A 70,347-nucleotide genomic window follows, 5' to 3' on the forward strand; every position below is an offset into this window, starting at 1 on the left:
TTCGAGACCAGCCTGACCAACATGGATAAACCCCGTCTCTACTAAAATTACAAAATTAGCCGGGTGTGGTGGCGCATGCCTGTAATCCCAGCTACTAGGGTGCTGAGGCAGGAGAATCACTTGAACCTGCGAGGTGGACGTTGCAGTGAGCTGAGATTGTGCCATTGCACTCCAGCCTGGGTGACAGACCGAGACTCCATCTCAAAAAACAAAAACAAAAACAAACCAAAAAAAACCCTCAGACACTATATACCTGAAACACTACCTTCATTTACAAATTCTCCTTCACTTTCTTAGGTCTAACCATTCAATGAAACAAATAAGCCCTGGCTTTTAATATTTGCCAATTTCCCTGGTAAAATTCTCCCACCATGGCCAATTATAAGTTGTCAAAATAATGTCATTGAATATGAATTGAGAAGAAGTGGGTAGTGTCACACCATTGTATTCTATTTTCACCATGCCGATACAGTAGCCACAGATAACCCCAAGAACATGTATGTAGGAACATACAGCCTGTGGTGTGGCAAGACTGATGCCCTCTTGAAGTGAAGATGTCATAGTCACCTATGTTCTGAAGCAGTAGCATAGGTATCATCAAAATGCTTCTCTCCCCCAGTGGTCATGAGTCTTGGCAAGAAAGTCTGAAGATGTCAGCAGCTTCACGTTTTACCCTAAAAACTCCAGGCCGGGCGTGTTGGCTCACGCCTGTAATCCCAACACTTTGGGAGGCCAAGGTGGGTGGATCACAAGATCAGGAGATGGAGACCATCCTGGCCTCCATCTCTACTAAATGGTGAAACCCCATCTCTACTAAAAGTACAAAAATTAGCCAGTTGTGGTGGCCCACAGCTACTGTGCCTGTGATCCCAGCTACTCGGGAGGCTGAGTCAGGAGAATCACTTGAACCCAGGAGGTGGAGGTTGCCGTGAGCCAAGATCGTGCTATTGCACTCCAGCCTGGCAACAGACAACAGAGGTGAAACTCCGTCTCAAAAACAAAACAAAACAAAACAAAAAAACCTCCAGCCTTGTTGACCACTATAAAAAGAGTCCTAAAAAGGATGTAAAGGATACTGCTTTCTGGAGGGCGGATACAGGGATCCATTGTCTCACAGCTGCGCAAGACATCACTTTTGTTCATGATTCCCTATGAAATGTTTCTGAAAACAATTTCTTTTTTTTTTTTTTTTTTTTTGAGACGGAGTCTCGCTCTGTCCCCCAGGCTGGAGTGCAGTGGCCGGATCTCAGCTCACTGCAAGCTCCGCCTCCCGGGTTTACGCCATTCTCCTGCCTCAGCCTCCCGAGTAGCTGGGACTACAGGCGCCCGCCACCTCGCCCGGCTAGTTTTTTTGTATTTTTTAGTAGAGACGGGGTTTCACCGTGTTAGCCAGGATGGTCTCGATCTCCTGACCTCGTGATCCGCCCGTCTCGGCCTCCCAAAGTGCTGGGATTACAGGCTTGAGCCACCGCGCCCGGCTGAAAACAATTTATTAGCCTCTTTCTCCTTCTTTGGCCTTTCACCTTCATTGGCCTTTGGAATAGGCCTGCTCACTATAGAACAATGTATATATAAGAGTAAAACAGGCCGGGCGCGGTGGCTCAAGCCTGTAATCCCAGCACTTTGGGAGGCCGAGATGGGCGGATCACGAGGTCAGGAGATCGAGACCATCCTGGCTAACACAGTGAAACCCCGTCTCTACTAAAAAATACAAAAAAATAGCCGGCCGAGGTGGCGGGCACCTGTAGTCCCAGCTACTCGGGAGGCTGAGGCAGGAGAATGGCGGGAACCCGGGAGGTGGAGCTTGCAGTGAGCTGAGATCCGGCCACAGCACTCCAGCCTGGGCGACAGAGCGAGACTCAGTCTCAAAAAAAAAAAAAAAAAAAAAAAAAAAAGAGTAAAACAGTAAAATGATTAGGAAGTGACAACTTTTGAATATTTATTACTTGTGTTTTTACAAGTGGCTTAAGTGAAATCTAGTTGTCTTAAGTTCTGCATATTTAAAGTACACAATTCCTATGTTAATACGTACTTAAACCCCTGAAACTATAAGTTTCCACCTGCCCTTTTTAGTTCATCCCTCTTAACAAGTAATGGGTACAAAAACATATTTTTCCTCTTCTAATGGATATTTTCAAGTATATACACAAATGGAAAAGACTATGTTCAGAAGCACTATGAAACCTTCCTAAATGGTCCATATTACTTATCATTTAGTAGCTGTTCTTGTTTCAACTCTTTTCACACATAATTATTTTACTTACAATTCCCACATCTTGTCATTCAATGCTGCATCTCTTCAGAATGCATTTCCAAGCATAAGAGCTCTTTCATAATTCCTATAACTTTATCAATCATTATTTAAGACATCATAAAATATATCATCAGTGCTCAGTTGCCTCGAATTGTCTCCAAAATTGATTTTTAAGACAAATTCATTGCAATCAGATCCAAAACGAATCTATATGGCTATTAATAGTTTCATCTGGTGAGTCTATAATAATATATAGCTACCACTTTTTATTATTATTCTTGAAGTTGATGAGACATTTGTCCAGAATTTGCCACATTCTGGAATGGTGTGTGTTTTTGTTTTGTTTTGTGTCTCTCCGATGTCATTTAATATGCTGACCCTTTCTCCATATTCCTGTGCACTAGATATTAAGGAAATGGGTAATTGAACTCTGGTCCTGCAGATAGGTGTGCAATAGTAACACACTTACGCAGTGTGTGACTGTGTTGTGTGTATATGTGTGTCTATTCACAGGGTGACATTCACAGACATCTGGAGGCTTAGAGATTATTGAAAAAGGAAAAAAGGAAGAAGCACTTTGTTTCTGCTTCCTCTAAGACATCTGAGAAAGTTTCTCAACTGATTTGAAATGTGAAACAATGCCAAAACAATTACCATAGATCCAGTAATAGTGCTTCTTGGTTTTACTCAAATGAGTTAAACACTTATGTCCACACAAAATCTTGTACATTAATATTTATAGCACCTTTGTTCATAATTGGCAAAATTTGGTAGCAACCAAAATGTCCTTCAGTAAGTGAATAGATAAGTGTGGTACATCTAGAAAATGGTATATTTTTCCACATTAAAATAAATAATAAAAGATGTGGAAGAATCTTAAATACATATTTTTTTTTTTTTTTTTTTTTGAGACGGATTCTTGCTCTGTCACCCAGGCTGGAGTGCAGTGGCTGGATCTCAGCTCACTGCAAGCTCCGCCTCCCGGGTTTACGCCATTCTCCTGCCTCAGCCTCCCGAGTAGCTGGGACTACAGGCACCCGCCACCTCGCCCGGCTATTTTTTTGTATTTTTTAGTAGAGACGGGGTTTCACTGTGTTAGCCGGGATCGTCTCTCGATCTCCTGACCTCGTGATCCGCCCATCTCGGCCTCCCAAAGTGCTGGGATTACAGGCTTGAGCCACCGCGCCCGGCCTTAAATACATATTTCTAAGTGAAGGGATCTGATATGGTTTGGCTGTGTCCCTACTCAAATCTCATCTTGAATTGTAACTCCCACATGTCATGGGAGGAACCCAGTGGGAGGTGATTGAATTATAGGGGTGGGTTTTCCCCCCGCTGTTCTCATGACAGTAAATTAGTCTCACGAGATCTGATGTCTTTAAAAACAGGAGTTTACCTGCACAAGCTTATTCTCTTTGCCTGCTGCCATCCACCTAGGATATGACTTGCTCCTCCTTGCCTTCATTAATTGTGAGGCTTCCCCAGCCATGTGGAACTGTGAGTTCTCCATTAAACCTCTTTCCTTTGTGAATTGCCCAGTCTTGGGTATGTCTTTTTCAGCAGCACAAAAATGGACTATTAAAGGATCCAAACTAAAAGGACTACATACTGTGATTTGAACTATATGACATTCCAGAAAAAGCAAAACTATGGAGACAGTAAAAAGTGAGTGGTTGCCAGGGGCTTGGGCTAAGGGAGGAAGGGATGAACAGGTGGAGCATGGAAGACTTTTAGGGCAGTGAAACTACTCTGTGAAACTACCATGGTGTGTACAAGTCACTATACACTTGTTAAAACCCATATAACGTCCAGCTAGAGTAAATCCTAATGTAAACTATAGATTTGGGATGATAACTATATGCCAATGTACCATAAATTGTAACAAATATACTATTCTAGTGGGGAATGTTTATAGTGGAGAGGCTGTAACATGCATAGGGGCAAGGGATATGTGGAAGCTCTGTAATTTTTTGCTCAATTTTCCTATGAACCAAAACTGCTCTAAAAAATAATCTATTAAAACTTTACCAGCCTGAGCAACATGGTGAGACCCCGTCCCTACAAAAAATCAAAAAATTATCGGGGCATAGTGGTACAGGTGCACACCTGTGTTTCCAGCTACTCTGGAGGCTGACGTGGGAGGATTGCTTGAACCCAGGAATTCAAAGCTACAGTGAGCTCAGATTGTGCCACTGCACTCCAGCCTGGATGACAGAGTGAGACTCTGTCTCAAAAAAAAATTAAAATTAACTAATTTGTAAATCAGTTTAAAATATTTATTTAGCAATATTTGTGCTGTGTATGTATTTGTGTAACCCAAGGGAGATTCATGTTAACAAATTGAATTTGGTAAGCCAGTTATTTCCATGAGCAGCCTAGTTAATTTATCTACTTAAACAACAAAAACAAGTAGATATACAGATTTTTCTGGCACTTTTCAAGCTTACTATTTCCCTATTTTGACTATTAGCCTAAGAAATTGCCATAAGAGCTGTGTGTACCTGTAGCCCCAGCTACTTGGGAGGCTGAGGCGGGAGGATCACTTGAGACCAGGAGTTTTAAACCAGCTTGGGCAACATATCAAGAACCCTGTCTGTATATATATATATATATATATATTTTTTTTTTTTTTTTAATTAGCTGGGCACAGTAGTGAGTGCCTGCAATCCCATACACTCAGGAAGCTGATACAGAAATGTCGCTAGAGCCCCAGAGTTTGAGGCTGCAGTAATATATGATCCTGCCACTGCACTCCAGCCTGGGCAACAGAGCAAGACTCTTCCTCAAAAAAAAAAAATTACCATTAGACACTCAAATATGCAGACAAAATGAGTCCTTTGTGGAGTCACTCAGAAGAGCTCCCCACCTACCTTTCTATATGAAATCATGCTGGAGCCAGACCTTCTCCCTTTCTTTTCAGACAGGACTTCAATTCAGCAACTGAAAAGCTATCTGCTCTACATGTCTTCAGGGTAAACTTTTCCAGAGTTAAGCCAAATGTACTCATAGACTTATATATGAGTGCACTAAAAAAAGCAAAGTAAGTCTATGTTCAGTTCAATTAATTATGTTCAATATTCTTTTTTTTTTTTTCCTGAGACGGAGACTCGCTCTGTCACCAGGCTGGAGTGCAGTGGCGTGATCTCGGCTCACTGCAATCTCCACCTCCTGGGTTCAAGCGATTCTCCTGCCTCAGTCTCCCAAGTAGCTGGGACTACAGGTGTGTGCCACCACACCCAGCTAATTTTTGTATTTTTAGTGGAGATGGGGCTTCACCATGTTGGCCAGGCTGGTCTTGATCTCTTGCCCTCATGATCAGCCTGCCTCGGCCTCCTAAAGTGCTGGGATTACAGGCATGAGCCACCACACCCGGCCTAGCCACAAGATTATTAATAGTTGTGATGTTTAATGTTTTGTGCCAACTTGCCTGCATTAAGGGCTACCGAAATAGTTGGGAAAACCTTAATATAGGATGTGTCTGTGAGAATGTTTATGGAAGATACTAGCATTTGAGTCTGTAGACAACGTAAAGGGGATCTGGCCTCATCAGTGTTAGGGGGCAACATCCAATGCTTTGAGAGCCAAAATAGAACAAAAAGGCAGAGAAAGAGCAAGTTACTCTCTTCTTGTCCTGGGTCATCCATCTTCTTCTGCTTTCCAACATTAAAGTTCTTGGATCTTGGGCCTTTGGACTCTGGAACATACAAGAATGACCCTCACCCAGTTCTCAGGCCTTCAGCCTCCAACTGGGAATTTCACCATAGGCTCCCTTGGTTTTCAGGCCTTCAGATGCAGACTGAATACCACCCAACTTCGTGATTTACCAGGTTGCAAAAAGCATATCCTGGGACTTCTTAGTCTCCATAACTGGATGAGCCAATTCCCATAATAAATCCCCTCTTGTACATCTATGTACCCTATTGGTTCTGTGTTTCTCTGGAGAATCCTAACACAATGGCTTTCAGCAATTTTCATTTCACAACTGTTTTTCTGAGATAATCTCAACTCCCCTCGCAGGCACTGTCCCTGCAGTAACAGTATCAATGATCAAAATTTCCCATCAAAGAGATGAAAGCTAGGTGTCCCTAACTTTTATTCTGGCATTCTGGTGTCCCCTTTGCACAAGTGCTCTGACTGTGAACACTACAGACACTGTTCTACTTTAAAATGACATATGCTAAGTGGCTCTTTTGTTTAGAAAGTTGCTACAATCCTAAAAGAAGCATATCTAAGAATATGCAGGAAGAAATATTATATGAATAAAACACTGTTCCTTACAGGATTAGACACACTTACTGATTACACAGGCAGGAGAGGCATTTTCTGTGAGAACCAGAGACAGAATTCCACTTTCGTCCACCTGCTTTGGTGCGATCTAACGGATGTTTTATCATTCCTGTCGTGGCTCTGTGTAAACTCTATTTCCCTCATTCCTTACTGAGCATAATGAAATTCACAAAGCTGACTCTAACGTTCTACTCTACATAAATGTGTGGAGAAAGAAGGTAATGTTTACTAGGTTCTCACCATGGATAGAGGCATTTTGTATCTGAATGACTCCGACTACCTAGGTGACTAGTTGTACACAATACTCTCCAAAAATCTCTGTATGGTACCTTACAGCAGCGAAGCTCCTCCCTGGTCCAAGGAGGCTGGAGACACCACCTCTCAGGCTTCCCCTCCACAGCACGGGGCCATTCCTCCCTGAGGTCCAGGAGAAGAGCAAGCTCTGCCAGCCCAGGAAGCGGTGAGAACTACATTACCCAGAGGCCCGTGCGCCAGGCACTTGGCGTGGAGCCAATGAGGCCCAGGTGAGGGACTTTTCCGCTCTGCCCAACTTGTCTGGGCGGGACTTCCGGCGTCCTCCCAGTGGCGGGCACTTTGGCTTGTGTCAGTTCCATCCGCGGGTGCCGGATCTGGACCCAGGTGCTGACAGCGAGAAGGCGCGAGGAGAGTAGTTTTCCCAGCTGCACAGCCGGGGCCTGACGGTCGCCGGCGGTGGTGATTGCTTTGCTCGTGTCCCCGCCCGGATCGTCCACCGCTCCCGGCCCGCTGTGCGCAGAGTCCGATGGCGGCGGCAATGAGGGCCCCGACCCTGGTGAGCGCTGCGTCCTCCCGGCCTCCTCCGCCCTCCGCACCCGAAACTGAGGGGCGCGTGAAGGGTTTTCTGCAGCCGGACCGCATTGTCCAGCACAGTGAGGCTCTGGTGCTGGGTCTCGTTTCTGGTAGTGTAGCAGGGAGCGGGAGAGCGACGGCTTGGAGCTGCGCCTGAGCCAGGAGGCAGGGGAGACCCAGGCCGGCCTCACGCGGGCAGGGAGCAGAGGGTGGGGCAGCGCCACGCTGCATTGGCCCCACTGAGTTTCGCCAGCACACTGAGGGCCACAGCGCGTAGGACAAAAGGGGCACGGACCCAGTCACGCTTCTAAAAGTTTCACAAAAGCTGTTCAGAGGAACTCACTGGAAGGGCAGTGATGATAGCAGGCATGGAGGGACCTAGTCTCTTTACGAGGTCACAAAGCTGATAAAAGTCAGCACCAAGGACTGACACCCAGATATAAAGCAGTCATCCCAGGACACCTGGCTCTGGTGTTACACATTGGAACCAGAAGCCCATGGAGCCGCAATGTGGTCACCTGCCTCTCAGAAGGTGTCTCTTCCCACAGATTGCCACTAATACTTATAGGTCTGTAAGAAGAACTTACAGACACTACAAGGGTGAGTGGAGGAAATCCAGAACCTCACTGATTCCAGCAATGGGATCTCTGGGACTGGGACTGTGGTGACCTGGGATTCCTTACTTACCGCTTTTCCAGGCTTTGAGCCTAGGGACTCTGAACAAAATATGCCCAGGGTGGGTGTTCTATGAGGTGGTACCTTTTGCTGGCAAATAATAGAATGAATGTGGAAGTTCGTCCCAGAGATAAGTACAGGTGTTTGGAGCTGCTTGGAGTGAGGCTGAGCTGGTTAAGAGAACCTCAAGTCTCATTTCCTTCTCATGGGAACAGAGAGCAGAGGTACAGGAGCTAGAAATTAAATGACTGTCTCGGATGTCTTTGTTCTGGAGATGATGGCAGCAGCGAAGATTTGGAGCAGAAGAGGGAAGTGATCTTCCCCAGGCCTCATGAGGTTCCTGTGGCTGAGCACAGACAACAGACTGTGGGTTTAAGGGAGTTGGTAGCAATACCGAAGAGGAAAGAGGAGACTAATGCAATAGTCCAGGCGAGTGTAGATGATGTGGGCCAGAGTAGTGGCCACAGTGTGGTAGAAATGGTTGAATTTTGGATTGTAAGTCGGCTCTGATTTTCTGGTATTGGGACTGAGAGATAAGAAGGGATGATTCAAGGCTTTTTGGGTTTAGCAGCTGGAAGCATAGAAGCTCCATCTACTGCGAGAGCCAAGTAGATAGTAGGATTATTTTTCACTCAGGATATCAGGATTGTGTTTTGTCCATGTTAAAAATATGAAATGTTTTAGAGAATAAGTAAGTAGCTGTATCAAGTGGCTAGGTGGACACACAGGTCTTGGACTCTGAGGAGGGGTGCAGGATAGAAACTTCTACAAAGAGTGGAGGATAGTATTGAACTAGGATGGAGCTCTATGTCTGTTAGGCCATTTGCATTACTATAAAAAATACCTAAGGCTGGGTAGTTTATAAAGAAACAAGGTTTATTACAGCTTATAGTTCTGCAGGCTGTACAGGAAGCTTAGTGCTAGTGTCCACTTCTGGTGAGAGCCTCAGGAAGCTTCCATTCGTTGCAGAAGGCAAAAAGGGAGCCAGCAAGACAGAAGGGAGGCACCAGTCTCTTTTTAGTGACCAGGTCTCATGTGAGCTTATTACTGTGGGGAGGATACTATGCCATTCATGAGGGATCCACCTCCATGACCCAGATAACCTCCCACTAGGCCCCACTTCCAACATTGGGGATCACATTTCCAGGTGAGATTTGAAGGGGACAAATATCCAGGCTATATCAGTGTCTTACTTTGGGTTGATAATGAAATAACCTATATTGGTGGCTTAAACAGCAAAAATGTGTTTCTCACAGTTCTTCAGGCTAGGAAGTTCTACATCAGGGTGCCTATAGATTCACTTATTTGTGATGGGCTGCTTCTTGGCTTGCAGTGGCTGCCTTCTTGGTTTGTCCTCACATGGCCTTTCCTGGGAGGGAGTATGTGAAGAAAGCAAGGAATCTCTTTCTATTCTTACAAAAGCATTAATTCCATCATGAGGGCTCTTTTGACCTGATCTAAATCTAATTACCACCCAAAGATTCCATCTCCAAATACTATCACACTATATTACGCTTCATTGTGTTAGTGCTTCAACATAAGCATTTTGTGGGTGGGCATGGGGCAGAAACTTGAGCCCGTAACATCATAGATCCCATTTAGTAGTGGGATTTCGGGTCATGATGATAGTATTAATAGCAGGCCCAGGAAAGGGAGGCATGGGAGCCACAAGAGGGTACCATACTTGGGTATCTGGATGGATGTTGTGGAAATCACAAACACAGGTTATAGAGGGAAGTGGGCCTAGGAATAATATAGAGAGAGGATACCAGGCAGGTGGCCAGGTTTATGAAGGATGAGTGAACATAAGATGGATGTGGAGGCTGCAGTAGTCCGTTTTCATGCTACTGATAAAGACATACCTGATACTGGGAAGAAAAAGAGGTTTAATGGACTTACAGTTCCACATGGCTGGGGAGGCCTCACAGTTATGGTGGAAAGCAAGGAGGAGCAAGTCACATCTTACATGGATGGCAGCAGGCAAAAAGAGAGTTTGTGCAGGGGAACTCCTCTTTTTAAAACCATCAGTTCTTTTTTTTTTTTTTTTTTTTTTTTTTTTTTTTTTTTTTTTTTTTTTTTGAGATGAAGTCTTGCTCTGTTCCCAGGCTGGAGGACAGTGGTGAGATCTCAGCTCCCTACAGCCTCCACCTCCTGGACTCAAGGGATTCTCCTGTCTCAGCCACCCAAGTAGCTGGGATTACAGGTGTGCGCCACCACACCTAGCTAATTTTCATATTTTTAGTAGAGACAGGGTTTCGCCACATTGGCCAGGCTGGTCTCAAACTCGTGACCTCAAGTGATCCGCCTGCCTTGGCCTCCCAAAGTTCTGGGATTAGAGGCGTGAGCCACTGCGACCGGCCTTAAAACCATCAGTTCTCGTGAGACTTATTCACTATTGCGAGAACAGCACAAGAAAGACCCACCCCCATGATTCAGTTACCTCCTACTGGATCCCTCCCATGACACATAGGAATTGTGGGAGTTACAATTCAAGATGAGATTTGGGTGGAGACACAGCCAAACCATATTAGAGACCTAGTGGGATTTCAGACAAGATGAGGCTGAAGCCAGACCTCATGCTTTACTGCTCTATGGCCTCACCAGGATCTTATGACTGCTCCTATGCCTACGGAGTTTCATGCAGGCTGGTGGATAAGTTTAGGGGCAGAAGTAGTCATCTGGGAGCATCACTTAACCTTGGGTGGAGGGCCACTGGAATGAAGGGTAGCAAGAGAGGAAGGCAGTTACTGTTTAGTGCAATACAAGTTGGAAAGGGCCATGTGTATCTGACATATGTATGTGGTTCTGGGTAGCTGAGGTTGATGAAAGGAATAGACTCAGGTAGGGAGGGCTTCAGAGCAGGATATGGGGCTACCTGTGGCAGTAGGGACCATCAGAGGTCTGGGTAGTCCTGGAACTCGTTTGAATTTGCAAGCTCTTTCTAGATGTCTTGTGCTGAGTAACATATAGGAAGGCAGGAGAGATGCCTGTGTTGTGGGATCAGGGTGGAGGTGGCTGAGGGAGTGAGTTGGGTGAGAGAGGTGTGGTAGAAAGAGTGATGCACATATGAAGAGGGAGTGTGAGCTTTTGTTTCATGAGTCTGGACATTGAGGACATGAGAGCGAAATGTGAACCCAGACCTTCAGTTGTGTTTGGGAGCCATGGTCTGAGGGATTCCAGGAGAATTTATAGACATGAGAATGTGGTTTCTATCTGTCCACCTGCCTGTTGTTGCTGTGGGAGAACACAGTGACCAATGGGACCATGAGGAGAGAGTGGGCATCAGTGGCATCAGGGCCTGTTGTATTTCCTGAGATGGGGAGATGGGGAGGAGGGTGAGCCAGGGATGGACGTGGGGGGAATCAACGTGTGGGGGATGGACATATTCTCTGAGGTGGGGAGATGGGGAGGAGGATGAGCCAGGGATGGACCTGTGGGGGAATCAACTTGGGGTCCTAGGAAAGATGCTGATCATGGAATGAACTGTCCCCATCATAGCAGGGTTTTGTAGCCTTTGAGGATGTGGCCATTTACTTCTCCCAGGAGGAGTGGGAGCTCCTTGATGAGACGCAGAGGCTCCTGTACCACGATGTGATGCTGGAGAACTTTGCAGTTATGGCATCCCTAGGTAAGGCCCTCCTATTCCTCCCCGTGTCTTTTGTGGGTCTCTCCTTTTCCCCTGTCCCTGAGGCAGCTCTGTCCTTTCTTCAGTTAGACCCTGAGCTCTACAGACCTTCCCACTTTCTTGGTGTATGTATTCTGGGGGACATCACCAAGCAAGGCACTCTCCAGACTATCCTAACACCTGTTGCCTCTAGGCATGCTGTGAAGGGTCTGGGAGACAGGATCTTTCTTTCAACCTAAAGGATTTGTCCTTGCCTTCTCCATGACAGGATGGCTTTGTCCACTTCTAGGATGCTGTTTGCTCCGTGTTCTGCCTTTTGCTTCTAACTAAAATCTCAAGCTGCCTGTTTCAATAATTGCAGGCATCATGATGGTAACTACTGATTGGTCCATAGGCTTTTCATAAAGATCCACCTAAAAGATTTTCTTGTAACATTATTTTTCACTGCTGTAGTTTGTTATGTGCTGAGTTGCTCTGTGCCAGTGCTGGCTGTGCACCTCTCTGGTCTACCCTTTAGGGCTTGCATCTTACAGGCCCAGTATAGTTGCACAACTGGGATTGGGGGATGGCTCTGGTTGCTTTATGGGGTGCAAATGGCAAGATACTCTCAGAGGAGTCCTGGCCCTGATGAGTGACATCTAAGGGAGGGCAAGACGCTAGGGCTGTTTCTAATCACGCCATAAACCTGTCCTGAGTTCTCAGTAATTGGGTGCCAATTCCATAGGACATACATCATTTCTATCTTTTTTTCCTTTTCTTTTTTTTTTTTTTTTTGAGACAAGAGTCTCACTCTGTTGCCCAGGGTGGAGTGCAGTGGTGTTATCTCTGCTCACTGCAAGCTCCGCCTCCCGAGTTCACGCCATTCTCCTGCCTCAGCCCCCCAAGTAACTGGGACTACAGGCACCCGCCACCACGCCTGGCTATTTTTTTGTATTTTCAGTAAAGACAGGGTTTCACCATGTTAGCTGGGTTTTCACCATGTTAGCCAGGATGATCTAGATCTCCTGACCTCGTGGTCCGCCCACCTCAGCCTCCCAAAGTGCTGGGATTACAGGCATGAGCCACAGCGCCTGGCCTTTTTTTTTCTTTTCTACACATGTTCTGATTTTTATTTCATCCATGACTTCCAGCCCTTAGCTGCTCCCAATTTCTGGCCTCCATGTGTTACCTGTTCCTTCCCAGTGCGACTTCTGAGTGTTCTCTAACACTGACCCACATGTAATATGTTGTCAGATGTGCACATGATTTTAAATAGTCCTTCCACACCTAGTATTCAGTTCCCATGGGTTTCTCCTGGGCCTGGACACCAATAATCTGTGCAGTATACCGAAGTCCTCTCTTCTCATCAGGGGAGGAGGTCCTGATAAAAGCTTCTGGAAGAATAGTGAGCCAGAGACCCTACCTCTTCTGAGTTGTGCCCCAACTTTGTGTCTTTCATCTCATAAGGCCTCCCTTGTTTTCTGTGACTTGTAGAGCCCTTTTTCCCCAAATTGCCACCAGCTCTCGTATCCTAAGAACATTTTCTTAGACTCATTCTTTGTCTGACACACATTTTTGATGTAACTTCTCACACCATAGTGAACCTGTATTTTCTCAGCATTTCTCTTCTTTCAGGTTGTTGGTGTGGAGCAGAAGATGAGGGGGCACCTTCTGCAGAGAGCATTTCTGTGTCAGAACTGTCACAGGGCAGGACTCCAAAGGCAGATACATCCACTGATAAGAGTCACCCCTGTGAGATTTGTACCCCAGTCCTGAGAGACATTTTACAAATGATTGAGCTCAAAGCCTCACCCTGTAGACAGAAATTGTACTTGGGTGGGGCATCAGATTTCTGGATGAATTCAAACCTTCACCAGCTCCAGAAGCTTGATAATGGAGAGAAGCTCTTTGAAATGGATGGGGACCAGGCCTCATTTATGATGAACTACAGGTTCCATCTGTCAGGAAAACCCTTCATGTTTGGGGAAGTTGGGAGGGACTTTTCAGCCACCTCAGGACTTCTCCAGCTTCAGGTGACTCCCAGCAGTGAGAGACCACACCACAGGATTCGACACTTCAGAGTTCCCACTGGACAAAAGCCTCTCAAGTACACTGAGAGGAAATCTTTTAGAGAAAACTCTGTATTCATTCAACACCAAAGAGCTGACTCTGGAGAAAGGCCTTACGAGTGCAGTGAATGTGGGAAATCCTTTAGTCAAAGTTCTGGCTTTCTTCGACACAGGAAAGCACACAATAGAACAAGCACTCATGAATGTAGTGAATGTGGGAAGTCATTTAGTCGCAAAAGTCACCTAACTCAACACCAAAGAGTTCACACTGGAGAAAGGCCTTATGACTGCAGTGAATGTGGCAAATCCTTTCGCCAGATATCTGTCCTTATTCAACATCAACGAGTTCACACTGGAGAAAGGCCTTATGAGTGCAGTGAGTGTGGGAAATCTTTTAGCCACAGCACTAACCTCTATCGTCACAGGAGTGCCCACACTAGCACAAGGCCTTATGAGTGCAGTGAATGTGGAAAATCCTTTAGCCATAGCACTAACCTCTTTCGACACTGGAGAGTTCACACTGGAGCAAGGCCTTATGAGTGTAGTGAATGTGGGAAATCATTTAGTTGCAATATCTACCTCATTCACCACCAAAGATTTCACACTGGAGAAAGGCCTTATGTGTGCAGTGAATGTGGGAAATCATTTGGCCAGAAATCTGTCCTCATTCAACACCAAAGAGTTCACACTGGAGAAAGGCCTTATGAGTGCAGTGAATGTGGGAAAGATTTTAGCCAAAGCTCTGGCCTCTTTCGACACAGAAGAGCTCACACTAAAACAAAGCCTTATAAGTGCAGTGAATGTGAAAAATCATTTAGTTGCAAAACTGACCTTATTCGGCACCAGACAGTTCACACTGGAGAAAGGCCTTATGAGTGCAGTGTATGTGGGAAATCTTTTATCCGAAAAACCCACCTCATTCGACACCAGACCGTTCACACTAATGAAAGGCCTTATGAGTGCGATGAATGTGGGAAATCCTATAGCCAAAGCTCTGCCCTCCTTCAGCATAGGAGAGTTCACACTGGAGAAAGGCCTTATGAGTGCAGCGAATGTGGGAAATCTTTTACCCGCAAAAATCACCTCATTCAACACAAGAGAGTTCACACTGGAGAAAGGCCTTATGAATGCAGTGAATGTGGGAAATCCTTTAGCCAAAGCTCTGGCCTCTTAAGACACAGAAGAGTTCATGTGCAGTGAATGTGGGAAATTATTTTGTCACTTTTTTTTTTTTTTTTTTTGAGATGGAATTTCGCTCTTGTCACCCTGGCTGGAGTACAATGGTGCAATCTGGGCTCACTGCAACCCCCGCCTCCTGGGATCAGGTGATTCTCCTACCACAGCCTCCTGAGTACCTGAGATTACAGGCGCCTGCCGCCATGCCCAGCTAATTTTTGTATTTTTAGTAGAAACAAGGTTTCACCATGTTGGTCGGGCTGGTCTTGAACTCCTGACCTCAGGTGATCCACATGCTTCGGCCTCCCAAAGTGCTGGGATTACAGGCATAAGCCACCATGCCCAGCTTGTGTTGTCACATTTAACACAAGATTTCCCAAAGAAGAAAGGCCTTATATATGCTGTGAATTTGTGTGTTTTTTGTTTGTTTGTTTGTTTGTTTTAATTTGGTATGATGGCGCTGGAGGCTAGCCTTTGAGAAGAGCCTTCTCCTGATGTGACTCATGTATCCAAACATCTATGGATTCCCATAAATTTGAGGTATGTGGGAAGCATGTGTAGCTATGTTGTACTCTCTAAACCTGCCCAGGGACCTTACCAGATTCATATCACTGCCAGTTTCTGTGGCTGAAGCCTTTTCATCTCTACCCCCTGGGAGACCCACAGAGTGTGCATCAGTCACCACCCTAGCATGCTCAGGGAGGCAGCCTTCTTCCATTAGTTGGAGGAAAGTATGAGTAGTCTAAGCTCTTAGGGGGATTTCTCATTTCCTCCTCTGGCTACATAGTGCATGTAACTACCCCATTGTTGGCCCCAGGACCTGACCTGAATTCTGCTGGCAGCTTCCAGAGGACTGCGTTTTTTGAGGACATTGTTGATCTCAGGCAATGCTTGTGATGAAGCGTTTTTTAGCTTCCACCACGTACCAGGAACTGCCTGTTAACTGGCTTGTGCAATGATAAAGGCCTTTTGTGTAAGCACCTTTAATCTTGTAAGTTGTATTAACTGTGGAGTAGTTTGGAGACATAATAGGACTCTGTCAGCTTAAAAGGGTATATAACATTTGTGGGGATTCAAATTTTGTTTGCCTCAGATGGGACAGTATGCTGACAGAATATAGCTTTTGCTCCATTTTTGGCCTGTTTTGCATTGCTACTGAGGCCTTCTAGGAGACACTGCAGGGCTTTCTGGTTCTGATTTTTGCCTGCATGTGGGCTCAGAGGTCATTCTGCAGAGGGGGCAGTTGTGACAACTTCCATTGTTTCTGGAGACAACACAAAGTTTTTCTTGTTGATTGAGGATATCACATAATGCCCTGCAATGTTTAGAATCCCTTAATGAGGTCCTGTGAAGGAGCTGTGTCCCTTGAAACACAAAATTCAGTGAGCTAGTGTCCCTAGGTATAAAACTATGGGGCTGGAGGGAAACATAATTGGTAAAGAAATGCTGTGTTGAATACTAGGGAATGGAGGAGACTGCAGCGAATTACATGGACTGTTCCTCATATAAAGCTTCATCCGGCTGGGTGCAGTGGTTCACACCTTTAATCCTAGCACTTTGGGAGGCCGAGGTGGGTGGATCACGAGGTCAGGAGTTCAAGACCAGCCTGGCCAAGATGGTGAAACCCCATCTCTGCTAAAAATACAAAAATTAGCTGGGCATGATGGTGGGCGCCTGTAACCCCAGCTACTCGGGAGGCTGAGGCAGAAAATTGCTTGAACTTGGGAGGCAGAGGTTGCAGTAAACCGAGGTCGCACCACTGCACTCTAGCCTAGGCAACAGAGCGAGACTCTGTCTCAAAAAAAAAAAAAAAAGATCCATTCAGGCCAGTCACAGTGGCTCATGCCTGTAATCCCCACACTTTGGGAAGCCATGGCGTGCAGATCACTTGAGGTCAGGAGTCAGAGACCAGACTGGCCAACATGGTGAAACCCCATCTCTACTAAAAATACAAAAATTAGCCAGGTGCAGTTGTGCATGTCTATAATCCCAGCTGCTCAGAAAGCTGACACACCGCGAATAGCTTGAACCCAGAGGTGGAGGTTGCAGTGAGCTGAGACCACGCCACTGCACTCCAGCCTGGGTGATGGAGAGAGACTGTTTCAAAAAAAAAAAAGACCGGGCGCGATGGCTCACACCTGTAATCCCAGCACTTTAGGAGGCCGAGGCGGGTGGATCACCTGAGGTCTGGAGTTCGAGACCAGCCTGGTCAACATGGCGAAACCCTGTCTCTACTAAAAGTAAAAAATTAGCTGGGTGTGGTGGTGGGCACCAGTAATCCCAGCTACTCAGGAGACTGAGGCGGGAGAATCTCTTGAACCTGGGAGGTGGAGGTTGCAGTGAGCCAAGATCACGCCATTGCACTTCAGCCTGGGCAACAATAGCGAAACTCCGTCTCAAAAAAAAAAAAAAAAAAAAAATTATCCACAAATGTTCCAGTGACTATGACTGCAGGATCACTGTGTGCAGAAATCTCTAGAAATGTGTGTCTTGTAGCTCAAGTCATTAGAGACAACACGGGTTTTACGGATTCCTGTAGCCTCTCTGGCCTGTTTACTTCAAGGCCATTGCTACATAGACAATAAAAAAGTCAAGAGAGATTCAGTTGTCCTTGGTCCGGCTTTTGTCATCCAGTAGCAATACTCTTAATGCTGGTGGAAATGGCCTTCATTGCTCACCTGTATTTCCCGCCACTGCCTCTACGTGGCCTGGGAGCTAGACGGTAGAGTCAATAGAGACTAGAAAACCAGACTTTTTGAAGTGTCAACGACTGAGATTGTTAATTGCACCCATTAAAAAAAATTATCAAGTTATAACTGATGTGGAATAAATTGTACATATTTAAAGTGTACAACTTAAGTTCTGACATAAGTGTAAACTCATGGAAGCATTGTTGTAATCATGAGAATGAGCATATCTCATCTGCATATTTTACTTTTGCTCTTTTATAATACATTCCAGAATATGCAGGTACCTTTTGACATTCCTTTACAATTGATTGACTTGAATTTTCTGGAATTTTATTGTAGACATTATAAAGCGTGGTTTTTTTTTTTTTTTTGTGGTTTTATTTATAAAACTTCTCCTTGGGTAAAGGCCTGAGGTTAACTTTGGGGGTGACAGATATGTCCAACACCATTGATAGGGTGATGATTTCAAAAGGGTATATACGTGTGTGTGTGTGTGTGTGTGTGTATATCTCAAGACTTACTGTTACACTTTAAATATGTGTAGTATATTGCATGTTGATTACACCTCAATGAACCTATAAAAAGTTATTCCATTTAAAAATCTGGGCCTCCCACTTCTGTTGGAAACTGGACAACTTGACAGCCTGCAGTGTTTTGAAACAGCGTGGATTGGGTGTCTTGTTTCCAGCATATGTCCCATGTTCCCCAACACTGTTCCTCAGGAAACAGGGAGGAACAGCTATTCCTCAGGAAACAGGTGTTCCTCAGCACCTGCTGAGTGGCCATATTCCCTGAATGTCAGAAAAGTAACACGGTGACTGTTTTGGACAAAATTCTGAGCTTAAAACCTTGCCTGAATCAGTAGCCACCAAATTCATTGTGCACATCTTATAATTTCCAAGAACATACATATTAAGTGAATATTTTTATAATTGTGAAATGGTCTGTTCAGGGCCCTCATTCCTCAACCTTTTTTTCCAACCACCCTCTCATTAAGGAGGCATATGTATTAATCATGGTTTTTGTTTTTTGCATTATATGTCTTGACATCTTAAAATTCTTGCTGGTTACAGAGAGACTTACCCTACCAGAGGTAGCTAATTTCTAAAAATAGTAAACAACTATCTTGGGAGCAAGGCAAGCCAACCACCCTCTTTATCTAACTCTTACTCACCAAACCAATACTTTCCCTGCACTAAATCATCCCAGCATTACTGCCAGTGAGTTTGCAGCAGTCTGCAGCAATTTTGGTCCTTGCCTTCTCAGAAGAAAAGTCAACTGAGGAGGCAGAGGTTGGTTTAAGGCAGAGGAAGAGACCAAGGCAAGTTTTTTTTAGCAGGAGTGAGAATTTATTAAAATGTTTTAGAGTAGGAGTGAAAGGAATCAAAGTACACTTGAAAGAGGGCCAAGTGGATTACTTGAGAGGTCAAGGGCCCCACTTGATCCTTGGCTTGGGACTTTATACATTTGCTCATTTCCCAGGCTCCCTGTTCTCCTCCCTTGGGTAGGCTGTTGCTTGACTACTGCATGCACAGTGGTCTGCCAGCACTTGGGAGGGGCTGCATGCAGTAAACATGACTGTTTACTGAAGTCATACATATACTCATTTGGGGTGATTTTCCCTTACGAGTCAAGCACCCCCAGAGGAAGGTCAAATACCAGTCAAATTTTGCCATCTTGCCCCATTTTGTGCATGCTTGAAACCTTATCAGAGATTGCGGTTCACTGGCTCCGGGTGTCTTCTGTTGGAAAACTCTTTTCCTTCCTGGTACCAATCATGGCCGCTTACCATCTCAGAGGGATAGTTTTATGCTCTCCTGTCCTTCACCCAATGAGAGCTGGACATCTCAGGGGTCCCTCTCTTGTTCTGTTTATTATCTCAGAGGAAAAGATTTATGGATTGCCCATCCTTAATGCCAAAATTGCCTGAAATTCCTGGGGTCCTTCTCTCCTGCCCTACTCATATCTACCTACTCTAACACCAGGGTCAGGGTATGAGGCCACTATAGAGACCACCCCTGTAAATCAAAGCCAACCAGAATTATTCAGACTAGCCAGTACTTAGCTGTTTGCTCTGATCTGCCTTCCTTTTCCCATGGAAAACACAATAAAGGATCTGGCCTAGGTGCTCCCCTAGCTCTTGCTTCTTCCTTTAGACTAAAACCTGTTCCTCCTGTGGCCCTGCATGGCGTACTGTACTTCTCATTTCTAGGGGAATTCTGAGTAACATTAAACTTTTATTTCAGTGGCATTGAGCTCTCCATGTCCTTTTCCAATAAAGACCCATCCACAAATTGGCCTCTCTTGGCTATGTAATATTACATATCATTCCAGCACTTCTCAGTGCTTTCACCTCTTTTCTCCATTATGCCTGCCACATTATAACACTCCATATAATTTAGCATTTTTTTCATATTTCCTCCTCTGTCTTTCTTGAGTATAGTGTAAGCTACTGGGGTCTGTCTCTTGTTTTGTAAATGTCCCATGCAATTAAGATAGTGTCTGAAATACAGTAGGTGTTCCTTGAACATTTGTTAGAACTATGAATAAGCATAATACTACAGCATCCCTGTTCACATTAACATTCTGATAGCACTTTCTAAATGTTTTCTTTACTTCTCCCTCCAGGTATTACTGAGTTTTCAAGAATGAAAAGAGGCCTGGCATGGTGGCTCACATCTGTAATCCCAACTTTTTGGGAGGTTGAGGTGGGAGGATCCCTTGAGCCTAAGAGTTTGAGGCTGCAGCAAGCCATGATCATGCCACTACACTCCAGCCTGTGCAACACAGCGAGATCCTGTCTCCAAAATTAAATAAATAAAAAATATTACATTTTGGAGACTAAACCCTGCTTGTGGTCATAGTTGTAGCACAGCTGTGTGCTCAGCTTCATTTGCTCACTTCTTGGAATTCAATGTCTCCTGCTCAAATTTTGCTGTCATCTTAACCGTTTTCACCTATGACAGATATGTGTCTCCAGGTCCATTTCTTCATGTATCTGTGAATAACTACAGAATTATTAACTTTGAGTAATTTGGCCAGGCGCGGTGGCTAATGCCTGTAATCCCACCACTTTGGGAGGCCGAGGCGGGTGGATCATGAGGTCAGGAGATCGAGACCATCCTGGCTAACATGGTGAAACCCCCGTCTTTACTAAAAATACAAAAAAGCCAGGCGTGGTGGCGGGCGCCTGTAGTCCCAGCTACTCAGGAAGCTGAGGCAGGAGAATGGCGTGAACCTGGGAGGCGAAGCTTGCAGTGAGCCGAGATCGTGCCCTGCACTCCATCCTGGGCGACACAGCGAGACCGAGACTCTGTCTCAAAGAAAAAACAAAAAAACTTTGAATAAACAATTCGCAAATGTTTTTGTCTTTCTTTCCCCATACATTCCCCCTTCTTTCATTTTTTTAAACCATAAGTAATTCTCCATTCAGACACTGTCTGCGTAATTGCAGGTGAAATGAGAATCACCTCCCAGCCAAGAAATGTGATCCCAATTTTCCAAATCTTTGTTTCTGGTTTCAGACAACACCTTTGCAGCCCCTGTCTTGGCACATAAAAACATTTATAATGCTTCTTCTTTTCAGATAAGAAACATTCCCAAAAGGAAATAGATATATCTCAATTTTTGGGCTAGGAACTCTCATTTGGATAAAAGAGTATTGCTCCCTTGGTTGGACATTAGTGACCATACAGGCAGGAAAGGTGTCTTCCTTGACCACCTTCTTTTGCCTGTCTTCCTCCTCATGGTTCTCTCAGGTATTTCTTTTCTGAGGAAACCAGAGGAAGAGCTCTATATTAGTCCACTTGCCTCGGGGAGCTCCAGCATCCCTCCATAGCCACTGTCTGGAGACCATTCTTCCACTCCATGGCCCTGCCTGGGGACAATTTTCTCTGTTAACCCTGACCCAACCGAGGCTCACAAAACTGACTCAAAGCTTCCCTCTACAGTACACATATTTTTTTAAATGAAGGAAATTTGAGTGGACTCAGAGTGACATTGGATGTCGTGTGTCCATTTGGTGGTGTGACTTTCGGGAACATATGTAAGACTATATCCCAATATTTCGGGGATCCCTGAAGACTTCATTACACAAGACCTGGTTGAGGGTCCTTTAAGAGGAGCGAAGCCACACTCTGCCCTCCGAGTCTCAAGGCATAATTTCTCAGCGCCCCTCGCAGTACCATTTGGTCTTTGCCCAGCGTGCAGGGGAGTCGCCACGGCCACGTGCACATGAGAACTACATTGCCCAGAAACCTCTGCGCCGCGCGTCAGCGGCACTCAGGGGCGTTTCCCTGCGGACGGAAGCTCTCTGGGCGTGACTTCCGGCATCTTCCCCGCGGCGGACATCTTGTCGGCTCTTAGGTGGAACCATCGGAGCAAAAGCTCGGGGTTGCTGGGCAGTTCCGAGGTGACGGAAGTGGGAGGGTGCGGGAGGAGTCGTTGTTCGTCCTGCAGAGTGGATCGCCAGCGAAGACCCCGCCTCCACCCCCGGGGGCGAAGGACCGCGGTGCCAGGGTCCCGCGACCTGGGACCCCCCTCGCGGCTCTGTGAGGTCTATGAACTATGATGGCGGCGGCCGCGGTGTTGAGTCCGGCGCAGGTGGGTGCTGCGTTTCCGAGACTTTCGCCCGCCCGGAATCCTGAAGTTCCGAATGAGGAGCGCCTGTCTGAGTCCTTGCTGCGCAGGCCCCAGTGTCCAGGGCAGCGGGGCGCTGGTGGGTGGGACCTCGTTCCTAAATCTGGCATGTAAGGTGGGGGCGAGTGTGACGGGCAGAGGGGCAGCCTGAGCACAGGCTTGGAGCTGGACTGAGCCCGTAGCAGTCGGGAGCGTGTGTGAGCGGTAGTCACACCTGCAGTGTCGCGGGGAGAAGTTGCATCTTCATTGCGAGGACTATAGGAGCCATGGCGGGTTTTGAAGGGTGGAGGGAAGGGATTTGATAAAGGATTTTTAAAGTATTCCAATGTTTGCTGAGGAGGAAACAGACTAAAGTGAGGTAGAAACGGTGAAGATGGAGGCAGAGCAGGGAGACCTTTGAGGAGGCCCCTGCAGCAATCTCCAGAAGTATTGCCGTGGTGGCTGGGCCAGAGCAGTGGCAGGAGGGATTTGGGTGAGGAAGTCGTGAGATTCTGGATAGATTTTTAAAGATGGAACCAACGGGGTTTCCTGCTGCATCAGATGTGGTCATGAGTGAATGTAGGGAGGTGAGGGCTATCCAGAGTTTTTTTTGTCTGTTTTCCTTCCTGAACATGTGAAAGAATGGAAATTGGTAAGTCACAGCAGGGAGCACCTTTCAGGGGGATCAGGAATTGGGTTTTGGACTTGGTAAATCTAAGGTGTTCTGCGTTGGAGGTTCACATGGGTAGCTGAACATGCAGGTCTGGAGTTCTGGAGAGGGAGTTGTGCTAGAGACCTTCAATGCGTGAGGCATAAGGGTAAAGCCTGTAGTGGATCAGGTTTAGAGGGTGGAATATTAAAGATATTATCTTATGTGGCCTCTGAAGTGAGAGGTAGGGTTAGGGTGGAAGGCCAGGGATGAAGGGGTGGACACTTAAGATTCCTTCCAGAAAGGAGGGGTCCTGGCATGTGAAAAGATTCTAGATGGTGGTGTTGGAAGTAAATGCTCGGTGCTGCAAAGTGAAACCAGCACTCAGGCAAAAGTTTTCTCAGCAAGGCATTTTACTTCTGCGCAAGTGTGCTGCCTGCGTTAATCACGATCACAAGAGCACACTGAACAAAGGAGGGAAGGGGGTTTTATCTCTAACCCGTAGTCCCTACCTTCCTCTGTGTCACTCCCCCTTGGGCTGGGGTCGAACTGCACAATCTAAGCTGACCCAATTGGGTATATTTTCCCAAATAAGGAAGAGGGAAGGGGAAGGTGAGTTACAGTGGTGGGACATGTGGGTTGTGTGGGACGTGTGGTTTTGGTGGGGGGAATGGGTGCAAAGTGAATAAAGGAACCGATGTGAATTAATGATTAGTGCTGACGGGAAGGTTGTTTACAGTAACTAGGGGCAAGGAGGCATGGAGAACAAGAAAATTAGGTTGGAGAACAAGAAAATTAGGTTGGAGAACAAAGAACAAGAAAGTTAACGGTAAACCTTTGAAGAGCAATTTTATTATATCTTATAGTGTCAGCAAGAGGAGAGGGCTGTAGAGCATACGTAGCGTGGCCTGCACTGGAGACCAAGGTGAGGGATGCAGTAGATTTGCCATGAAGGCTCAGCGTGCCTTCATGGGCGCTGCCTGGGGAGCAGTTCCATCCCCAACCAGTGCACTGGTGCCTCAGTTACCCAAACCCTCAGGTAAGCAGAATTGATGAACATCTCTAATGAAGGAGCACTGCAGCTCCCCTTCAGAGGAATATGTATCAGGTAGGCTGGTTTAGTGCAAGGACTAGTGTACACCTTGCAAGTACACAGAAGTAGGGAACTAAAAAATGCATATACAAAGTAAGGTAAATTTATACTAGCACTTAATGATTGGTCAAAATATTAATTTGCCTTGAAGTATGTTATTACAATGGAAAATCTTACCAAATTTTCTTAAAAACTTTTAAAGCAGGCAAAACAACCTAATTTTTTAAAAACTCATCAGTTCATTTGCATGGATAGTAGTAGCTGTTTTAAAGGCACTTGAGATGCACAGACAATCCTGATACAAACAATAGCCCTATGAGGTAGGTGCCGTTTTTATCCCCACTTTTAAGGTGAGGACACTCAGACACTGGTCTTTGTTTATATTCACACAGCTGGTAGGAGCCAGCACTGAGATCTGAGTATCTGAAGTTAGAGAGGTGACCCAAAATCATTCCTGCCAAAGGGCAGGGTAGACAGAGCTTAGGGAAACAGTTCAGTCCATGAGATCCCACTGTGGGAACCTGCCACTCCCAGCTTCCCTCTTCTTGTGAGGTTGCCATGGTGGCAGAAACTTGTGATTCCTACCTAGATGAGTGCAGATTGTCTCATGCCCTCACTTAGCCTGACACACCCCCATTATCTCAGCAACTCAGTATGAAGAATGATAGTGTTCTGGGACTCTTCAGTGTCCCTTCTGCCTACTGTTTGAGGAGGTCCTGCAGTCACCCAAAGCTCTGTGTTGTAAATTCTGTTTTGGAGTTATGTGGAGTTTCCATTTCTGGCAAGCAGTGGGATGAAGTGTGGAACATTATCTCAGGCACAGGAACCAGCATGTGCATATACTTCGCTTGAGGCTAAACTAGAAGTGTTTGGGGAACCTCAGGTCTCCATTATGTCTAGTGGGATCAGACAGCAGGGACAGGGTTCGGCCCAGAAATGGCAGCCTGAGGATCTGGGTTTCTTTGCTGAGAGAATTGGGAGCCACTGCAGGTTTGGAGCTAGGAGGGAGTGATCTGACTTTGGTCTTAACCAACTTTCTCTGACTGTACAGTGAAGAAAAGACTGTGGGAGTGAGGATGAAGGAAGGAATACCACTGAGGAGCTTAATGCAACAGTTCAGATTGGACCACAGTGGTGGCTGTAGAGGTTGGAGATGTGGATGGATTTGGAATCATTTTTCTTAAAGTGGGACCAACCAGATTTTCTGATGTGGAGGATGAGAAAGCAAAGGGGAGGGGTGAAGGATGACCCTGGATGTTTTCGTCTGAGAAGATATAAATATGCCATCAACTGAGGTGACAAAGTTGGTGGTAGGAGTACCTTTCAGAGGTAATATCAGTAGTGCAGTTTGGCTATGTGGAATCTACCGTGTTCCAAAGACACTTGCGTGGAGGTGTCAAGTAGACAGCTGGACACAGAGATCTGAAGTTCAGAGAAGGGATTCATGTTGGAGCTATCCACAGGGTGGCTGCCCAGCACGTGGATCAGGATTGAGGCTTGCTACCAATTTAGAGAGAGAATCTTTAGGTCATGGTGACAGTGCCATCAGCACACTGTAAGGACAGGCACAGCAGGGTGGAGGTAGGGGCCATCTTAGAGGATAGAAGAGGGAAGGAAGTGTCCTTGGGAGGAAGGAGAATAATAGGGTCCCAGGCCAGGTGGCAAAGTGTTCCAGAGAGAGAGTGGGTGTGAGGTGAACCACTGTAGTAATAGAAGGGAGGTGACAGTGAGGCCAAAGCCGTGCTTATTCAGCTCTTTATGTGCTCCTCAGGCTTCCATGGTGACCTTTGATGGGACCTGTGGAGTTTCAGTCAAGCTAGTGAATTAGCCCAGAGACAGATTGGGACAGTAGGCAGAATCAGTGTGCTTGGGGTAGGTGCCCAGTGAGTGTGGGTTTTGAATGAGTTAAGTGTTGAGTAGAAGCCTTTGACTGACCTCAGTAGTACAACAGCAAAGCAGAAAAGGGCTGAGTTTATCTGAGATCTGCACATGGTTCTGGATTGCTAATTGACCCGTGAAATAGAGCCAGGAGGGGGGGAATTTAATAACTGGATTCAGGGTAACCCATGGCAGTGTGTCCATTGATCAGGACCAGATGTTATCCTGGATGCTTTATCCAAGCATTCTCTGGATGCTGTGTGCAGATTTGCATGTAGGGAAGCCGTGGAGGTACCTGTGTTGTGGGTGTCATAGATGTAAAGGAGGTATGGCCAAAAGGGTGATGTGCACATGGAGATGGAGTGTAAATTCATGAGCCCAGAGCTTTGGTACCGAGGGTTTCTGAGACAATGCTGAGCTCAGTCACACCAAGGCCTGTTATCTCATTTGAGTTAGATGTGACAAGGAGTCCCAGAGAGAGAGGCTGCTCTTAAGCTCAGTTGTCCATCTCACACAGGGCTGTGTGACCTTCAAAGATTTATTTGTGTACTTAGGAGGAATGGGAGCTGCTGGATGAGGCTCAGAGACTCTTCTATTATGAAATAATGGCTTCTGTGCTTTGCATTTATAGTCTCCCTGGGTGAGGCCCCAGTATCCCATTTTTCTGGACTGGGCCCTACTCTTCCTTTTTCCCCTAGGGATTGCTCTTTCCTTTCCATAGCTAGAGCATGGGCACTGCTGTCTTCTGATTCCCTCACCTAGGTCCCCTGGGTGCCAAGGCTCAGCTAGATGCATTGCCTCCTCTCTTCCCTGTGTTCCTTAACTCCTGCTGCCCTGAAGCCTTGCCAGGAAGGGTTTGGGGGTCAGGAGTCCTAAGGTGACCGACCCAGTGAATCCTGCTTGGCCTCTCCCTGGCCAGGTGACTGTCCACAATCGTGACACCTCTGGACTCCGGGCTCTACCCGCTTCCTCTAATTGTAATTTCCTTGAGTCTGCCTGTGTCAAATCATGGTCACCACTTGTGGAGCCATTGCACTGTTCCTGCAGGACAATTTTCTGAGGTTCATTTTGTAGTATTTGTTTTCTTGCAGTTTTGCATGGGTGGGCTACTGTGGGCTAGTGCTTTCACACTCAGTCTGTTTCATCTTTCCCCTATGCTTTGTATCTTCCAGATCCTTTGTGGTCGCTGAATTGTAACGAGAGAGAACCCTGGGTGCCTGAGAGGGCATGACTCTAGTCACAACAGGAGGGGCTTGGACAGGCCCTGGTGAGTGGGAGCTGAGGGATGCCATAACCTCAGGGCTGGGTTCCTGTAGTTCCAGAAACCTATGTTGTGCCCATTACAAGTGTAGTGGCCCTAACTTAGTTCTAGAGGCCCTAACTTAGTTCTACCTTTTTATCCCCATTCTGTACACTCTTGTCATTTCTAATCTGACTTCTGACCTAGGGCTGTCTTCTCCCATTCTCTACCAGAGGGGCTCTTAGTAGAGCAATAACTCTCTCTCTGCAGTGCTTTCCAATATTGGACTACACTTACACTAATGTATCATAAGATGTGTGCATATCCTTAAATAGTCCCTGAACACGTTACTTGTTTTTAATCACATTTTCCTGGGCCTGGACACACATTTCGGCATAGCACTCACCTGTCACCCACAGTCAGCCAAGGTCCTGCTAAAAGTCATTGCAGAGGATGAAGTTGGAGACCTTGTACTACACCCCATCCTCGTATCTTTGTTTCTTGTGAGGCCATCTCCATTCTGTGACTTTTAGATTCCAGTACTGTACAGCAGCCTTTTCTTCAACCTGATCCTAGCTCTGTTCCACCAGGAAACTTAGGTACTCAGTCCTGGGTACAACAGACACACATTTGTGATGGAGTTGCCCCACCCACCAAAGTCAGCATGTACATCAATAGTATTTTTCTGCCTTCAGGTTGTTGGCATGGAGTGAAGGATGAAGAGTCATCTTCTGAACAGAGCATTTCTATAGCAGTGTCAAATGTTAATACTTCCAAGGCAGGTTTGCCCACACAGACAGCTTACCCTTGTGACATATGTGGCCCCATCTTGAAAGATATTTTGCACCTGGATGAACACCAGGGTACACACCATGGGCTGAAACTTCACACATGTGGGGCATGTGGGAGACAATTCTGGTTTAGGGCAAACCTTCATCAACACCAGAAGTGTTACAGTATAGAGAAACCCTTAAGAAGGGATGAAGGTGAGGCCTCAATTGTGAAGAACTGCACAGTTAGCAAAGAACCTCACCCATCAGAGAAACCCTTTACGTGTAAGGAGGAGCAGAAAAACTTCCAGGCTACTTTGTGTGGCTGCCAACAAAAGGCCATCCGCAGTAAGAGGAAGACACACAGGAGCACTGAGAGTGGGGATGCATTTCATGGTGAACAAATGCATTACAAGTGCAGTGAATGTGGGAAAGCTTTCAGCCGCAAAGACACACTTGTCCAGCACCAGAGAATTCATAGTGGAGAGAAGCCTTACGAGTGCAGTGAATGTGGGAAAGCCTTCAGCCGCAAAGCTACACTTGTCCAGCATCAGAGAATTCATACTGGAGAAAGGCCTTATGAATGCAGCGAATGTGGAAAAACCTTCAGTCGAAAAGACAATCTTACTCAGCACAAGAGAATCCACACTGGAGAAATGCCTTATAAGTGCAATGAATGTGGGAAATATTTTAGCCATCACTCCAATCTAATTGTACACCAGAGAGTTCACAATGGAGCAAGGCCTTATAAGTGCAGTGATTGTGGGAAAGTATTCAGACACAAATCTACACTTGTTCAGCATGAGAGTATTCACACTGGAGAAAATCCTTACGATTGCAGTGATTGTGGGAAATCCTTTGGCCACAAATACACCCTCATTAAACATCAGAGAATTCACACTGAGTCAAAGCCTTTTGAGTGCATTGAATGCGGGAAATTCTTTAGTCGAAGTTCTGACTTTATTGCACACCAGAGGGTTCACACTGGTGAAAGGCCTTTTGTGTGCAGTAAATGTGGGAAAGACTTTATCAGAACCTCCCACCTTGTTCGACACCAAAGAGTTCACACTGGAGAAAGGCCATATGAGTGCAGTGAATGTGGGAAGGCCTACAGCTTAAGCTCCCACCTCAATCGGCACCAGAAAGTTCACACTGCAGGCAGGCTTTAGGAGTGCTTTGAATACAACAGGACTCATCAATCAGATGTTGAATTTCATATATCTGAACATTGACACAAAGGAGATTCCTTATGGTGCCAGGTATGTAGGAAGCTTCGAGGGATATGTTGCACTTTCTGACCTGCTCAGGTTTTTTGCCAGAGTTTTGTCGCTGTCAATGCCTGTGGCCGAAACCATCTTAACTACCAGCTTAGATACCCCAGCATTGGGGAACGCAGGGTTTTGTATTCTCCAGTCCCTGGAGAAAATCATGAGATGCCTGAGTTCATTGGGGGTCCTCATTCCGTTCTGTATGACAGGTATAGGTATGGACATGATCCATCTTTAGCCACGAGGGTCTGAGCTGTATCTGCTGGTGGCTTATACAGAAGGTTTACTTTCTTCATGGATATTCTTGGTCTCACATACTTGTATTGAGTTTTTCCAGCCTCCAAGTCACCTGGCCTGGGAAATTACTTGCCTCATGTTGCTCTGGTTTGTGATAATAAAGGCTTTACAGTTTAAGCCACTTTTAATCTTGGGGGTTCTTACTGTCTGGAGTGGATTGAAAACAGACTCTGCCAAACTGAAGACAGCCTTTGTGGGACACCTCCAACTTTGCCTCAAATGGGACAGTGGGTTGAGGGAGAACAGTTCTTAGTTCAGTTTTGATGTTAACTTCCATAGCTGACAAAGCTTGTTAAGTAAGAATTCAGATCTTGTGTAGACCTGATTTGTCTGGATTATTTGAGAGCCCATATTTCACCTTGAGGAGGGTGCCGCTGCTGTGACAGCCTGCAGTGTTTTGAAACAGCATGGATTGAGTGTCTTGTTTCCAGCATATGTCCCTTGTTCCCCAACACTGTTGAGGGAAAGCTGTTCCTCAGGACCTGCCGAGTGGCCATATTCCCTGAAGGCCTGAATCTGGTACACAGGCCACTGTTGGTAAGATCTAAAACATCCAGTAGGGAAACAAAATTGATATATATTGGGTGTGGATAATTGGGATTGGGGAGATTGCGGCGAACTAGAGGGGAAGTACACATTGTAAAAACACATCCACAGACAGTCCAGGCACTGAGGCTGGATGGGATCAGGTATCCAGAAATCTCAGGATCTCCAGGGCCGTGTTACTGTTAGGTCAAGATCACTGGTGCAGCAACGAATGTAGTTTTCCTAGATTCCTCTGCCTCCCTGGGCTCTTTACCTAATGTCTTTGCTGCACAGGCAGTAACCCTGGGAGTAAAGAGGTGTGGTGGTCCAAAGAAGTAGCTTTTGTGACCAGCTGGGGTTTCTGGTGATTCTGTTGGCAATGGTCCTCAATGTTTGCCAGTTTTTCTTACTACTGAGGAAGAGATTGTCTTCCCAAGGTATTTGGAGTGATAAGAGTCACCGTAGTGACGTAGAGTCACTCTTAATGATGTCCAGTTGTCCAATTTCCAATAGAAGTGGGACACCCAGATTTTTTAAAGGGATAACTTTTTATAGGTTCACTGAGGTGTAATCAACATGCAATATATTGCACATATTTAAAGTGTACCAGTAAGTCTTGATACACACACACACACTTGAAACTATCACCCTATCAGTGGTGTCGGACAGATATGTCACCCCAAAGTTAACCTCAGGCCCTTAACCTTTATCTCAGTGCTCTCCTTCCCCCAAAATCCCTAGGCAACCATTGAGTAGTTTTCACTATAGGTAAATTTGTCTTTTCTAGAATTTTATGTAAGTCTGTCTATAAAGTGTTAATTTTGTTTGTTGTCTTCATGCAACAGAATTTGAAATTTGTCCATGGTATGTATGAATAGCCCATTTTAAAATTACTGAGTCATATTCTGTATGGATATACCACAGTTTATCCATTTATCTTGATTGGTGTCTGCACTCCACACCCTATTTTTAAATACTAAAAAGCTGCTGCAAATATTGATGCATGAGTCTTTATATGGACACTTAGCTGAGAACTTTTTTTTTTTTTTTTTTTTTTTGAGACGGAGTCTCGCTTTGTCACCCAGGCTGGAGTGCAGTGGCCGAATCTCAGCTCACTGCAAGCTCCACCTCCCGGGTTTACGCCATTCTCCTGCCTCAGCCTCCTGAGTAGCTGGGACTATAGGTGCCTGCCACCTCGCCCGGCTATTTTTTTGTATTTTTTAGTAGAGACGGGGTTTCATCGTGTTAGCCAGGATGGTCTCGATCTCCTGACCTTGTGATCCTCCCGTCTCGGCCTCCCAAAGTGCTGGGATTACAGGCTTGAGCCACCGCGCCCGGCCAGCTGAGAACATTTTTAAGCAGAGGTTTTGAAGGTGTGGCCATGTTTCTTACTGATTATAGTAAAATATATTGGAAAAGAGATACATACAGGGAAGAATTGCGAAACAGAAAAGACCCAAGATTTGATGATTTGGGAAATTCTCAGCTCATCTGAATTGAAAAAAAAAAAAAAATTGAAATTAAGAGATTCATTGTCAGGAAAGCATGTTTTAGAGAGATAGGCAAGGATGTTTGCTATTACCGAGATCAAAACATACATTAGAACACTCATTTCTTTGAAGAGATTAAACATGACTTGTAGATACCCTCAATACAAACAATTTATAAGAAGTTTAAACTATCAGTCATCTCAGCAAAAGCCAAAAATATAGATAGGGGATTCCCTAGGGGGAATAATCTGCATAAACCTCTTTTCTAATGGTGTGAATTTCAGTGACATACAGGAGACTCACAAAATTCTTGAAAATTTTATACAAGTGAAAATGCTCACCTTGGGTCTAAAGGAACCTTGAAAGTATGAAGTTAAAGGGTGTAGACATGTAAAGTGTGAAGTTAAAGGGTGTAATATTCTATACATGGGACTGGCTGCAGAAACAGGTGCAAGCCCTTTCTACCTTTCATGAGAAAGGAAGGATGACTCAGAGCAGAGGGGACTCCATTGGGCAGAGTCCTGAACCACGTGATATTCCCATGTCTTGACTCCCAGTGGCATTTGCCAAAGTAGATTTCAAATTTTCTTGGGATTAGTGGTTCCATTTGTTTGTTTTCCCCCCTTCCATTTCCTCCCTTTTTGAAACAATGCATATACATATAACTATTACCCTAGGTCTTTCCCACCCTTTTGTTTGGGAGCAGATAACTAGTTTTCTAGTTTTACGGATCCAGACGAGACAGGAATAGCACTGGGTGGTCACAGGAGGATGGAAAATCTCAACACCCTGGTTTTGGTGCGGCTGAAAAAAAAGAAAAAACCCAAACAACAGCTAAAACAGGAACTAGGCAAAGAAAGCATGGGATAATAGAAAACCCAAAACGAAAGAGAAAACTGCCAGAACCCCAGTCAGGGTGACATGTCCATGACTCTTCCAGTCAAATGCAAATAAGGGAGGAGGGGTGGTAATTGGGGGTCCCTGAAATTCCCTCCTTTCCCAGAATACCTAATGATTACCCCGATTAGAGGAACACCCATACAATTAGAAACCCAAACTTCATTTTGCATGACTTGCTCTCAGGAGCACTCCCACACTTCTCTCTTGTGTATACTTTTGCTTCACAATAAAAGCTCCTTGCCTTTGCTTCATTGTGACTCGTCACTGAATTCTTCGATGGTGTTAAGAACCTGGATGCTGGCTGGGTCTGGGGTCTCACCAACAATGTCCAGTGAGCCCCCCCAACAACACAAGAATTGTGCCCCAAGATGAGATTATACCTAGAGCCCCATCCGTACCGGACTTAGATAATTTAGATGAGATTGGAGACTTTAGCTCAGTGTGGAGGCGCACACCTGTAATCCCAGTTACTCAGGAAGCTAAGGCAGGAGAATCGCTTGAACCCAGGAGGCAGAGGTGGCAGTGAGCCAAGATTGCACTACTGCACTCTAGCTGGGCTATAGAGGGAGACTGTCTCAAAAAATAATAATAAAAGACATCAAATTTTGGAGGGGAAATATTGGCGAACTGAAAACAACAGTTCTGGTATGTGGGATAACATGTATCAATAGCCTTGATCATTTTGAATTTCATAATCATAAATGGGATTTTGTTTTGTTTTGTTTCATTTTTTTTGGTTTTCAAGACAGAGTTTCACTCTTGTTGCCCAGGCTGGAGTGCCATGGCATGATCTGAGCTCACTGCAACCTCCGCCTCCCGGGTTCAAGCAATTCTTCTGTCTCAGCCTTCCGAGTCGCTGGGATTCCACAGACATGCGCCACCACGCCCAGCTAATTTTGTATTTTTAGTAGAGACGGTTTCTCCATGTTGGTCAGGCTGGTCTTGAACTTCTGACCTCAGGTGATCTGGCTGCCTCGACCTCCCCAAGTGCTGGAATTACAGGCGTGAACCACCATGCCCGGCCTTTTGGGATTGGTTTAAAGAGCTGTGGAAGACAATTGAGCAATTACCACAAACAGATTAGCGACGGAGTTCCTAGTATATTTGAAAATGAATAAAATTGTTCCTGAGAAAATTAACAACAGTGATCTCAGTCTAAATTATAGAGTAAGTGATTCAGAGAGGATAATATGCCACATATGCATAGATTTGTTTAAAACAGTAGTAAATTAGCACTGTAAAAATTGAAAAAAAAATAGTATTAGAACAACAATTAGGTTGATGAAGCACAATAAGAGACTAATGAAAAGGAAAGAAATGAAATTAATATCAAAATGTATAAAATAAATTTAAGCCATATACAAGCATGCCAAATTAACTTGTGAGATTAACAAAGATTATATTAATTGGAGAAAAAGACTAGGAGTCTGCAGATCCTAAAATTACGCTTAACACTAAGCCTCTTACAAACTTCAAGTTTTCAAAAAGGCTCAAGGTTTTCTGGTACAGAGGTACTGTGGGAGCACAGTTCAGATTTAACTTAAGAACATTACATTATTTAGGCCAGGCGTGGTGGCTTAAGCCTGTAATCTCAGCACTTTGGGAGTCTGAGGCGGGTGGATCATGAGGTCAGGAGATCGAGACCACCCTGATTAACACAGTGAAACCCCGTCTCTACTAAAAACACAAAAAATTAGCCGGGCATGGTGGCGGGCGCCTGTAGTCCCAGCTACTCGGAGGCTGAGGCAGGACAATGGCTTGAACCCGAGAGGCAGAGCTTGCAGTGAGCCAAGATCCTGCCACTGCACTCCAGCCTGGGCGACAGAGCAAGACTCCGTCTCAAAAAAAAAAAAAGAAAAGAAAAAGAAAATTACAGTCTTTAGGAAACTAGCTATTTATCAGAGACTGTATGTGACCAGAGTAAATTTTGCCAGAATAAGCCATCTTATGATGTCTAGATGACATACTAAATACTTAAACTGATTCAGAATTACCTGAGCTACTTCAACATAGGACATAGCAAAATACTGATAATTACATTGCTATATACTTATAAAAGATACTTTCAGCCAGCAGCAGTGGCTCACACCTATAATCCCAGCCCTTCAGAAGGCGGAGGCAGGCGGATCATCTGAGGACAGGAGTTCCAGACCAGCCTGGCCAACATGGCGAAACACTGTGTCTACTAAAAATACATTAGGCAGGCGAATCGCTTGAATCTGGGAGGCAGAGGTTGCAGTGAGCAGAGATTGTGCCATTACACTCCAGCCTGGGCGACGAGCAAAACTCCATCAAAAACAAAACAAAACAAAAAAACATGCTTTCAAATCTGCCTAACAATTATAGCCTGAGTCCTTATATTCAGGATTATCTATTTGTAACTTATAGCTTTTTACAAATATTTTTCTTAAACTAAACTAGAAAGAATGTTTGGTCTTGCAGGTGTCTGAGAATCTTTAGTAAAATACCCCTACAGATTCTATTTTGAAATCATGATTTTTTAAAAAGCAAAAATGTTTATTTCCAATTAATTGCTACAGAGATGCCAAATGTCCACTCAGTAGTTGTGAGTAAAACAATTTGTCTTATTGCTCTTCACTTCACAGGCAAATAAACTCTTTGCGTGATTGTGTGAAGTTCAGAGTATTTGGTCAGGGATGAAATGGAGGCTAATAGGAGAAAACATAGGTTATAAGAGAAAACATGGAATAGAGATTCTAGGGGCACTAAAGCAAATGCATGAGGTAGTCTATGCTTCTGGGTACTTCATAGTATGTTCCTTCTGAGTATTTGTATTCCAAACCTCTAAATTACAATTTTTTATATAACATTTCTTACTGGATTCTCCAAGATATAGTCTACTTTTTGAAGAATATGACATTATGTAGAAATAGTGGTTACTTACCAAATGGTATTTGCTACTAGGAAAGTAGCATCAGTTTTTGGCATGGGCATCTGAACTCTGAGAATAAGGTTTGGGATTCCATGACCTCATCTCCTTGCTGGGAAATGATGGTAATTTTATTCTTCCGCCTGTAATTGCAGTGACAGTGTCTCCAAGAGGATTGGAGACAATCTCTAAAAAATATTTTTTTGAAGTTAGAAAATTATAGAAAATTATTAACATTAATTACTGGAGTTATCCATTTAGAATGATATCATACCTAAAAGAGAAAATTATCTGTGAAATGAGAAAAAATAAAGGTCGATAGAGGAAACAGTTCTAAGACATGAAACATGTAAGTTGAACCCTTGGCTATGCTAGAATCTTGGCTCCCATGAAATTCTTTTTTTTTTTTTTTGAGACGAAGTCTTGCTCTGTCACCCAGGCTGGAGTGCAATGGCGCGATCTTGGCTCACTGCAACCTCCACCTCCCAGGTTCAAACAATTCTCCTGCCTCAGTCCCCCGAGTAGCTGGGATTACAGGCGCCCACCACCATGCCTGGCTAATTTTTGTATTTTTAGTGGAGACAAGAGTTTCGCCATGTTGGCCAGGCTGGTTTTGAACTCCTGACCTCAGGTGATCCACCCGCCTCGGCCTCCCAAAGTGCTGGGATTACAGGTGTGAACCACCACACCAGGCCTAAATTCTTATTTCTACAAAGTGTGACATTTTTTCATTCATATGAATGGTGACAAATAACAAACTTGTAAGGAAAGAGTAAAAAGAGAGTAAGAGTACAAAGGTGGAAGAGTTGAGGGAAAGCATTACTCAACATCTTCTCTGGTTCACAGGCTCTTCTAGATTTGTATTTACAGCAGTGAACAACCTACAAAGAAATGTATTCTCAAGTAGTCTTTATTCAAATTGAGAGATGTGGTCTGGAAATAAAGAAAATATTGGAAAACATACACTAAGTTATTAAGAGACAGATTCTATGGAAAATATCAGAATATCAGCACCAAGTAATAACAAGTGAAGTAGGTAGAATTTCTATAGGAAATAGGTCAGGGTTGTCCTTGTAGTGGAGATAATATTTGAGCATGTATTTAAGCAGAGCAGAGAGAGAGAGTGATTTGTAAACACAGGGAAAATGTGCTATGGAAAAGAAATAGCCAGTACAGTGTCCAAAAAGCAGGAGCTTGCCTGGAAGTGAAACAAATCATGTGGTCAAAGCACAATTCAAGAGTGGCTGGTGATGGTTTTTATACCATAACAAATCTCCCCAGTGTGCACAATTACCCGTATATCCATTCACATGTCATTATCTCAGACTTCCTTGTCAGCTATCTTCTCAAACATATTCTTCCTTGCCGTTGATTACACTGCCAGGTCATTGACTGCTATCCTGTGAAATACTTGTTATTTGGACACTTATTCCTCCGCATAAAAGGGTTTACAAGGTATGCCACTTGTGGCTTCACCTGCAGGGAAAATTTTGATCCCCAACTATCTTTCAAGAGGACGCAGAATATGACTCTGAGGCAGCCACAATTTTTTTCTTTTGAAATTTATCTTTTTTCCCACCCTGCCTTATGGTGCTGACACAATCTTTTTTTATTACTAAGTTTTTGTTTGTTTTTTGTTTTTTGTTTTTGTTTTTTTTTTTGAGACGGAGTCTCGCTCTGTCGCCCGGGCTGGAGTGCAGTGGCCGGATCTCAGGTCACTGCAAGCTCCGCCTCCCGGGTTTACGCCATTCTCCTGCCTCAGCCTCCCTAGTAGCTGGGGCTACAGGCGCCCGCCACCTCGCCCGGCTAAGTTTTTGTATTTTTTGGTAGAGACGGGATTTCACCGTGTTAGCCAGGATGGTCTCGATCTCCTGACCTCGTGATCCGCCCGTCTCGGCCTCCCAAAGTGCTGGGATTACAGGCTTGAGCCACCACGCCCGGCCTATTACTAAGTTTTTAAGAGCACTTTTAGGTTTGCAGTAAAATTAAGGGAAAGGTAAAGAGATATCCATATACTCCCTGCACACCTACATATGCATAGCCGTCCCCTCCTCCCCCCGCCAACCCCAACCGGAGTGGCACATTTGTAACAATTGTAAACCTACACTGACACATCATTATCACCCAAAGTCCCTACTTTACATTAGGGTTCACTCTTAGTGTTGTACATTCTGTGTTTGGACAAAGGTACAATGACACGTGTCCACTATTAGAGTGTCATATAAAATTGTTTCATCGCCCTGCTAATCCTCTGTGCTCCACAAATTCATCCCTCCTACCCTTCTAAACCCCCAGCAACCACTGATCTTTTTGCTCTTTCATACTTTTACCTTTTCTCAAATGTCATTAATTGGAATCATACAGCATATTGCCTTTTCAGATTGGCTTCTTTCATTTAGTGGTATGCATACAAGGTACCTCCATGTTTTTTCATGTCTTGATGATTCATTTACCTTCAGCATTGAGTAATGTTCCATTGTCTAGATATACTACAGTTTCTAATCCATTCACTTACTCAAGGACATTTTTGTTGCTTCCAGGTATGCCAATTTTGGATAAAACTGCTATAAACATACATGTACAGGTTTTTGTGTGGACATAAATTTTCCATTCATATGGATAAATTCTGAAAAATATGGTTACCACATTGTATGGTAAAAGTGTGTTTAGTTTTGTAAGAAACCACCAAACTCCATTTCAAAGTGGCTGTACAACTTTGCATTCCATCAGCAATGAGAGCTCCTGTTGCTGTACATTTTCTCAACCATTTGCAGTTGTCAGAGGTGGTTCATTCTAATGGATGTGTAGTGGTATCTCACTGCTGTTTTAATTTTCACTTCCCTGATGACATATGACAGGGATTATCTTTTCATACACTTATTTGTCATCTGTGTATCTTCTCTGGTGAGGTATCTAAACCTAAAGTCTTTGCCCATTTCGGTTTTTAATCAAGATGTTTCTTTTTTTTTTTTCTTTTGAGACGGAGTCTTGCACTGTCACTAGCTGGAGTGCTGTGGCATGATCTCGGCTCACTGCAACCTCCACCTCCTGGGTTCAAGCGATTCTTCTGCCTCAGCCTCCCGAGTAGCTGGGACTACAGGCATGCGCCACCATGCCCAGGTAATTTTTGTATTTTTTAGTAGAGACAGGGTTTCACCATGTTGGCCAGGATAGTCTTGATCTCTTGACCTTGTGATCCGCCCGCCTCAGCCTCCCAAAGTGCTGGGATTACAGGCATGAGCCACCAAGTCCAGCCCTGAAAATTTTATATGATTATACAAAACTTACTTCAGCTAATTGTGCTTCATTACCTCATGAGGAGTACTGGGAAGTTTTGAGTACGTGCAATGGATGGAAACATTGAATTTGGACATAAAGAGTTGTGTCCTTTTTTTTTGTTGTTGGAGACAGAGTCTCGCTCTGTCACCTAGGCTGGAATGCAGTGGCGCGATCTCAACTCACTGCAACCTTCACTTCCCAAGTTCAAGTGATTCTGATTCTCCTGCCTCAGCTTCCCGAGTAACTGGGATTACAGGTGCCCGCCACCACCCCTGGCTAATTTTGGAATTTTTAGTAGAGATGGGGTTTCACCATGTTGGCCAGGCTGTTCTTGAACTCCTCACCTCAGGTGATTCGCCCACCTTGGCCTCCCAAAGTGCTGGGATTACAAGCGTGAGCCACCGTGGCTGACGAGTTGTGTCATTTTTCACTAGTTTTTCAGTTGGTTACCTGAAAGTATGAATTTTTAAAGCATAATAGGATTCAGCAGTCTCAGGTAGGAAAAAAGTAACCTGGAAAGATCCCTGCATGTGAATGCACACACAGCTTTCAGGGTTCTGAAGAAATCCAGCATGTGTAGGATGTAGAGGAGATACATGGTAGGAGGTGAAGCAATATGTAATGGTTGGTTGTGTAATATAGGCCCAGCCGAGAACTCTAACCTTTTTCCTAAAGACGACGACAAGCCCATTGTGAGATCTAACCAGATGTACAATAGTAGTCATTCCACTTATAAATGTTTGTAGTAAATGTGTAAAGAAATACATTATATATTTGATAAAATCATTTTACAATTTTTAATTTTAATTTATTTTATTTTATTGGTATTAATTTGTCCTAAAGGATCATTTTTATTGTGAAATGTAAAATTTGACCTAGTATATATAAAATGTATATGTGTACATTTAACAATGTGCATATATATACCTTAAAATAATATAAACTTTCTGGGCGACAGAGTGAGGCCCTGTTTAAAATAATGATCATAATTTGATATTTTATGCATTAAAAACTTTTGGCTGGGCAAGGTGACTCACGCTTGTAATCTCAGCAGTTTGGGAGGCTGAGGCAAGAAGATTGCATGGCCCTAGGAGTTTGAGACTAGCCTGGGCCCTATGGGGAGACCCCATTCCTACAATAATTTTTTTTAATTAGCCGGGTGTGGTGGTGTGCTTGTAGTCCCAGCTACTCAAGAGGCTGAGGCCGGAGGATCACTTGAGCCCAGGAGGTTGAGGCTGCAATGAGCTATGATTGTTCCGCTGTACACCAGCCTGGACAACAATGAGACCCTGTCTCAAAAAAAAAGAAATTAAATATTTTGATTATACAAGGAAAATGAACATTCATGTATTAAAGCTTCATGTTTTATGAACAAAACTGACTTTGCAGGCAGGAGAGCATTTTCTGGGGGCACCAGAAGCAGGGAACTTTCCTTGTCCATTGGATTCAGGGCTGCCCACTATCCCTCCACTATCTTCCCGTCTTAGCCCTGTCTGGCGTCTTTTGTCCCTGACAAAACCTACAAAAAGTGACTTTAACACTTCAGGCTGCATGCATTTGAAGAGCAATAAGATAACATTTTTTCACTTCCAGCTACCAGTGGACATCTGCTGGGGTGGGCTGCATGGAATCTGAAATGATGTTTAAATACTGAAGTGATCCTCTACACTAGAGACTGATATACAGCTGACACCGACCCCCGCGGAATTGAAAATTCTCGTATTACTTTTGACTCCCCTAGACCTAACTACTAATAGCCGACTGTTGCCTGGAAGCCTTATGAAGTTGCCCAGAAGCCTTATGAATTACATAAACTCCCAATCGATTAACATTTTGTATGATATATGCATGATATACGCATAACACATATATATATGATTACACATTTTGTATGATATATGCATTATATATATTTTAGTGTAAGAACTATACTTATACTAAAACAGACTAGAGAAAGGGTATCAGGAAAATTATAAGAGGCTCGTTGACATTTCACCCAATAAAAAAAGGAAAATAAAAGAATATGGAACGGAAAATACATTTACTAATCATTAAGTGGAAGTGTATCATCATAAAGGTCTTCATCCTTGTGTTCTTCACAATAGGCAAGAGAATGAGGAGGGGCTGATCTTGTTTCTGGGGCAAGAGGTGGGGGAGCTAAAGGAGCACACTCGAAGTAACGTTTATTGGGAGAAAAAAAAAAAAAAGCCTACGTGTAAATGGACCCGCACAGCTGAAACCTGTGTTGTTCAAGTGTCAGCCTACTTAAGACCTCAAACACCGAAGCCCCTCAGTCGCCCTGGAGGGCGGCAGACTCAGTTTCCTAGCGCTCCCAGCAGTCTGCACACAAGGCACCGTCTGCCGCAGCCTTGGGGAGACTACATTTCCCAGAAAGCTTTGCGTCGAGCGGCAGTACTTTGATCCAATGAAAATCCAAGACAGGGGCATTTCCGTGTGGGCGTGCCCCTCGGGGCGGGACTTCTGGCGTGTTCGCAGCGGTCATTTTGGCTGCCCTCAGGTCCGTTCTATCCGTCAGCCTCCTTGGTGTGCCTCTTCGGCATCGAAGTGACGGACCGTGAAGGCGCGAGAGTCAGGTCTGAGGGTCGGGGGCAGAGCCGCCCGCGAGGCCTGCCTGGGGATAGCGGTGCTCGTGTTCCCCCCCGGTAGCCCGCAGCTCCCGGTCCAGCTCCGCCCACAGACTCGGATGGCGACCGCACTGAGGGACCCGGCTCCGGTGAGCACTGCGATCTCCGGACCTCCCCCGGCCGCGATTCTTAAGTCCCAAGTGAGGGGCACCAGCTCACGTTTCTGTAGCACAGGGTCGGGGACACTGAGGCTCGTGGGTGGGGCCCCTGTTTCTGACATCCGATGTGGTGGGCAGGGGGACAAGGGACAGGACCGGCGCTTGCAGAGCTTGGATGGGCGACCGAGAAGGAGGCATTCAGGAACCTGGGCTCCACATTGTTACTGCAGAGAACAAAGTTTGAGAGAGATCTACCTTTATTCTTAGGGCCGTGGGAGCCATAGAGAGCTTAAACGAGAGACACCATCTGAGTTAGGATTTGAAAAATCCTCTGCAGGCTGTTCAGTGGAAGAAAAGACTTTAGAGATGGATGAGGACGTTGAGGCAGAGGGAGGTTGAATATTTTTCCAAGGCCACACAACTGGTGAGAGGCAGCACTAAGGACTGAGGCGCACAGGTTAGACAGTCGACCCAAAGTTACGTGGCTCTCGGCCGAGGCAAGGGTACAGGGAAGGTCTGTGCCCATGGAGCACTCCCATGATCACATTCCTCTGAGGCCTGCGTCTTTCCACAGGTTCCCATAGCTACAGAGGTACTTTTCAAGCTTACACAGGTAAGTGGAGGTATCTCAGCCCCTCACTGGTCTGGAATGTCCCTCCTCCCTCCCCACACAGATATTTTCTTTAGATTTGTGGTGTAACAGGACTCACCTACCATTCTCTCAGCTGTTGGTTTGGGAACCCTAGAGAATCCCTGAGCTCAGGGTGCTGAGTCCAGGCCAATGTTTCCATTTGGAGCAGCCAATGTAAAGGGGTGAAAGTTTATGATAGTACCAGCTTTTGGAACTCCTTGGAGGTGAGACTGAACTGGTTCAGGGAACTGCAGGTTTCCTTAATTTCTGTGAAGTTTGGCATCTATTGTGAGGAAGTTGGAGTTTGGGATAAGAGGAGGGAGATTTCTCTAACCCAAGTGTTGACAGGATACAGAGTAGAAAACAGAATGAAAACAGTGACTAATGGGAATGTGAAGAGACAGCAGGGATCAATGACACCAAGGTCTGGTGTCTCTTCTGACTTAGGGAGCTTGGGAGGAGAATGTATGAGGACATGGATTTTGAGTCTTCCAAAGTGAGACTGTTCATGGTTTCATCAATCCCTATTATGCTAGGGAAGTGTGACTTTTGAAGATGTGGCCGTGTACTTCTCCTGGGAGGAATGGGATCTCCTTGATGAGGCTCAGAAACACCTGTACTTCGATGTGATGCTGGAGAACTTTGCACTTACGTCCTCCCTGGGTAAGGCCCTCATACTCACCCTTGTGCCCTGTACCAGGCTCTGTGTTTCTCCTTTTCCTCAGGAGCAGCTCTGTCCTCATATCTGGACCATAGGCACTGCCTCCTTTCCCAGTTCCCTGGGTAGATGTTGTGGACTGAGTGCAAGCCTACTTCCCTTATCATCCCAGCCTAAAAGCACCTTGGGTAAGAATTTGGGATCAATCCTTACCCACATCTTACAGTAAGCCTAATAGATCCCACCTGACTTGCCTTCTCCCTGTCTGGTAACTTTCTAGATCTACGGCATCCAGTTTCCCCTCCCTTCATGTACCCGACATTTATTTGTGCTTGACTGTGACATGAAATGCAGTCACTGACATTGTCACTATTTACACAAACTGTTCTTGAACCACCAACCTTTCCATTAACAGCAGAACACTCTAACGAATTGCACCACAGAGACACTACACAGACTATTCTTATAAAAACCTCCTCCAAGGTGTTCTTCTTTGTTTGTTTTTAATTGTAAAATATATATAACAAACTTTACTATTTTAATCATTTTTTTTTTTTTTGAGGCGGAGTTTCGCTCTTGTTGCCCAGGCTGGAGCGCAATGGCACGATCTCGGCTCACCGCAACTTCCGCCTCCCAGGTTCAAGCAATTCTCCTGCCTCAGTCTCCCTAGTAGCTGGGATTATAGGCATGTGCCACCAGGCCCAGCTAATTTTGTATTTTTAGTAGAGACGGGGTTTCTCCATGTTGGTCAGGCTGGTCTCGAACTCCCGACCTCAGGCAATCCACCCGCCTCAGCCTCCCAAAGTGCTGGGATTACAGGCGTGAGCCACTGCGCCTGGCTTATTTTAATCATTTTCAAGTATATAGTTCAGCAGCATTTAGTACATTCACATTGTTGTACAACTATCACCACCATCCTTCTGTACTACTTTTTCATCTTATAAAACTGAAACTTTGTACTCATTAAGCAATAACTCTTCCCATCCCCTGGCAACCACCATTTTGCTTTTGGTCTGTATGAATTTGTCTACCGTAAGTACCTCATATGAGTGGGATCACACAATATTTGTTCTTTTCTGTCTGGCTTACTTCACTTAGCATAATATCTTCAAGGTTCATCCATGTTGTAATGTGTATCAGAATTGCTTCTTTTTAAGGCTGAATAATATTCTTTTGTATGTATTAGTTTATCCATTCCTTCATCAGTGGACACAGGTTGTTTTCACCTTCTGGCTGTTGTGAATAATATTACTGTGAACATGGGTGTTCAGATACATATATGTGTTCTTGCTTTCAATTCTTTTGGGTATTGGCCCAAAAGCAGAATTTCTGGATCATAAGGTAATTATTTTTAATTTTTAAGGAACCACCAGAATTGTTTTTCATAGCAGCTGCACCGTTTTACATTCCCACAAGCAGCAGACAAAGGTTCTAGTTTCTTCACACCCTCACCATCACTTGTTATTTTCTGATTTTTTTTGATAAGTCATCCAAATTGGTGTGAGGTGATATCTCATTGTGGTTGTGATTTGCAGATTACTGATATTGAGCGTCTGTTCATGTGCTGATTGGCTATTTGTATATCTTCAAATGATGTTTTTATTCAAGTCCTTTGCCTATTTTTAAATTGAGTTTTATTAATTGTAATTAGAAGTGTTAAATATAATTTTTTATTGAGCTTTAAGAGTTATCTGTATTCTAGATATTCCCTTATCAGATACGTGATTTGCAAATGTTTTCTCTTATTTTGTGGGTTACATTTTTAGTGTGTTGATAGGATCCTTTGATGTACAAGTTTCTCATTTTGATGAATTCCGTTTTACTGTTTTACTTTTATTGTCTATGCTTTTTATATCATATCCAAGGAATCATTAACAAGTCCAGTGTCATGAAGCTTTTTCCTTGTTTTAAGAGTTTTACAGTTTTAGTGCTTACATTCAGCTCTTTGATCTGTTTTGAATTAATTTTTATATGTGGTGTCAGGTAAGGGACCAACTTCATTCTTTCACATGTAGATACCCAGTTTTCCTAGCATCATGTGTTGAAAATTTGTCTTCTTTCTCCTGGTCAAAAATCATTTGGCCAGATATTTGAGGGTTTATTTCTGGGGTCTCTTCTAGTCCATTGATCTATATGTCTTTCTTTATGGGAGTACCACAGTTTTAATTTCTCTAGCCTTGCAGTAAGTTTTGAAATTACAAACTGTGAGTCTTCCAACTTTCATCCTTTTCAAAATTGTTTTAGCTATTCTGTGTCTCTTAATATTTCAAATGAATTTTAGGATGGATTTTTTTATTTCTGCAAAGTAACGTCATTTGGATTTTGATAGGTATTGCACTTTTTTTTTTTTTTTTTTTTTTTTTGAGACGGAGTCTTGCTCTGTCACCCAGGCTGGAGTGCAGTGGCCGGATCTCAGCTCACTGCAAGCTCCGCCTCCCGGGTTTATGCCATTCTCCTGCCTCAGCCTCCCTAGTAGCTGGGACTACAGGCACCCGCCACCTCGCCCAGCTAGTTTTTTTTTGTATTGTTAGTAGAGACGGGGTTTCACTGTGTTAGCCAGGATGGTCTCGATCTCCTGACCTCGTGATCTGCCCGTCTCGCCCTCCCAAAGTGCTGGGATTACAGGCTTGAGCCACCGCGCCCGGCCGATAGGTATCGCACTTTCTATAGATTACTTTGTCTAGTATAGACGTCTTAACAATATTGAGCCCTCTAGTCCATGAACAGGCATGTGATATATTTTCTTTTATTAATGTTTTATTTAATTCATTTTAGCAATATTTTGTAGTTTCTAGTGTACAAGGCTTTTACTTGTTTGGTTAAGTTAATCTTTAATGTTTTATTCTTTTTGATATAAGTGGAATTGTTTACTTTTCAAATTGTTCATCATTAGTGTATAGAAGCGTAACTGATTTTTGCATGTTGTATTTGTATTCTTCTATTTGCTGAATTTGCTTATTAGTTGTAACAGTTTTTTCGTGGAATCTTTATGGTATTCCATGTATATTATCTGTGAGTAGGGATAATTTTACTCCTCTTTTCCCATTTTGGTCCCTTTTCTTTCTTTTTCTTGCCTAATTGCTACATTGAACAGAAGTGCTAAAAGTAGGCATCCTTATCTTGTTGTTAATCTTAGAGGAAAATCTTTCAGTCTTTCATTGTCAAGTATAATTTTAGCTGTGGGTTTTATTTTTGTTTTTGTTTTTTTTTGCATATGTATTTTATTATGTTTAGTTAATTTCCCCCTATTCCTGGTTTACTGAGTGTTTTCCTCACGAAGAAGTGTTGCATATTGTCTAATGCTTTTAGTGCGTCAGCTGAGATGATTGTTTTAATTTTTTTAGAGATAGGGTCTTGCTATGTTACACAGGCTGGTCTTAAGCTCCTGGCCTCAAGCGATCCTCCTGCCTCAGCCTCCCAAGTAGCTGGGATTACAGGTGCAAGCCATCACTTTCATCAGTTTTTGTTTGTTGAACCATCCTTGCATTCCAGGAATAAATTCTATCTGGTGGTAGTGCATAATCCTTTTAATATGCTGTTGAATTCAGTTTGCTAATATTTGGTTGATGGTTTTTGCATTAATAATCAAGGATATTGGTCTGTAGTTATGTTTTCTTACACAATCTTTGTGTCATTTGGATTGGAATCAGGGTAATGCTGGCCATGTAGAATGAATTTAGAAGTGTGTACGCTACAGTTTTTTGAGAGAATTTGAAAATAAGTATTAGTTCTTCATTAAATGATTGTCTTTTTTTTTTTTTCCTTTTTGTGGAGAACGGGATCTCGCTATATTACCCAGGCAGGTCTCGAACTCCTGGGCCCAAGCTATCCTCCCGCCTCTGCCTCCCTGAGAGCTGGGGTTACAGGCGTGAGCCACCGCGCCCGGCCAATTAAATGATTGGTAGAATTCATCTGTGAAGCCATCAAGTCAAGGGCTTTTCTTTAAGGTTTGTCTTTTTTTTTTTTTTTTTTTTTGAGATGGAGTCTTGCTCTGACACCCAGGCTAGAGTGCAGTGGTGTGATCTTGGCTCACTGCAACCTCCACTTCCTGGATTCAAGCAATTCTCCTGCCTTGACCTCCCGAGTAGCTGGGGTTACAGGAACATGCCATCATACCTGGCTAATTTTTGTATTTTTAATAGAGACAGGGTTTCACCACGTTGGCCAGGCTGGTCTTGAACTCCTGACCTCAGGTGATCCACCCGCTGCCTCGGCCTCCCAAAGTGCTGGAATTACAGGCATGAGCCACTGCACCTGGCCAGGTGTGTCAATTTTGATAACCTTTTCAAAGAAACACCTTTTGGTTTGTTGATTTTTTTTTTTCTATTGTTTTTCTCTTCTGTATTTTATTTATCTAGGCTTTAGTCTTTATTATTTTTTTCCTGCCAGCTTTGGTTTTAGTTTGTTCCTCTTTTTATAATCCCTTAAGTTGTAAAAATAGATTGTTGAGTTGAGATCTTTCATCTTTTTAAGGTTTATAGCTATAAATTTCCCCTTTAGTACTGCTTTTACTGTATCTCCAATTTATTTCCCTTCTGATTTCTTCATGGCCCCACTGGTTGTTCAGTATTGTATTAATTTCTACAGATTTGTAAATTTTTTAGTTTCCTTCTATTAAGAGTTCCCAACCTCATCCCACTGTGGTTGGAGAAGATACTTTGTATGATGTGTGTCTTTCTAAATCAAATGAGGCTTAATTTATGGTCTGTCCTGGAGAATGTTCTAGGTACACATGAAGGGAATGTGTATTCTGTTGTTGTTGGGTAGAATACTCTTTATATATTTGTTAGAGCTAGTTGGTTGTTTAGGTCCTCTGTTTTCTCACTTCTCTCTGATTCTTCTGTCCACTGCTGAGAGTCAGGTATCGATGTATTTAACTGTTATTGTAGAACCATCCATTTCTCCCTTCAGTTCTGTCCATTTTTGCCTCATGTGTTTTGGTGGTCTATTATTAGGTGCATAAGTGTTTATAAATGTTATGTCCTCTTGCTCTATTGACCTTTTTTATTAGTATATAATATCCTTTTATATCTCTTGTTACCCTTTTTGATTTAAAGTCTGTATTGTATGATATTAGTGTAGCCATTCTTACTCTTTTTTGCTTGCTATTTGCATGGAATATCTTTTTGTAGCCTGTCACTTCCACCTTATTTATATCTTTGGATCTAAAGCGAATCTCTTGTAGACATCATAAAGTTGGATCATGGGTTGTTTTCATTTTAACCCATTCTGCCAATCTTTGTCTTTTGGCAGAGTTTAAGCTAAAAGTTTGGAGAGTTTAAGGCATTTATGTTTAAGGTAATCACTGATAAGGACGGGTTGACTTCTATCATTTTGCTCCTTGTTTTCCCCATGTCTTATAGCCTTATAGCTTTTTTGATCCTAATTGCCTACATTACTGCTTCTTTTGTGTTCGGCTCACTTTTTTTTTTTTTTTTTTTTGTACTGAAACTTTTTAATTCCTTGTCATTTCCTTTGTGTACTCTTTCTTTCTTTCTTTCTTTCTTTCTTTCTTTCTTTCTTTCTTTCTTTCTTTCTTTCTTTCTTTCTTCCTTTCTTCCTTTCTTCCTTTCTTCCTTTCTTCCTTTCTTCCTTTCTTTCTTTCTTTCTTTCTTTCTGTCTCTGTCTCTCTCTCTCTCTCTCTCTCTCTCTCTCTCTCAATGGAGTCTCGCTCTGTCGCCCAGACTGGAGTGCAGTGGGGCGATCTTGGCTCACTGAAACCTCTGCCTCCCATGTTCAAGCGATTCTCCTGCCTCAGCCTCCTGAGTAATCCCTCCTGGGATTACAAACACACGCCACCACACCCAGCTAATTTTTGTATTTTTAGTAGAGACAGGGTTTCACCATGTTGGCCATGCTGGTCCCAAACTCCTGACCTCAGTTGATCCAGCAACCTCAGCCTCCCAAAGTGCTGGGATTATAGGCGTGAGCCACCATGCCCAGTTCTTTGTATACTTTATGTAGCTCTTTTTTTTAAATAGTTACCATGGGAATTACATTTAGCATCCTAAAGTTACAACACTAACTTGAATTTATACAAACTTAACTTCTTTAACTTTCCTTGTTCTTTTTTGTGCCCAGTTCTTCTGGGCCAGTGTTAGTTGCTCACGTGTCCTGTCTTTCCCTTAGGACTTACATCATCCTGGTCTCATGTAGTTGCTCAACTAGGACTAGGGGAAGTGTCCTCTGTTCTTCACAGGATGTTCATGACTCCAGCCTCAGCAAGATGGGATCAGAGAGGGCCTGGCCTACATGAATGGCACTTGGGAAAAGGCATGTCATCAGGTCTGTGTTTAAATTGCACCAGGAACCTGTCCTGTTTGACTTGTCTTGATGCCTTTGCCCGAGACACTTCACTTTGACCTTCCCCTCTTCATTCTTAACAGTTTACAAACTTGTTATTTCTCCTACTTGTCATTTTTATTTTGACTTCTAGCTAATGCTAATCCTCACCTCTCCGGACTCCTTATTCCATCTGTTCTTTACACTGTTCCCTCTGTAGCATTCTGTAATATTATTTTGTCCTGAAGTGTGCATATCTCCCTTACTAGTCCCTGAACACCAGTTACTGTTCCAGTGAGGTTTTCCTGGGCCTGGACATACACTTCACGGCATCACTTGTCACCAGCAGATATGATCCTGCTAAAAGCTATTATCAGAGGAATTAATTGTAGAACATGCCTCTTAGTCCTGGGCCATACCTTAGCCTTGTATACTGTACCTGGGAGGGCCCACCCTCCCTATTCCATAACCTTAGGGACCAGTAATGCACAACAGGTGCTTCCTGAACCTGACCCCCAACTCACTTTTCCTGAAGACAGGCCCATATACTGGTTCTTTGCTATAACTGACGTGCATTTGCGATTGCATTGCCTCCTCCTAATAAAGGTAACATGTACTTCACCATGACCTCTTTACTTTTAGGTTGTTGGCATGGAGTGGAGCATGAGGAAACACCTTCTGAACAGAGAATTTCTGTAGAAGGAGTGCCACAGTTCAGGACTTCCAAAGAAGGTTCATCTTCCCAGAATGCCTACTCCTGTGAAATATGTGGCCTGGTCTTGAGAGATATTTTGCACTTGGCTGAACACCAAGGAACAAACTGTGGGCAGAAACTACACACATATGGAAAACAATTCTACATCAATGCAAATCTTCAACAGCACCAGAGGCAGCACATTAAAGAGGCACCTTTCACAAGTTACGTGGACACAACCTCATTTACAAAGAGCTGCACAGTCCACGTGTCGGAGAAGCCCTTCACCTGTAGGGAGATCAGGAAAGACTTCCTGGCCAACATGAGGTTTCTCCATCAAGAGGCCACTCAAACAGGGGAGAAGCCAAATAACAGTAACAAGTGTGTGGTGGCCTTTTACAGTGGAAAAAGTCATCGCAACTGGGGAAAATACAGTAAAGCCTTTAGCCACACAGACACACTTGTTCAGGACCAGAGAATCCTCACTAGAGAGGGGCTTTTTGAGTGCAGCAAATGTGGGAAAGCATGTACGCGAAGATGTAACCTCATTCAGCACCAGAAAGTCCACAGTGAAGAAAGGCCTTATGAATGCAACGAATGTGGAAAATTATTTACCTACTACTCCAGTTTCATTATACATCAAAGAGTTCATACTGGAGAAAGGCCTTATGTGTGCCCTGAATGTGGGAAATCCTTTAGTCAGATCTACAGCCTCAATAGCCATAGGAAAGTTCACACTGGAGAAAGGCCTTATGAATGCAGCGAATGTGGGAAATCTTTTAGCCAAAGGTCCAACCTCATGCAGCATCGCAGAGTTCACACTGGAGAAAGACCTTATGAATGCAGCGAATGTGGGAAATCTTTTAGCCAAAACTTCAGCCTCATTTACCACCAGAGAGTTCACACTGGAGAAAGACCTCATGAATGCAATGAATGTGGAAAATCCTTTAGCCGAAGCTCCAGCCTCGTTCACCACCGGAGACTTCACACTGGAGAAAGACCCTATGAGTGCAGTAAATGTGGGAAATCGTTTAAGCAAAGCTCCAGCTTCAGTTCACATCGGAAAGTCCACACAGGGGAAAGGCCTTATGTGTGTGGGGAATGTGGGAAATCCTTTAGCCATAGCTCCAACCTTAAGAACCACCAGAGAGTTCACACTGGAGAAAGGCCTGTTGAGTGCAGTGAATGTAGCAAATCCTTTAGCTGTAAATCTAACCTCATTAAACACCTGAGAGTTCACACTGGAGAAAGGCCTTATGAGTGCAGTGAATGTGGGAAATCCTTTAGCCAAAGTTCTAGCCTCATTCAACACCGGAGAGTTCATACTGGAAAAAGGCCTTATCAGTGCAGTGAATGTGGGAAATCCTTTGGCTGCAAATCTGTCCTCATTCAACACCAGAGAGTTCACATTGGAGAAAAGCCTTAACTGTACTGAGAATATGCAAGTTCCTTTTAGTGTAATTATACTGAAGGAGTACACCGGTGAGAGAGACAAGTACCTGAACTGGAAGCCCCAACATCTAAGGATATATATACAGTGGGCAGATTCCCCTTAAGTTCCAGGTATGTGTTACACTTTCTAACCTGCCATTTAGAAAGTGTTAGACTTTCTCACCTGCCATATATGGCTCTTGCCATTTATGTCACTGACAGTTTCTGAGGCAGAAGCCGTATCACATCTACCACCTGTGAGGTCCACATAATGTGCATCATTTACCTCCTGAACCTGCTGAAGGAAGCAGACCTCTGTTTCTCCCTATTTGCTAGAAGAAATCATGAATAGTCTTGAGTCTTCCTCTCTGACAAGTTAGGGCATGGACTTGACCCAGCTTTGTGCCAGAGAACCCAATATGAGTGTTGTTGGCAGCTTGCCAAGAAGGACTCTTCTTTCAAGACATGTTGGTTTCATGTGACACCTCCATGGATTTTTTCCAGCCTCTAAGTCACCAACTTTGGAACTGCCTGCCTCACATTGCTTTGTTTTTTACAATAATAAAGGTATTATTATTTAAGCTACCTTTATCTTGGCATTTGATTCACTCTTTAAGGTGGTTCAAAAACAGAATTGGGCCCTGCCAGCTTTACAGAGTAAACACCTTTGGAGGGAGAGGGAGGTGTCATATTATTTGTATGCCTCAGAGACAACAGTATAATGGAAAAATACAACTGTCTTTCCAGTTTTGGCATAATCTGAATTTGAATTATTGCCCATACAAAAAATTAGCTGGGTGTGGTGGTGGGCCCCTGTAGTCCCAGCTACTCAGGAGGCTGAGGCAGGAGAATGGCGTGAACCTCGGAGACAGAGCTTGCAGTGAGCTGAGATTGTGCCGCTGCACTCCAGCCTGGGTGACAGAGTGAGACTCCGTCTCAAAAAAAAAAAAAAAAACCAACCTGGGCATGGTGGCGTGCACTTGTAGTCCCAGCCACACAGGAGGCTGAGGCAGGAGAATCACTTGAACTCGGGAGGTGCAGGTTACAGTGAGCCGAGATCGCCGCATGGTATTCCAGCCTGGGTGACAGAGAGAGACTCTTGTCTCAAAAAAAAAAAATACATAGAACTACACGCACACAACGAGTGTATAAAATGGTGAGGTCTGAAAGAGGTCTGAGGATTGAACCAATGTCGCATTCCTGGTTTTGATGATGTTCTAAGGTTATATAAGATGTTACTACTGGGGAAAGTAGGTGAAAGGTATTCTGCACTATTGATATGGTGTGGATATCTGTCCTGCCCAAACCTCATGTTGAAATGTAATCTCCAATGTTGGAGGTGGGGCCTGGCAGGAGGTGATTGGCTCATGAGGGTGGTTTCCCCTGAATGGTTTAGCACCATCCTTTTGGTGCTGTCCTCACGATAGTGAGTTCTCATGAGATCTGGTTGTTTGAAAGTATGTGGCACCTCCAACTTTGCTCTTGCTCCTGACCCTACTCTTACATTTGCAACGTCCTGCATATCTGTATTTCAAACTAAATTCTTAAAAATTTTCACTGTTCTGTATATTTCCACAGTGTGTATAGTTCACTGTTCTGTATATTTCCACATCAGAATGTGTAATTTTCAGCCAGATGTGGTGGTTCACTCTTGTAATCCCAGCACTTTGGGAGGCCAAGGTGGGTGGATCACCTGAGGTCAGTAGTTCGAGATCAGCCTGACCAACATGGTAAAACCCCCTCTCTACTAAAAATACAAACAGTAGCTGGGTGTGGTGGTGGGTGCCTGTAATTCCAGCTACTCAGGAGGGTTAGGTTACTTACTCACCACTATACTAATGAGGATGAAGCCTCTTTTTTTTTTTTTTTTTTTTTTTTTTTTTGAGACCGAATTTTTGCTCTTGTTGCCCGGGCTGCAATGGTACGATCTCGGCTCACTGCAGCCTCCTCCTCCTGGTTCAAGTGATTCTCCTGCCTCAGCCTCTCGTGTAACTGGGACTACAGGCTTGAGCCACCATGCCTGGCTAATTTTTGTGTTTTTAGTAGAGATGGGTTTCACCATGTTGGCCAAGCAGGTCTTGAACTACTGATCTCAAGTGATCCACCCACCTTGGCCTCCCAAAGTGTTGAGATTACAGGCGTGAGCCGCTGCACCCAGCCTAAGATTATTCTTTACTTTGTTGTTGTTGTTGTTGTTGTTGTTTTTAACAAGGTCTCATTTGTCACCCAGGTTGGAGTGCAGTAGCATGATCTCAGCTCACTGCAGCCTCAACCTCCTGGGTTCAAGAGATCCTCCTGCCTTAGCCCCTTTTCTGCTCTCCACCCTCACCCCCAATAGCTGGAACTACGGGTGTACCACCACTCCCAGCTAATTTTTGTACTTTTTGTAGAGACTGGGTTTCATCATGTTTCCCAGGCTGGTCTCCAAATCCAGAACTCAAGTGATCTGCCGGCCTCAGCCTCCCAAATTGCTGGGATTACAGGCGTGAGCCACCGGGCATTGTTATTCTTCACTTTGAATCCCACATGTTATTTAAAGCTAAGGCCTGAGGCAAAAGAAAATTCACTTCTAGGCCGGGCGCGGTGGCTCAAGCCTGTAATCACAGCACTTTGGGAGGCCGAGACGGGCGGATCACGAGGTCAGGAGATCAAGACCATCCTGGCTAACACGGTGAAACCCCGTCTCTACTAAAAAGTACAAAAAACTAGCCGGGCGAGGTGGCGGGCGCCTGTAGTCCCAGCTACTCAGGAGGCTGAGGCAGGAGAATGGCGGGAACCCGGGAGGCGGAGCTTGCAGTGAGCTGAGATCAGGCCACTGCACCCCAGCCTGGGCGACAGAGCGAGACTCCGTCTCAAAAAAAAAAAAAAAAGAAAGAAAATTCACTTCTATACTTCAACTAATTCTATTTTATTACTAGGTAATAGGTCCCAATATTTACATTTATGTATACATACACACACACTTTTTTTCTATACCATTAAGATAATGGTAGACCTTTATGTCAAGAAAATGCTATAGGCCGGGCGCACTTACTTTGGGAGGCCGAGGCAGGAGGATCACTTGAGTCCAGGAGTTCGAGGCCAGCCTGGACAACGTGGTGAAACCCTGTCTCTAAAAAAAAAAAAAAAAATTAGCTGGGTGTGGTATCATGAGCCTGTAATCCCAGCTACTTCCAGCTACTCAGGAGGCTGAGGTGGGAGGATCTCTTGAGCCCAGGAGGCAAAGGTTACAGTGAGCTCAGATCCCACCACTGTACTGCAGCCTGGGTGACAGAGTGAGAACCTGTCTCAAAACAACAACAACAACAAGGCCGGGCGCGGTGGCTCAAGCCTGTAATCCCAGCACTTTGGGAGGCCGAGACGGGCGGATCACAAGGTCAGGAGATCGAGACCATCCTGGCTAACCCGGTGAAACCCAGTCTCTACTAAAAAATACAAAAAACTAGCCGGGCGAGGTGGCCGGTTCCTGTAGTCCCAGCTACTCGGGAGGCTGAGGCAGGAGAATGGCGTGAACCCGGGAGGCGGAGCTTGCAGTGAGCTGAGATCCGGCCACTGCACTCCAGCCTGGGCGGCAGAGCGAGACTCTGTCTCAAAAAAAAAAAAAAAAAAAAAAAAAAAAAAAAAAAAAAAAAACAACAACAACAAACAGCTGTTGGTAGTTGAATTTATCTTTATTGAACAAATCCTCTTTATTGCATGTTTTAAATTTTATTAATTTGTTTACATTTTATTGACTTGTAATAAAACGATTTTGAAATTACTAGAGAAGGCCAGGCACTGTGGCTCACGCCTCTAATCCTACCAGTGTGGGAGGCAGAGGCGGGCGGATCACCTGACATCAAGAGTTGGAGACCAGCCTGACCAACATGGTGAAACCCCGTCTCTACTAAAAATACCAAAAAACAATTAGCCGGGCGTGGTGAAGTCACCTGTAGTCCCAGCTACTCAGGAGGCTGAGGCAGGACAATGGATTGAACCTGGGAGGTGGAGGTTGCAGTGAGCCGAGATCGTGCCATTGCTCTCCAGCCTGGGCGACAGAGACTCTGTCAAAAAAGAAAAAGAAAAGAAAAAAGAAGAGAAGAAAGGAAAAGAAAGAGGAAGGAAGGAAGGAAGGGACGGAGGGAGGGAAGGAAGGGAGGGAGGGAGGGAAGGAAGGGAGGGAGGGAGGGAGGGAGGGAAGGAGGGAGGGAGGGAGGAAGAGAGGGAGGGAGGGAGGGAAGGAAGGAAAATAAATTCCTGGATAGATGAAAGTGAGGGATCGGGGTCGGGACCCCCAGGGCGCTGCTGGCGGCGGGCGAGGAGCTGGGCGCGGGGCGGCGGTTCCAGGCTTCTGGGGCCCAGCGCCGCACCCGTCAGGGAATCCTCGGTGTTGCCGCCCGCGGCACCCAGCGGCGGGGGAGGAGTCGGCGCAGTCGTGCGGCCGCGGAGGACGGCGAGACCCGGGGCTGCGGCTGCCGCCGAGGGGCGCCCTGGACAGTGAGAAGCGGCGGCGGGAGCCGGTCACCTGCAGGGCGCGCTCGGCGGTGGAGACGGCTTCATCCGATCCAGGGCTGGCAGGCGGCCCGGATGGCACGCCGTCTCCCGCCGGGAATTCCAGTTTCCCCCTAAATCGCTCAACAAGCGAGAAGGTTTTGGGATTCGAATTCAGTGGGACAAGCGAAGTCGCCTTTCCTTCGTAAACAGATGGAATCCCTGGTCCACAAACGTGCCCTGGGCCCGTTTCGTACGACACGCGATGGCTGGTGCGGATGAGAACACAGCAGATCTGTGCCAGATGGAAAGCTTCAAGGCTCTGTGAATCCAAGGTCAAAAACGCCAAAACGGAAAGTCCTTTGCCAGGACAAGCGCACGCGTGCTGGTCGTGGAGCGCCCCCTCCTCGTGGAGACCTGCGTGGAATTGATGTCCTTCATTAACAGTGAGGCTAAGCTGGGCTATTCCATGACTGACCAGGGGCAAAATTGGCTTTTAGCCGCATTCTGGGAGCTAACCCCACTAAGAAGGCCAAGTGATGTGGGGTCTGAGAGCCTGGCAGTCCTGCAAAGCCGCTGATGGCTGGAAGCATAGGGGTCTTTTACCTTTTGGGGTGTCTGCACGATTAGAAAAGTAAAGTGGATAGTAACTGGATATTGCACTCTGCTAATGCAAGCTACAGACAAAAGCAAAAGGAATCTAGCTGCCACTGTGCTACTGGGATTCCATTTTCTGTAACTTCAGTTCTGATGTTTTTCCTGGAGTGTATCTACTTGGCTTCCAGCGGTTCTTCCCACCCCAGCCACTCCAGCATGCTAACACCCCGCAGCACACCCCTTACCATTTGTGTAGGCTGCTAAATACAGGGAGGCAGCTGGTATCTCCAGTGTCTGTAGTCACAAAGATGTTTACACTTGGTGTCAATTTTTGTATTTTACATTTTAATACTTTTTTTTTTTTTTTTTTTTTTTTTTTTTTTTGAGACGGAGTCTCGCTGTGTCTCCCAGGCTGGAGCGCAGTGGCGCGATCTCGGCTCACTGCAAGCTCCGCCTCCCGGGTTCACGCCATTCTCCCGCCTCAGCCTCCCAAGTAGCTGGGACTACAGGCGCCCGCCACCACGCCCGGCTAATTTTTTGTATTTTTAGTAGAGACGGGGTTTCACCGTGTTAGCCAGGATGGTCTCTATCTCCTGACCTCGTGATCCACCCGCCTCGGCCTCCCAAAGTGCTGGGATTACAGGCTTGAGCCACCGCGCCTGGCCTACTTTTTTCTTTTTAAGCTCATACAACACAAGTTCACTGACATCAGTCTGCACCTGTCAGCTCCTGGGTGAATCATTGCTGTTTTGTAAATGTGTGTTTAACCTAAAGCCACCCTTTTTCTAAAATTAATCCAAGGCCGGGCGCGGTGGCTCACGTCTGTAATCCTAGCACTTTGGGAGGCTGAGGCGGGTGGATCATGAGGTCAGAATTTCCAGACCAGCCTGATCAAAATGGAGAAACCCCATCTCTACTAAAAATACAAAATAAGCTGGGCGTGATGGCGCACGCCAGTAATCCCAGCTACTCCGGAGGCTGAGGCAGGAGAACTGCTTGAACCCGGGAGGTGGAGGTTGTGGTGAGCGAAGATCGCACCACTGCACTCCAGCCTGGGCGACAGAGCAAGACTTGTCTTAGAAAAAAAAGAAAGGCCGGGCGCGGTGGCTCAAGCCTGTAATCCCAGCACTTTGGGAGGCCGAGACGGGCGGATCACGAGGTCAGGAGATCAAGACCATCCTGGCTAACACGGTGAAACCCCGTCTCTACTACAAAATACAAAAAAACTAGCCGGGCGAGGTGGCGGGCGCCTGTAGTCCTAGCTATTCGGGAGGCTGAGGCAGGAGAATGGCGGGAACCCGGGAGGCGGAGCTTGCAGTGAGCTGAGATCCGGCCACTGCACTCCAGCCTGGGCGACAGAGCGAGACTCCGTCTCAAAAAAAAAAAAAAAAAAAAAAGTAACAGTTTTGTTTATTTTCCTACCAGGTTTTTTTTGTTGTTGTTGTTGTTTTGTTTTGTATTCTAATTGAAATCACTGTTTCCTACATACTGAGGCAGATTGGCTTTGTCTTCTTGGAAACAAGGGTTATTTTCCTCACTCACACTGGAGCGGGGATACTCACCAGACACAAGCTGAGATGATGCTGGATGTAAACAGGTCATCTATTTTTACCAAAGGCAGCACTACTGCCTTCCCAATTGATCAGAAAAACATCTGATAGCTGTCTTTGTAATATTCTTATTTGATTAAATTACTATGTGGCTTTCACATTTATTTTTCTTTTGTGCCTGTTTATTCCATGCCTAAATTGGGGTATCGCCAGGTCATTTCCTCCACCACCTGTGTTCCCCAAGGATAAATCCTCCTGCTCATGCCCTTCACTCCTCCATTGGCCCATTCCCTAGAAAGCTGCTGGTTTTACACAGTGGCTGTGTGCCTTTGCCTCCTTAATGTAGCATTCAGAGTCCCACTCTGGAGCCAGGTATCAAATCCTAGCCCAGCCACTTACAGGCTATGTAGCACTGGCCAAGGTACTGAACTTCTCTGTGCCTCTGTTACTTTGATGTTAAAATGGAGTTATTTAGGATCTACATTACAGGACTGTTGTAATGGAAATGGGCTAATGTACAGAAAGCACTGAGAACAGAGTCAAATATGCCCTGACTGCTTAAAGGTTAGTTATTATGATCCCTGATGCTATTACCACTCTTACTGATGTCATCATGCCCCAGGTCTAACTGCTCCCAGAGTTACACACCAGCATGTCCGACAACTGGCTGTATATCTGAACTCAAAAATCCAACAACCTCCTCCAAACAGAAATTGCCAGCTTTTCCCAAAACTTTTTCCTTACAGCTCCTTACTCAAGGAACTCCCTGAGACTGCAGAAGGAGACATCCCACCACAATCTTTTTTTTTTTTTTTTGGGGATGGAGTCTCGCTCTGTTGCCCAGGCTGGAGTGCAGTGGCGCAATCTCGGCTCACTGCAAGCTCCGCCTAATTTTTTGTATTTTTAGTAGAGACGGGGTTTCATCGTATTACCAGGATGGTCTCGATCTCCTGACCTGTGATCCACCCGCCTCGGCCTCCCAACTTGCTGGGATTACAGGCGTGAGCCACCGCGTCCGGTCCACATCCCACTACCAATTAACAACTGACCTCCAGTGGTACTCACATTCTCTACATTTTTCGTTTTTGTTTTGTTGTGTTTTGTTTTGTTTTGAGACGGAGTTTCACTCTGTTGCCCAGGCTGGAGAGCAGTGGTGTGATCTTGGCTCACTACAACCTCTGCCTCCCAGGTTTAAGCAATTCTCCTGCCTCAGCCTCCCGAGTACCTGGGATTACAGGCGCCCACCACCAGGCCTGGCTAATTTTTGTACTTTTTTAGTAGAGACGAGGTTTCACCATGTTGGCCAGGCTGGTCTCGAACTCCTGACCTCAGGTGATCCACCCACCTCGGCCTCCCAAAGTGCTGGGATTACAGGCATGAGCCACTGCGCCCAGCCCATTTCTCATTGTTGTAGCAGAGAAGTATCCCTGTTCCCATCAAGAGTCAATTTTCCACTGGTGCTTTATGTCCTGTCACAGTTGGTTTAATGACACAGTTGGTGACAGGACCTAAACCACCAGTGGAAAGTTGGCTCTTGATGGGAGCGGGGATACTTTTCTATATGGAGTAAATGTGGATGAAACTCCTTAGAGTCTATCAAACATCATACGCTTTCTCAATATAAAATATGTACCAATTTCTCCCTTTCCACTGATATAATCCTAGTCTCAGCCCCTGTCATCTTTTTGATGGATTAGGAATGCCTTCTCTGGGGTCCTGGGCCCCCTCTGTTCTACCAGCCTGGAACTGGCACAGAAGGAGACAGAGCACTAGCCTTGCCCTCTGCCACCCTTGTAATTCATAAATCTCTGAACACTGAAAAGTTTGAGCAAAAGTTTGTCATGTTTGTATGAGTAATTTATAATAAAACTTGACCAGAATTTGTGAGACTAACGTGTTATATATAACGTTTGTTATTATATTTTCATTTAATGTGGACATTGTCACATTTAACAGCAGATTTTGTGTTTTTGTTTTTGTTTGTTTTTGAGACAGAGTCTCCCTCTGTCGCCCAGGCTGCAGTGCAGTGGCACAATCTCAGCTCACTGCAACCTCCTCCCAGGTTCAAGCAATTCTTCTGCTCAGCCTCCTGAATAGCTGGGACTACAGGCACGTGCCACTATGCCTGGCTAATTTTTGTATTTTTAGTAGAGATGGGGTTTCACCACATTGGCCAGGCTGGCCTCGAACTCCTGACCTCGTGATCCGCCCACCTCGGCCTCCGAAAGTGCTAGGATTACAGGCGTGTTTTTTGTTTGTTTGTTTTTGAGACTGGGTCTCCTTCCGTTTCCCAGGCCAGAGTTCAGTGGGGCAGTCATAATCCACTGTAGCCATGAACTCCTTGGCTCAAACAAGCTATAGCGACATGCCACCATACCTGGCTAACATTTTTAACATTATTTTTGGTAGAGACAGGGTCTTGCTTTGTTGCTCAGGCTAGGGCTTCAGAGTCTTGCTGTGTCTCCCAGGTTGGAATGCAGTGGTGCAATCTTGGCTCACTGTAACCTCCACCTCCCAGGTTTAAGCGATTCTCCTGCCTCAGCCTGCCGAGTAGCTGGGATTACAGGTGCCCACCACCATGCCCGGCTAATTTTTGTATTTTTAGTAGAGAAAGGGTTTCACCATGTTGGCCAGGCTGGTCTCGAACTCCTGATCTCAGGTGATCTGCCTGCCTCGGCCTCCCAAAATGCTGAGATTACAGGTGTGAGGCCTGCAGAAATACTAATGTGTTTGTTTATGACCTATTGACCTAGGACCAGTGATGGTATTTAACACTGTATTAGAGACACGGAGCTGTGGCTGGATGAAGATTCCATCAGTAATTCAATCAACAGACAAGTGTTATCCAATCATGTCTTTAAATCACTGATTCTAGATCCTATAAAAGGGAGCAGCCTTAGGAGGCACATCAGATAAACCCAGTGTGGAAAGCCGGTCATACAACAGCTCAGTGTTCAGCCCGGGATTACCCAGCCAACCAAGAAGGAGGTAAGCTTCCATAATGGAAGGAAAATTCCCAGTTTTGTGTCTCTGAGTGTGTATGCATGTGTATGTAGGCATAGCTATTTCAGGAAAATTCCTAAGTACAGAGATATGGCGGTCTCCCAGGTGTAGGGAATGATCTTTTGTTAAAACAGCTCTGACCCAAAAGGGCTTAATGTCGTGTACTTTGTATAAAGGACTGGTGTGACTGAAGATTTCTCTTAGAAAAGTCTATCGTATCGCTTTATGTTCTAGTAATTTTTTTTTTTTTTTCCGAGACAAGGTCTCTGTCACTCAGGCTAAAGTTTAGTAGCCCCAGTCACAGCTCACTGCAGCCTCAGCCTCCCCAGCCTCCAGTGATCCTTCCACATTAGCTTCCTGAGTAGCTGGGACTACAGGCGCACACCACCACACCAGGCTAATTTTTCTATTTTTTGAGGAGACAAGATTTTGCCATGTTGCCCAGGGTGGTCTCAAGCTCCTGGCCTCCAGTGATTTGCCCACTTTCAGCCTCCAAAAGTGCTGGGATTACAGACGTGAGCCACTGCGCCCAGCTTAGTAATTCCTTTGTATTGCATTATATGAGATATTTAGCTGAGGGTCACTAGAAATCATAAACCCCAGGACACAGACCCAGACCTGATGGGAAGCATGCCTGCATCACACAGTCTGTAAATGCCAGACTCCAGATTAGAACTCCGGTAGCCTTGTTTTGAATTCCCAGGTTCTGGGAAATAAACCATAATACTTTGCAGCCTTGTCTCTGTGGGATGGAGTGCATGTCTCCAAGTGTGAACATGTGGTCTGTGTGTCATAGGGGAGAAAGCGAGGGTAATCCAAAAAGAGAATTTGGAGGGAAGTGAAATGAAGGAGAAGCCATGGGTTCCACAGGAAAAAACAAAAAACAAAAACAAAGGGAGAGAGACCAATGTCCCTTTTTTTTTTTTTTTTTTTTTTTTTTTTTTTTTTTGAGACTGAGTCTGGCTCTGTCGCCCAGGCTGGAGTGCAGTGGCCGGATCTCAGCTCACTGCAAGCTCCGCCTCCCGGGTTTACGCCATTCTCCTGCCTCAGCCTCCGGAGTAGCTGGGACCACAAGCGCCCGCCACTGCGCCCGGCTAGTTTTTTGTATTTTTTAGTAGAGACGGGGTTTCACCGTGTTAGCCAGGATGGTCTCGATCTCCTGACCTTGTGATCCGCCCGTCTCGGCCTCCCAAAGTGCTGGGATTACAGGCTTGAGCCACCGCGCCCAGCCGAGACCAATGTCCCTACATGTAGAGAACCAGCCACACCACCTAAGATGGAGCTTGAGAAGTGTAGAGCTGGCCCAGGAAAGCCTCATAGGACAAGGACTCAGTGCTTTTCCCTGAGGGCAAAGGGGAGCCATCCAGAGAGTAGAGTGGGGTATGATGTGAGCAAATTAGCATTTATAAACGTTGACTGGAAGCATTATGACAAATGGATTAGGGAAAGGCAAGAATGTGTTCCATTTTCTCCCAAGAGGTTTTACCAGGATCACCTCTGCCTCATTAACTGATGCCATCAGGGTGGCAGATCTGGTCTAATCAGACCAGATGAGATTAACATAAGCAGGAAATAACATTAACTAACAGAAATCAGTTAGGTTTTTGTGTGCCCACGTATTACTCCCACCATTTTCTGATTTTATGGCATGAAGTTTGCTTTTTTCAAAATTGCACAAATCTTTGAAATGTTGACCATATATAAAATTGGAGGAAAAAACCACAAAAATAGCTATGATACATTAACAGAAAAGGGATTAAATTCTTTATCCATTCAGGATTCCAAAGGGTGTGTCTATAGTTGTACAGGCAGGTAATCTGATTTGGGATTATAAATCAATTTCAAGCAATGCAAACTCAGTTTTACTTCTGAATCCTAAGCATCAGTGGGAAAGGACAGGGAGTAAAAACAGATAAACATAAAATTGTAGCTTTGGTTAAAGCAGTGAAGTTCTAAGGAATGGTAACTGTTTGTTTTGTTTTGTTTTTTTTGAGACGGAGTCTCGCTCTGTCGCCCAGGCTGGAGTGCAGTGGCGCGATCTCGGCTCACTGCAAGCTCCGCCTCCTGGGTTTACGCCATTCTCCTGCCTCAGCCTCCTGAGTAGCTGGGACTACAGGCGCCCGCCACCACGCCCGGCTAATTTTTTGTATTTTTAGTAGAGACGGGGTTTCACCGTGGTCTCGATCTCCTGACCTTGTGATCCACCCGCCTCGGCCTCCCAAAGTGCTGGGATTACAGGCATGAGCCACCGCGCCCGGCCGGAATGGTAACTGTTAATGGGAAAAAAATTCAAACAGTAAAGGTACTAAGAATGTTTTCTAAGGAATGTATCCTTTTACAACACAGTGGGTGTAGCTGGTAGTGGCCTTGCAGATGTCTGTGCCTAATAAGTTTTCAACCAGAGAAAGGTGTCATTTGTATGGATTCTGGCTTGTCTTTTGTATTTTATTCTCTTCTTTCTCTTTTTCTTGTTTTCCCTAGCTTTACTGAGGTATAATTGACAAAGACTGTATCTATTTAAGTATACAATGTGACATCTCTCTCTGTATATATGTATACATTGCAAAATGATTACCACAATCAAGTTAGTTAGCATATTCATCACCTCACATAGTTATCTTTTTTCTTTTTCTTTTCTTTTTTTATTTTTTTTTTTGAGACAGTCTTGCTCTGTCACCTAAGCTAGAGTATAGTGGTGTGATCTTGGCTCACTACAACCCCCACCTCTCGGGTTCAAGCAATTCTTGTGCCTCAGCCTCCCAAGTAGCTGGGATTACAGGTGCATGACACCACACCCAACTAATTTTTGCATTTTTAGTAGAGGTGGGGATCCACCATGTTACCAGGCTGGTCTTGAATTGCTGACCTCAAGCGATATGCCCATCTCAGCCTCCCAAAGCACTGGGATTACAGGCGTGAGCCAATTATCTTATTTACATCATGAGAACACTAAAAATCTAGCAAATTGCAAGCATACAATATATATTAGCTATAGCCACCATACTGTACATCAGATCTGCAGAGAATATTCATTTTTTTCCTAGCCTGAGAATGACATGGTGACATTTAATTAATTAATTAATTTATTTATTTATTTATTTTGAGATGGAGTTTCATTCTGTCGCCCAGGCTGGAATGCAGTGGCACGATCTTGGCTCGCTGCAACCTCCATCTCCCAGGTTCAAGCGATTCTCCTGCCTCAGCCTACTGAGTAGCTAGAATTACAGGTGTGCACCACCATGCCTGGCTAATTTTTTATTTTTAGTAGAGACAGGGTTTCACCATGTCTCATCTCAAGTGATCTGCCTGTCTCGGCCTCCCAAAGTGCTGGGATTACAGGCGCGAGTCACCGTGCCCAGCCACATATTCATTTTATAAAAGAAAGTTTGCCATAGGCATAGTAGCTCATGCCTGTAATCCCAGTACTTTGAAAGGCTAGAGTGAGGAGCAGTCACTTGAGTCCAGGAGTTCAAGACAGCCTGGACAAAACAGCGAGACCAAGTCTCGAAAAGAAAATTTTTTTTAAATTAGCCGAGTGTGGTGGTGCATGCCTGTAGTCCCAGCTACTCAAGAAGCTAAGGCAGGAGGATTGCTTGAACCCAGGAGGTTGAGGCTGCAGTAAGCTGTGATGGCATCACTGCACTCTAGCCTGGCTGACAGAGGGAGACCCTGTCTCAAAATAAAGAAATAAAGTTGGCCGGGCGCGGTGGCTCAAGCCTGTAATCCCAGCACTTTGGGAGGCCGAGACGGGTGGATCACGAGGTCAGGAGATCGAGACCATCCTGGATAACACGGTGAAACCCCGTCTCTACTAAGAAATACAAAAAACTAGCCGGGCGCGGTGGCGGGCGCCTGTAGTCCCAGCTACTCGGGAGGCTGAGGCTGGAGAATGGCGTGAACCCGGGAGGCGGAGCTTGCAGTGAGCTGAGATCCGGCCACTGCACTCCAGCCTGGGCTACAGAGCGAGACTCCGTCTCAAAAAAAAAAAAAAAAGAAAGAAAGTTTGCACCATTTGCTCAACATCTTCCCATATGCCCCACCACGCTCCTGGCAACCACCCTTCTACTCTCAGTTTCTAATACTTTATTTTCTGATGATGATGATTGTGATGACGATGATGATTACTATTTCTATTATTGAGACGGAGTTTCTCTGTGTTATCCAGGCTGAAGTGCAGTGGCCCGATCTCAACTCACTGCAACGTCTGCTTCCAAGTGCAAGCCATTCTCCTGGCTCAGCCTCCCGAGTAGCTGGAATTACAGGCACGCACCACCACGTCCGGCTAATTTTTATATTTTTAGTAGAGACAGGGTTTCACCATGTTGACCAGTCTGGTCTTGAACTCCTGGTTTCAAGTGATCCACCCACCTCAGCCACCCAAAGTGTTGGGATTACAGGCATCACAGTGAAAAGAGGTTTTTGGTTTTAATTTCAACTGTTTGTGATAACATAATATTACAATATTCAGTTCATTTTGGTATATTGGCATTGTAATAGACATCTTACTAAATTCACGTAGGCTACTAGTTGTTGAATATTTTATTTTATTTTAGATTCAGGGAGTACATGCGCATGTTTGTTACAAAGGTATTCTGCATATTAGTGGAAATCGGGCTTCTAGTGTACCCATTACTCAAATAGTTAACATTGTACTCAATGGGTAATTTTTCAATACCCATTTCCCTCCCACCTCCCCCAGTGGAGTCCCCAGCATCTACTATTTCCATCCTTATGTCCATGTGTACCCACTGTTTAGCTACCACTTATAAGTGAGAACATGTGGTATTTGGTTTTCTGTTTCTGAGTTAGTTCACTTAGGATAATGGCCTCCAGCTCCATCTATGTTGCTGCAACGGACTAATTTCATTCTTTTTTATGGCTGCATAATGTTCCATGGTATGTATTTCACATATTCTTTATCCAGTCAACCACTGGTAGACTCTTAGGTTGGTTCCATGACTTTGCTCTTGTGACTAGTGCTGCAATCAAAATATTAGGGCAGGTGTCTTTTTTATATAACCATTTCTTTTCTTTTGAGTAGATACCGAGCTGGATCAAATGATAGTTCTATTTTTAGTTCTCTGAGAAATCTCCATCTGTTTTCCATAGAGGTTAACTGATTTACATCCCCACCAAATTTATTGAATACGTTTTGTAAACAAAATCAAGACTCAATAAATAGGTTTGAAATATTTTCTTTCCTTATTTCACTGGTTAGGGAGCAATCCAATGTTTCATAGAGATGATAGCTGAAGCAGAAAACTTTTAACAATAAATATTGTTGTAATTATTTTGTAAAATATTTTTCACATCAAGTTTTTTGTTGTTGTTGTTGTTGTTTTGTTTTGTTTTTTTTTTTTTTGAGAAAGAGTCTCACTCTGTTACCCAGGCAGGAACTCAGTGGCATGATCCTGGCTCATTGCCACCTCCACTTCCCAGGTTCAAGCGATTCTCGCACCTCCGCCACTGAAGTAACTAGTATCTGGGTCTACAGGGATGTGCCACCACACCCGGCTAAGTTTTGTGTGTGTGTGTGAGTGTGTGTGTGTTGTTTTTTTTTTTAGATGAAGTCTTGCTCTGTTGCCCAGGCTGGAGTACAGTGGCACGATCTTAGCTCACTGCAGTCTCCACCTCCCCAGCTCCAGCAACTCTCCCATCTCAGCCACCTGAGTAGCTGGGACTACAGGCACACACCACCATGCTTGGCTGATTTTTGTATTTTTAGCAGAGATGGAGTTTCACCATATTGGTCAGGCTGGTCTTGAAATCCTGACCTCGAGGCGGGGTGCGGTGGCTCAAGCCTGTAATCCCAGCACTTTGGGAGGCCGAGACGGGCGGATCACGAGGTCAGGAGATCAAGACCATCCTGGCTAATACAGTGAAACTCTGTCTCTACTAAAAAAAAAAAAAAAAAAAAAAAAAAAAAACTAGCCAGGTGAGGTGGCGGGTGCCTGTAGTCCCAGCTACTCGGGAGGCTGAGGCAGGAGAATGGCGTGAACCCGGGTGGCGGAGCTTGCAGTGAGCTGAGATCCAGCCACTGCACTCTAGCCTGGGCGACAGAGTGAGACTCTGTCTCAAAAAAAAAAAAGAAATCCTGACTTCAGGTGATCCACCTGCCTCAGCCTCCCAAAGTGTTGAGATTACAGGCGTGAGCCACCATGCCCAGCAAGTTTTGTATTTTTAGTAGAGATGGCGCCTCACCATGTTGGCCAGGCTAATCTCGAACTGCTGACCTCAAGTGATCCACCCTCCTCGGCCTCCCACAGTTCTGGGATTACAGGAGTGAGCCACTGTGCCCAGCCAAGGATATTTCCTAATAGTTCTAGTCTATTAAGTGCCTTTTTCAGTAATAAACACTGGCATTTAAACATTTTAAATGCATTCATTGAGATGATTTTATTACATTCTTGTAGCCATATCCTGTTAACGAAGTAAATTGCATTGATTTTTGAATTTTAACCCAAACTTACTGCATTTTAGAAATGAACACCACTTGCAATGTGTATGTGAGTAGATTTGATTTTCAAACATTTTGTTTTGGATTATTTTAATGTATTTGTAAAATTTTGATATCAGGAAGTGCTGACCTCAGTAACTAAAGTGGGTAGTGCTTCCTCTTATATGCTCTGGGAGAGTTTATGTTAAGTTATAATCATTTCTTTGAATTCATCCATAGAACCATCTAGGCCTAACTTTTTGGTTGATTTGTCTTTAATTATGCCAGTGGTGCAATTAATTACTTATCTCTTTTCTATTTCTAGCTTGCAGTTTTAAAGAATCTACCAACTGTTGAAAGAAATCCCTAGAGACTCAAGGGACTGAATCATCAAAGTTAAGTCTCTCTGAGATTTATTGCTAAGAATGGCTTTAGATCTAAGAACCATATTTCAGCATGAACCATCCGAGAATAATCTTGGATCAGAAAATTCAGAGTTTCGACGAAGTCAAGGACCTGCTGTTCAGACAGAAGAAGGGATTTCTGAGTTCTCAAGAATGATGCTCAATTCATTTCAAGACAGCAATAATTCATATGCAAGGCAGGAATTGCAAAGACTTTATAGGATCTTTCACTCATGGCTGCAACCAGAAAAGCACAGCAAGGATGAAATTATTTCTCTGTTAGTCCTGGAGCAGTTTATGATTGGTGGCCACTGCAATGACAAAGCCACTGTGAAAGAGAAATGGAAATCAAGTGGCAAAAACCTGGAGAGATTCATGGAAGACCTGACTGATGACATCATAAATCCACCTGCCTTAGTGAGTACAGCATTCTGACTTCTGGGATGAGGGACAAAGGAAAGTAAGAAATAAATCACGGTCAGTTAGAGTTGTCTGGAAGTTAGAGAAGCTATTGGAGGTCCAGTTATTAGTCAGCTCACACTCTCCCACCATTCTCACAAAGGATAATCTTCAATGTCCTAAGTTCTCAAGAAAAAAAGCAAAAAGGTATATATCTTTTTATTCTGTAGGACATATAAGAGCCAAACATATTGATTTTTGATTAAGTTAATTTTAGTCTGTATAATGGCAGAGAAATTGACTTTTTTTTTTTTTTTTCTGTTGCCCAGGCTGGAGTGCAGTGGCATGATCTCGGCTCACTGCAACCTATGCCTCCCAGGCACAAGTCATTCTTGTGCCTCAGCTTCCAAAGTAGCTGAGATTACAGGCATGCTCCACCAAGCCCGGCTAGTTTTTGTATTTTTTATAGAGACAGGGTTTCACCATGTTGGCTGGGCTGGTCTCAAACTCCTGGCCTCAAGTGATCCGCCTGCCTCAGCCTCCCAAAGTGCTAGGATTGCAGGTGTGAGACCGGCCTGAAATTGACATTTAAATGAAGACCTCAAGGTTGAGGAAGAAATGTCTTGACAAGAGCTGGTTCTTCTGTCAGGGAACCCTAATCAAGAAAGACATTCTAAAGAACTATTACAATAGATCCTTATTCTCAGAGCCCATATTTGCAAAATTGCTAAAATTTATTTGTAAGCTTAAAATAAATACCTGAGGCATCTTATCCATCATTTTCAGATATGTGCAGAGTGGTAAAATATTTGAGTCACCTTAGGTGCATGTTTCCAGGTGAGGTTGAACAAGGCCACAACCTTGCTTCCTATTTTGGTTCCTATGGTGTAAATAAGTGTCCTTTTCACAGTCTATTTAGTGGCACATTTTCACACTTTTATGCTTTTTATTGATAACTTTGTTGTTTAAAGTGACACTGAAGTAAAATGCTGAAACACTGTCTAGTCTTCCTAAATGCAAGGAAGTTGCTATGTATTACAGAGATAATATGTGTGTTGGATGCTCTGAGTTCAGACTTAATCAATAAATATATTAAATGAGGTGTCTTTGAACATATACACACATAAAACAAACTTATGTATTGATCAATTGACAAAAATAATGTGGCCAGAAGCTCACAGGAACTAACCCTGAATTCTTCCTAGGGGAAATGATTCAGTACTTGTAAATTCAATGTCCATGTGACTTTATTAAACATAAGAGCTTATAGTAACAAGAATAACACCACCAGAGATGGTGGACAAAACATGTGGTAGCCAATACTTGAGGGAGTTTGTGAGAGCCTGTCAAGGGCCACTTTTCCAAAAAGTCTTCTGCTACACAACAGATTCAGATACTACAGTGATCTGGCTTTCTTTACAGGTCCATGTCCACATGCAGGGACAGGAAGCTCTCTTTTCTGACAATATGCCCTTAAAAGATGTCATTGTTCATCTCACAAAACAAGTGTCTGCCAAAACCCCAAGAGAAGCAAACATGGGGACACCCTTCCAGACTTCCCAAGACACTTCCTCAGAAACAGGACAAGGTAAGTCAGGTGAATCTGCACAACTGAGGGGTGTTCTATGTGGACCCCTTCTTGAGTACAACTTCAGTGAGTGTCTATTTTCACAGGACGTGAAGATGAACAAGATGGCTGCAACAGTTCTTTGAAAACTACTCAAGTAAATGAAAGTAATACTAATCAAGACAATCCAATAGTTTCTCTAATCATCATCCAGGAAGAGAATGGCCCTAGGCCTAAAGAGGGAGGTGTTTCTTCTGACAACCCATACAATTCAAGAAGAACAGAGCTAGACACTGCTAGATCCCAGGAAGGGTCCACGAACGGAATTATTTTTCAAGGTGTCCCTATGGAGATGGGAGCAGGGTTTATCTCTCAGCCAGAGCAGTCATCCCCTGAGTCTGCCCCTACCCACCAGAGCAATAAGGGGAACTCCACATGTGAGGTACATCAGAAAGGATCCCATGGAGTCCGAAAATCATACAGATGTGAAGAATGCCCCAAGGTCTTTAAGTATCTCTGTCACTTATTAGCTCACCAGAGAAGACACAGGAATGAGAGGCCATTTGTTTGTCCCAAGTGTCAAAAAGGCTTCTTCCAGATATCAGACCTACGTGTGCATCAGATAATTCACACAGGAGAGAAACCTTTTACATGCAGCATGTGTGAAAAGTCCTTCAGCCACAAAACCAACCTGCGGTCTCATGAGAGAATCCACACAGGAGAAAAGCCTTATACATGTCCCTATTGTAAGAGAAGCTACCGCCAGTCATCCACATACCACCGCCATATGAGGACTCATAAGAAAATTACTCTGCCAACTGTTCCCTCCACACCAGAAGCTTCCTAAGTTGCTGGTCTGATAATGTATATAAATATGTATGCAAGTATGTATATTTTCATAGTATTTATCTACTTAGGATGTAATTTCCTGATTATGCTTTCAATTTATTGTCTTGCTTCATTAAAATGTGAGGCTAAGGAGAGCATGGAATTTGTTAGTTTT

General features: G+C 44.6%; 4 protein-coding genes across 8 annotated transcripts in view; all 4 read left to right on the forward strand.

Annotated features, from left to right (window-relative positions):
* Positions 1-7,102: 7,102 nt before the first annotated feature.
* ZNF530 (zinc finger protein 530) lies at positions 7,103-15,874 on the forward strand. Its single transcript, XM_050768623.1, has 3 exons — positions 7,103-7,352; positions 11,543-11,672; positions 13,284-15,874. The coding sequence occupies exons 1-3, from the start codon at positions 7,323-7,325 to the stop codon at positions 14,915-14,917; spliced, it is 1,794 nt and encodes a 597-aa protein (XP_050624580.1). The 5' UTR covers positions 7,103-7,322; the 3' UTR covers positions 14,918-15,874.
* Positions 15,875-21,921: 6,047 nt separating this feature from the next.
* On the forward strand, positions 21,922-51,503 carry ZNF211 (zinc finger protein 211). Of its 5 annotated transcripts, XM_050768612.1 has the most exons (8): positions 21,922-21,994; positions 26,993-27,087; positions 38,181-38,320; positions 40,073-41,213; positions 41,797-41,835; positions 42,390-42,516; positions 48,641-48,796; positions 49,436-51,503. In XM_050768612.1, the coding sequence occupies exons 4-8, from the start codon at positions 41,184-41,186 to the stop codon at positions 50,911-50,913; spliced, it is 1,830 nt and encodes a 609-aa protein (XP_050624569.1). In that variant the 5' UTR covers positions 21,922-21,994; positions 26,993-27,087; positions 38,181-38,320; positions 40,073-41,183; the 3' UTR covers positions 50,914-51,503. The 5 variants fall into 5 exon arrangements, with proteins under 5 accessions (XP_050624569.1, XP_050624571.1, XP_050624570.1 ...); XM_050768614.1 differs by lacking the exon at positions 48,641-48,796; XM_050768613.1 differs by lacking the exon at positions 41,797-41,835.
* On the forward strand, positions 27,094-32,561 carry ZNF134 (zinc finger protein 134). Its single transcript, XM_050768682.1, has one exon. The coding sequence runs from the start codon at positions 27,725-27,727 to the stop codon at positions 28,997-28,999; it is 1,275 nt and encodes a 424-aa protein (XP_050624639.1). The 5' UTR covers positions 27,094-27,724; the 3' UTR covers positions 29,000-32,561.
* A 15,640-nt stretch (positions 51,504-67,143) lies between the features above and the next one.
* The window catches only part of ZSCAN4 (zinc finger and SCAN domain containing 4), a 3,288-nt gene continuing 84 nt past the window's right edge, over positions 67,144-70,347 (forward strand). Inside the window, exons 1-3 of the mRNA XM_050768681.1 lie at positions 67,144-67,795; positions 69,200-69,365; positions 69,452-70,347. The exon at positions 69,452-70,347 is cut by the window's right edge and continues 84 nt beyond it. Coding sequence (XP_050624638.1) covers positions 67,400-67,795; positions 69,200-69,365; positions 69,452-70,191 — 1,302 coding nt within the window. The 5' untranslated portion in view covers positions 67,144-67,399 and the 3' untranslated portion in view covers positions 70,192-70,347. The remainder of the gene's footprint in view (positions 67,796-69,199; positions 69,366-69,451) is intronic.

Source organism: Macaca thibetana, chromosome 19 (genome assembly GCF_024542745.1).
Source record: "Macaca thibetana thibetana isolate TM-01 chromosome 19, ASM2454274v1, whole genome shotgun sequence".
Classification (NCBI taxonomy): domain Eukaryota; kingdom Metazoa; phylum Chordata; class Mammalia; order Primates; family Cercopithecidae; genus Macaca; species Macaca thibetana.

What these genes read in the sequence shown, in the direction of transcription:
- ZNF530 (XM_050768623.1), top strand. Translation starts at nt 7,323, where the DNA reads ATGGCGGCGGCAATGAGGGCCCCGACCCTG. An exon ending in CAATGAGGGCCCCGACCCTG is followed by an intron (nt 7,353 to 11,542) that starts GTGAGCGCTGCG and finishes TCCCCATCATAG; the next exon opens with CAGGGTTTTGTAGCCTTTGA. An exon ending in TGCAGTTATGGCATCCCTAG is followed by an intron (nt 11,673 to 13,283) that starts GTAAGGCCCTCC and finishes CTCTTCTTTCAG; the next exon opens with GTTGTTGGTGTGGAGCAGAA.
- ZNF134 (XM_050768682.1), top strand. Translation starts at nt 27,725, where the DNA reads ATGTACATCAATAGTATTTTTCTGCCTTCAGGTTGTTGGCATGGAGTG.
- ZNF211 (XM_050768612.1), top strand. Translation starts at nt 41,184, where the DNA reads ATGGCGACCGCACTGAGGGACCCGGCTCCG. An exon ending in TACTTTTCAAGCTTACACAG is followed by an intron (nt 41,836 to 42,389) that starts GTAAGTGGAGGT and finishes CTATTATGCTAG; the next exon opens with GGAAGTGTGACTTTTGAAGA. An exon ending in TGCACTTACGTCCTCCCTGG is followed by an intron (nt 42,517 to 48,640) that starts GTAAGGCCCTCA and finishes TCTTTCCCTTAG; the next exon opens with GACTTACATCATCCTGGTCT.